The sequence below is a fragment of the Pelophylax lessonae genome, assembly GCF_965119305.1.
Source record: "Pelophylax lessonae genome assembly, chromosome: 4".
NCBI classification, from domain to species: domain Eukaryota; kingdom Metazoa; phylum Chordata; class Amphibia; order Anura; family Ranidae; genus Pelophylax; species Pelophylax lessonae.
In genome coordinates this window covers 556,660,618-556,732,706 of record NC_138771.1, presented here as the reverse complement: position 1 = coordinate 556,732,706, position 72,089 = coordinate 556,660,618, and the positions used below count along the sequence as shown (strand labels likewise).

General features: G+C 41.6%; 1 protein-coding gene across 1 annotated transcript; it reads left to right on the top strand.

The window, feature by feature from the left end:
• The first annotated feature begins 27,470 nt into the window (after positions 1-27,470).
• On the top strand, positions 27,471-63,723 carry SFRP1 (secreted frizzled related protein 1). Its single transcript, XM_082252977.1, has 3 exons — positions 27,471-28,061; positions 57,334-57,411; positions 63,179-63,723. Exons 1-3 carry the CDS (start codon positions 27,536-27,538, stop codon positions 63,499-63,501), a joined length of 927 nt encoding a protein of 308 aa, XP_082109103.1. The 5' UTR covers positions 27,471-27,535; the 3' UTR covers positions 63,502-63,723.
• The last annotated feature ends 8,366 nt before the right edge of the window (positions 63,724-72,089 follow it).

Below are 72,089 nucleotides of genomic sequence, written 5' to 3'. Positions count from 1 at the left end.
GAGATCACCGGACATTAGATATAACCCAGCACTGTGTGATCCTGTCCTGATAATATACAGTCAGGAGATCACCGGACATTAGATATAACCCAGCACTGTGTGACCCTGTCCTGTAATCTATTGAAGGAATCACTGGACATAGTTAACTATAAGCACAGCACGGATCCTGTCCTGATAATCTGCAGTCAGCAGACCATTGGACACTGAATAAAATTTCAGTGCAGTCTGTGATTCATTTTTCATTGAGTTTGTTTGAAACGGTTCCAGTATTTCTAAAGTAAATGTTTTGAAGAATATTTCATTTTATGAAAACATTTAAGGACTCTCAGACACTGAGGCAGAGTGTGGTCTGTCTGCTGAGCTCGCTGAAGATTTATAGCCTGTAATAATCCTTACATTAGAGGGAAGTAGCTGGGCCACAATGGATAGACTTGTATAGCAGTTTCAGGACACACAAAGTTTATTCACTGAGATTGAGTCATGTTCGATGAAGTGCTAGCTGTTACACATGGGGACCTGGGGAGAAGTAATGGGCTCACCTACTAAATTAGCCGCTGTTACAGCTATGCTTGAGTGCTTTCATGAAGCTATAGCATAGCCAATTTGCCTGTACAGGTGTATATAACTTCAGAGGAAACATTAATAAGTGGTCCTTATTCATAAAATTGGAAAATTATCCAATCCTCCTCAAAGTAACATCATATTCTTCACTTGTCTCTGCAGTATGGAAAATAAGTTCCCTAAAAGCCCACTTGCCCAGGCAAGTGAATTTTCTTTTGCATACTTCCTCTCTAAGCACTTCCGTATGCATAAATATTACCAAAGAACACCTTTATTATTATAAATGGAGCCTGCATTTTTTCTTGTTTCGTCTTCCCTTCACCCATTGGAGAACCCCTGCACCCTTTTTTTTTTTAAGTGTCTTTGGTCCAGTAATATCACAGGTTCTCTTTACTCTGGCACTGAGTGGATCCTAAATGCTACATAATGATGTGGTGCCACTCTCTGCAGCATTCTCCTGTGAGTGCAGGGTCAGGACAGCCCCTTGACACCCAAGGATCATAGGAAGTGAGCAGTGCCTGGATTGCTGAGCGGGTGAGTCAGTAGGAGACTCCTTCTTCTTTTATTTTGCTGATAGCAATTGTGTGCTTGTGATGACAGGAGAATTCTCTGCTCCCATGTCACCACACACACCTGCCACCAAAGAACCTGATCCACTTCCAAATGTCAACCTATTATTATCATACAGGATCTAAATACCGCCAACAGCGCACATTGCTTTACCATATAAAGGGAGATAATGCAGTAACACCACAATTCAATACAAAAGTGTGTGAAGGTAGAAGCACTCTTGAGATCAGCACAGCGGTTAAATGATTAGCACTTCTAGCTAGCAATTCTAAGGGTGGTTGGTTCTAATCCCAACCATGGCACTACCTACCTAGAGTTTGCATGTTCTCCCTGCGCCTGTGTGGGTTTCCTTCCACACTCCAAAGACATGCTGGTAGGATAAATGGATCCTGTGTAAATTGGCCTTAGTATGTGTATGAATGTGAGTTAGGGACCTTAGATTGTAAACCTGTTGAGGGACTGATGTGAATGTACAATATTTGTGTATAAAGTGGTGCATAAATTAACGTTACTATATAAGTATCTGTAATAAAGAATTAGTATTACACGGCAGTCTATGTCACTTAGAAAATGATGCAGGGTATCCAGCTACCAGTTACCTTCTACCTATCACTGCTGCAAAGATATTGTGGAGCCATGTGTTGATATCACAAGGAAGAAGAAGAGGAAAATGTATCTGCAGAGAAAATATACCCTAAAGATTCCTTGTAGACCATGCTTTTTAGAGGGGGAGGCAGGTTTGGGGGTGTAGTTGATATGTGCGGGGAATTGAGCCTACAGAACCCAGTTAAAATGTCAAACATGATATAGTCTTTTGCAGGATGGTTGGCAATCCCAAGACTTGGGCTATTCCTTGTCATTCTATCATCCACCCATCCATGCACCTAACTGCAATAGAGAAAAGTCCAGTCACCAACCTGGCTCTGCTAAGTGGCTGAGCTGTATAAATCTCAGATCTTGAAGCACAGGAAAATAAATCCTTTGACAAGTAAAACAGCTCCCATATAAGTATTTCAAAAGTATAAAAAATGTAGCTCCCAAAGCTAAATTCCCATAGCCTAAAAAAATGCATGATGTGGGAAATGATGCTGAAGGAACTAGAGAACATGAGACTCTCTACACCAATGTATCGCTTATCAAAATGCTTTTCTTCTCTGTGTGCTTGGTATCTAGTTATCTATATAGATCCATACACCAGTCAATGTATCTCCAATTATAAAGCTAAAATAGTACAGATGCATAACAGAGGCAAGACAGCTGTATACATAAAGAGTTATATTGCCTAAATAACAGAACATGTAGATGAGAGATGTAGGCTACTTGTATCAAACCCTGCTTATAGAGTAAAGCTACCAGTGTATCTGAGATAGGATACCATCACTTAATGAAATGTTGCCTGTAATGATTACCCCTGCTACTATCTTCAGGGCCATCATTAAATGAAATTGAATCTGTAACAGTCACTAAACAGGAAATACAAGCTGGACAGATGAAAAAGGTCAATGTTAGGTGAATAGGTTCTTCTTCCTTCACATCTTGCCAGGCTGATAAGGTATCAATATTCTGTATATTGTGTAAAAAGAGGAGAGATGTGGGACTTTAAATGAGGCAGATCGGACATAAGATATTTTATTAATTGAATACATATAATAAAAAATCACTGTTTCATAAACATATACAGAGATACAGCACAGAGCAAATATAATAATGCATAATAAAACCAAAATTAATACAATATTTCTTGGACCAAAAATTGGATCACTCAAGAATATAATGGATACATCAACACATAAATGCTCTCTGTGCTCATAATCTTTAAATATGACATGTTAAGATAAAACGTTGGAGTAATTGTAGGCTCTACGCGTTTCGTGGACCTCCGTCCATTCATCAGGAGCTTAAAAATATGTCTAAAAAATGGAGATATGGGTTATGTTGGTGCATTAATACGATATACTACATATTCTGTATATTCTCGCTACCTACTTCATTCTAAAGACGAGTCCTTCCTGTAGGAAACATTTTAGGCATGTTTAAAACATGTGCGTGCATGACATGTGATGTGCACATCTACACCACAATATGTATTGTAGGTAACCAGTCCAAAGATGTGATGTTATTTTATTGTCACCTGGTGATCCTACCAACATTACACTTTATGTCCTTGAGTGATAAATTAACACCCAGGCAGTCTACTACAAAGTATGTCCAGTGACATAATGTATGCCACCTTTGCCATAAGGTGGAAACCATATCCAGTATTTGCTTCATCCTAAAGCTTTCTGACTCCTAACCTTATCTACATCATCACCTAAAATAAATAATTTTTTTTCTCAGATGCTTTTTCAGAATTCTTGTTTGAAATGTCGAATTTTATTGATAATATTTCATATTAATATTGTATATCACCTTTGCAGAGGCCACCTTACTGGGGAAGGACAATCCCCTGCTTATCTTTTCTCTATTGCGCTTCTACTAATTGGCACCGGAGTACCTATCTACAGGGTCGGTGCTACCTGTAAGGTGACCCAGGCAGCCACCTAGGGTGCAACTCAGCAGGGGGTGCCAGCACCCTGCCTGCTGCACCCGGAATCAGTATGGACCGGTGGGTGCGGGCGGCGTTCCTCATGCTGTGCCTGAGCGCTCATTTTTTTTGTGAGGGCTCCAGTGTCGCCAAAATCTTCATAGGAAAGCATTGAATAATGCTTTCCTATGGGGTGGCCATTGGCGTGCATGCGCATTAGCTTTTCCCTGCCAACAACAGCCGCCGCGGGGAGACCTAATGTGCATGCGCAACAAAGGAGAGCAGGAGAGCCTGACCCAGCGCCAACTCCGCCGAGGTAAGTCACTAAGGGGTTTTAACCCCTTCAGCAACTTGGGATGGGGGGAGGGAGCACTGGGAGGGAGAGAGCGGCATTTAAGTCTAAATTAAAACTGCCACACCCCCTGTTACATGGTCTGACTGTAAAGTATTCATGCATAAAAACAATTAAACTCTCTAATGCTCTTCTGTTACCACTACTTTTACTTTATGGCCCAAACCACACTATGCTTTGCCGCATGCATTTATGTATATTGAGGTATGTTGCTTTAAGGTGGCTTTTTTATTGTGAATGCGCTGTGAATGTACTTCAGTGCATGGAAAAGTACCTGTTCTGTTTGGCTACACAGTCACATCGTGGGCCGAGCATACGGGGGGTGGTCGGCAATTTTTATTTTGCCTAGGGCGGCAAAAATCCTTGCATCGGTCTTGCCTATCTATTCTATATGTATGTTTTTGAGAGTTGAATGAAAAGTTATCCCTCCATGTCTATTATTTATGATTGAATAGGAATATTTTAACAAATTAAACACAGAAATAATTCTCAGAATGTTCTCATTATTTCCACATGTTCATATGTCTACATAGACTCCAGATACTGTAACTGTATACATTTATTCCAACAATAAACAAGCTTTGAGAAGCAACCATTGTAGAAGTTCACACTCTCTTTCCTCAATCATGTCCTGACATCATTCTCATCTTCTTCACATAATGTTCATGAAGGTCTTCTCTTAAAGTGGTAGTAAACTCCACTTGGTCACTTGTACCCATTGGGTAGGCTTATAATAAAGCTTAGCTGTAGGTACAATGAATATCTCCTAAGCATGCACCGTTTAGGAGAAATTCATATGTTCTGCAGCCAGCAACCTCACTGGCGCATGCGCGCTGTGCTCTAAATTGAAAGTGGCGTCAATCCAGAGTGCTGTGCTGTGATCATGACTCTCAAGCACACATGTGGGAGTAACATCATCGCAGTTTGGCTGGATCCCGTGAACCTGGAAGGAAAACCGGGCAAAGATGGAAGGGTGACAGCTCACAGCTCATAGGGATCCATTTTACAGGTAGGTCTGGTATAATATGCGAATATGCAGTGCATATTAGCACATTATGCCATTAACTTGCAGGGGGGAGCAGTTTTTTTTTTTTTTTTTTTCATTTTAATGCTTAACTACCGCTTAACTTTTGAAAATATTGAAAACACCAAATCTAGGCTGTATAGGCTTTTGGTATCCAAAAATAGCAATTATGTGACCCACATGCTCTCATGAAATGACTTTTCCGTCAGAAAGTTTTCACTAAGTGATGCGTTGATTGTTCTTTTTTTTCCATAAAGGTTTGATTGTTCTAATTAGTTCATTAACATTGTCCCTCTGAAGCTCATCAGATGCTGTCAAAGGTTGGCCACACTTCATCATCTTTTGGCCCAGCAACAACCAATAGTTTGCATATAATGGAGTATGAAAACTGAAAAATGGGAAATCCGCGCTTAGGATAATTTTAAGCCTCTGATATGATAAATACTGGCTGCAGCCCACCTATACACTATATTCCTTGAAATATAGTAGAATGATAAAATAACAGGAGAGGTGTATGGCGCTGCCAAAATATATTAAATTAAATATTCTGTGTGTCTTACAATGATACTACATAAATATATATATAAAATGTGTCTCTCCACTGTAAATGTTAATAAAGTGTCAAGTGCATTAAAGGTGACTGGTGAAGGTAAATTTAATTATAATAAGTGATCCAACCCTGTGAGGGGTATATGATAGTGCTAAAACAATTGAAGAAAAAAAAAAAAAAAAGAAAAGATGGAAAGTCCAATGTGAAAAAATGTGAATAAAGGTAAAATTGATATAAGTAGTGTCAGCCTGATAAATAGGGCAATCGATAAAAAATTGGTAGGAAAATCAATTGAGTTGGATCCACTAAAAATTGCAATATTGTGAAGTGTTAGAAAAATATATAAGAAATATGAAATACAATACTGTGAAGTGTAAAACAAGGTACTATACAATAAATAGTATCATAAATAGACACAAAATGAAAAATCTTATAAAACCACTCTAAAATCTGACACAAATAGTCCAAGTAATGGTAAGTCCGTAATGACTAGAAAAGTCAAAAAGGAGGGAGGGTGGTCCCACAATGGGATACCCTTCGTAAAGAGAGAGAGCAAAAAGTGACTTGAGTACAGGTGCTCTATTGGAGAATTTTTAGAGGTGCTCGGATGTCGGTGACAATTTAGTGCTCCCCGCACCCCTTGGACCGCACTCACCAGAGTTGAACACCCCTACAGGGGTATCAGGCCTTAGGTAAATATTCCTGGGGTCCCCTTCTCTGGTTACTAGGGTGGTCCAATATTCTCCCCGAGTCCTGCGTACCAAGGTCGTTTGGAGATCTTTTTTTTTTCTTACATTTGCAAATGTAACTTCAGCAGTTGTATTACATGTCAGAAATGCTGTATCTACTTTGGTAACCTCAACCGAAAAGTTACTCTGTAAGAAATTGATGGTTGAAGTCCAGTTCAGAAACTGTCACTTTCTGGAGTCAGTGATCTGCTTTCACCCGCTGACGCCTGTGTGACCACAATGTCCTTGCAACAGACTAACTGTCTCTGGCCAATGTAGGCAGGATGATCCTGCCTACATTGGCCAGAGACAGTTAGTCTGTTGCAAGGACATTGTGGTCACACAGGCGTCAGCGGGTGAAAGCAGATCACTGACTCCAGAAAGTGACAGTTTCTGAACTGGACTTCAACCATCAATTTCTTACAGAGTAACTTTTCGGTTGAGGTTACCAAAGTAGATACAGCATTTCTGACATGTAATACAACTGCTGAAGTTACATTTGCAAATGTAAGAAAAAAAAAAAAGATCTCCAAACGACCTTGGTACGCAGGACTCGGGGAGAATATTGGACCACCCTAGTAACCAGAGAAGGGGACCCCAGGAATATTTACCTAAGGCCTGATACCCCTGTAGGGGTGTTCAACTCTGGTGAGTGCGGTCCAAGGGGTGCGGGGAGCACTAAATTGTCACCGACATCCGAGCACCTCTAAAAATTCTCCAATAGAGCACCTGTACTCAAGTCACTTTTTGCTCTCTCTCTTTAAGAAGGGTATCCCATTGTGGGACCACCCTCCCTCCTTTTTGACTTTTCTAGTCATTATGGACTTACCATTACTTGGACTATTTGTGTCAGATTTTAGAGTGGTTTTATAAGATTTTTCATTTTGTGTCTATTTATGATACTATTTATTGTATAGTACCTTGTTTTACACTTCACAGTATTGTATTTCATATTTCTTATATATTTTTCTAACACTTCACAATATTGCAATTTTTAGTGGATCCAACTCAATTGATTTTCCTACCAATTTTTTATCGATTGCCCTATTTATCAGGCTGACACTACTTATATCAATTTTACCTTTATTCACATTTTTTCACATTGGACTTTCCATCTTTTCTTTTTTTTTTTTTTCTTCAATTGTTTTAGCACTATCATATACCCCTCACAGGTTTGGATCACTTATTATAATTAAATTTACCTTCACCAGTCACCTTTAATGCACTTGACACTTTATTAACATTTACAGTGGAGAGACACATTTTATATATATATTTATGTAGTATCATTGTAAGACACACAGAATATTTAATTTAATATATTTTGGCAGCGCCATACACCTCTCCTGTTATTTTATATAATGGAGTATAGCACCATAAACACGTTGAATAGTGTATATCCAATGGAAACCTTCCCCCCATCAAACACTCAATCATAGCATGTTGCTATTGCACTCATGAGGGCTCCATTTAAGGCTGGGTTCACACTAATGCGATTGCAGACACGCATGTGATTCAAACCGAATTCCTGTGCACATCACATGCAATGTCTGTGTAGAGTTGCGACCCCATCCCTTTAAACCCAAACACATATTAACCACTTCAGCTCCGGAAGGTTTTACTCCCTTAATGACCAAGCAATATTTTGCAATATGGCACTGTGTTGCTTTAACTGATAATTGCGCAATTGTGCGACGCTGTACCCAAATAAAATGAATGTCTTTTTTTCCTCACAAATAGAGCTTTCTTTTGTTGGTATTTGATCTCCCCTGCGTTTTTATTTTTTGCGCTATAAACGGAAAAAAAAAAAAAAAAACACTGTTTTGAAAAATAATTATTTTTTACTTTCTGCTATAAAACATTCCCAATAAAAAAAATGTAAAAAGTCAAATGACTTCATCAATTTAGGCCAATATGTATACTGCTATACATATTTTTGCTAAAAAAAAAATCCTAATAAGCGTATATTGATTGGTTTGCTCAAAAGTTATAGCGTCTACAAACTATGGGATACATTTATAGACTTTTTTTTTTTTACTAGTAATGGCGGTGATCAGCGGGACTGCGACATTGCGGTGGACAAATCTGACATCAAGTGACACTTTTTGGGGGACCAGTGACACCAATACAGTGATCAGTGCTAAAAAAAAAATGCACTATTACTGTATAAATTACACTTGCAGGGAAGGGGTTAACTCCAGGTGCAATGAAGGGGTTAAGTGTGCTGCTAGGAAGTGCTTTATAACTGTAGGGGGGATGGATGCACTAGAGGAAAAGGCCCCTTTCACACGGGCTTTCCGATCAGGTCCGCATGTCAGTTTTTCGGGTGTACCTGATCGGATGCTCCATGCAGCCCTATGTAGCAGGGGATGTCAGCAGTGACATGTCCGCTGAAACATGCTGCTATCCGATCTGATCCTGTCAATGAAATCCGGACGGATAGAAACCCTATTTTCCATCCGTCTGGAGGATCGGATCGGATAGGATTGGATGAAAACGGACAGGCGGCTGTTTTCATCCAATCTCCCATAGAGAAGAGCGGGGATTTGACAGCTCTGTCTCTGCACAGTGAGCCGAGACAGACCTGTCATCTGCCTGCTCAGCGGGGGTCGGCGGATCGATCCTCGCTGAGCAAAACGAAGACACAAGATCTTTCTTTTGCTCCTTGACAGAACAGCGGTCTGTCTTGTTTACATGTCCTTGTCATTCCGCCAAACGATCACAGTGTCCAATCACAGCAGAAGCAGCAATCCGATGGCGCGAGTGCGCCTCCGAAAACCCACACACAAATACATGTATGTGCTTTTGCACAGCTGGGCCGACCTGCAGCCGTATATATGCGATGGGCGGTCCGGGAGTTTTAATTACACAGGTTCTGTGTCTGTTTAAGGTTGTAATTGAACTAACTTGTTGCCTTAACTGCAATAAAATTAGCTTCAGAACCTGTGTAATTCATATGTATTCGGGTTTAAACCCAATGTCTGTGTGGTGCGAATTCAGCCATACAGTTTGTATGGCTAAAGTTGCATCACATTTGCTTTAAAATGGTGCAGGGCCCTTTTTTTGTCTGCACTGGAATCTGATCGAATGGGTGTTCAGACCCATGCGATCCGATTCCATTCGATTCTACAGTTCCCACTGTGATCTGTGAACTGATTTGGGAGTGTCATTAACTTTATATTGACACCAACAGCGGTTCACAGAGCGCAGTGTGAGCTGCCTGCAATTCTGATGCGGTGTGGGAACCTGCACAGGAATGTCTGTGGTTCCCGCAACACACCAGTGTGAACCTAGCCTTATAAAGTGTAGCAAAACAACCATTTATTGTAAGGACCTGCCATCTGCTGAGATAATAGATGAGAACCTACACAAAGTGTAAGTAGTTTTGGCATATTAGTGCTGGCTAGACACGTGCAGTTCGTTTACTTTCAAATTGAAATTTGGACGAAATTTCAGTGATCGGAAATTTCGATGTATCCAAATTTTTGAATTACAATAGTACCACATTTAACCAAATCTGAGAAATAACGAAAAAAAAAAATAACGAAAAAGAATTTGAATAGATTCAAATCGTTTTCAAATCAATTTCGAATAGCTTTTAAATTTGAAAAGTTTTCGAATTCGAAAAGTTTTTGATTTTTTTTCCAATTTTCAAAGAGAATAAAATAGAATATAATAAAATAGAAAGAATATAATCATCTTCTGAAATTCGAATTTGAAATAGAATACATTTGAACTAAAATACATAAGAAAATAATAGAATAGAAAAGAATAGAATATAAAAAAAGGATAGAATAGACTATAACAGAATAGAAAAGTATAGAATTCAAAAACAATAGAATGAAATAGAAAGAATATAACCATTTCCCAAAATTCAAATATAATCAATTTGAATTTGAATAAAATAGAAAAGAAAAGATTAGATTAGATTAGAATAGAAAAGTATAGAAAAAACAATAGACTAGAATAGAATAGAATGAATATAACCATCTTCCAAAATTTTTGAATAGAATAAATTTGAATTTGAATAGAAGAGACTAGACTAGAATAGAATAAACAAATAGAAAAATAAAAGAATTCAAAAAACTTTCCAAAATTCAAATAGAATCAATTCAAATTTGAATTGATTAGAAAAGAATTGATTAGAATATGAAGATGGTTAATTTCTTTCTATTCAGTTTTTTTTCTATTCTATGCTAATCTATTCTTTTCCATTCTATTCAAATTCAAATTGATTCTATTTGAATTTTGGAAAATGGTTATATTCATTCTATTCTATTCTATTCTTTTTCTATTCAAATTTCAGAAGATGGTTTTTCTATTCTATTATATTCTGTTCTTTTATTTTCTATTCTATTTTGTTCTGTTTTACTCTATTATATTATAGTTTTTTATTTTCTGTTATATTCTTTTCTATTCTATTATATTTTTTCTATTCTATTCCTTTGTCTTCTTTTCTATTTTATTGTCTTTGGAAATTGGAAAACAAATCAAATTTGAAAACTTTCCGAATTCAAAAACTTTTCAAATTAAAAAACCTTTTCGAATTTGAATTTGAAAACTATCTGAATTTGAAAAATATTTGAATTTGGAAAATTCAAATAGATTTGAATATAAATAAATGAAACGAATTCCGAAAATTAATTAAACGGATTAAACAAATTTAACCAAAAAAATGTATGCAAAGAACGCATCAATACGAAACAAAACACATTTTTTCGTTCTGCACATGTCTAGTACTGGCATGGAAAGAGGCTGGGTTCCCATATATGCGGGGACGGTTTCTGTACAGAGTTCAGTGCGGTTTTCTATTCAGTGATTCAGGTGCAAATTTGACACTTAAATCACACTTGAACAGGATTTAAAAATGCACAGGACCCTTCCTTAATTCGCACCGCAACTGGCCTGCATATATGTGAACTGGCTCCATTGAAAGCTGGTCTGTTTCACATGTTATACGAAACGGATGTGGTTCAAAACACATCCGATTCGCATATATTTTAACCAAGCCTTTAAAGTGGAGTCATTACCCTTCATTCAACCCTCATGTGTACTTGTCACTGCTATCCTGATGAAGGTATATTTGTCCACTTACAGCTTAACAATGAATTTCTCTTATCTGCTCCCTTTTTTAGTCTGTTAAATATAACACTGGAAGCATTTTGTTTTTATCTGTTAGATAAATGTAATAGACAAAACAACTATTGAACTTTTTAGAAATTCAGAGCTGCCCTGTGTCCTCTGCACAGTTCCCGGTGCCCAACTGGTTGTTAGTGCGGACTACAGAATAATTAGCCTTTATTTTGTAAAGTTCTGAGAGTGGTGGAGTAGTTTAGCAAAGAACACTGGGCAGGGATGACACCACTCAGTCCACAACCAGCAAAGGAACTTCAGATTTGAGTGCATTTCTGACAGAGTTCTAGAAGAGTCCATCATGGATAAAACATTCAGTAATTTGTATGTTTTGCAGTTGTGGTCAGGGAACCAAGACAGGAGAGTGAAATTGTAACAATTAACAAATTACGGTTGTAGCGTGCCGAAACCACTGTTCAGGCCGTAAATAAAGAGGGCCCACCAAGATGGAATTTAGTAAAAAGGGCGAGTGGTGGGTGGGGTACCCTGCGTTGTCAGCCCAGCGAGGAGGACAGTCTGACCTTAAATAGGCCGGCTCCTCCCCTCCCACAACTGCAGGAACCAAGACAGGAGAGCAAAATTATAACAATTACCAAAGTATGGTTGTAGCATGCCAAAACCACCATTCGGGTAGCCCTGTAAATAAAGAGGGCAAAAAATATAAGTTTAACCAAACAACCTTTAATACACACACGCCCATGAAAAACAATGGAGAGATACGAAGACCATTGTGCTACATGGCCAGTTCTCTGAAAGCTTGTCTAAGCTCTTTCTCTGGCTGGGGAATGTAGCGGTTGTATGCGGAAGATTTCCACCAGCCCATCCTTTTGATAATTTGAACAGGTATATTACGACTAGATGCTGCCCGAAGCTGCTCCTATGTGGAAGGAATGGCCCGTGAAGGCTCAGTAGGGGAGTGTCATGGCCTCGACCTGACGAGAATGGAATAAGATGGTCCAGTAACCAAACTGGGCACCACCCATTGCCTGTAAGCAGTGGCGGCTGTTGCATATGGGGCGCAGGGGCGCCACACCCCCTATCCATGCGTCCGGCCCCCTAGTCTACATGGACTTCAATGGGGCTTTTTTGTTTAGCCATGTGATTAGAGCCAGAGGCTCTAATAGGCTAAAAAAAGGGTGGGCTCGGGGCACAGAGCACTGCGCCCCGAGCCCACCCAGTTGTGTGACAATAGCTAATGAAAACTCGCTATTGTCAGACGGATCCTCCTCCTGGCCAATCAGGAAGCGGGTTCTGAGACCCGTTTCCTGATTGGCCCGAAAGGAGAAGCCATGCCATTGGCCATGGAGGAGGAGACGCAGAAGACGGGGAAGAAGCCGCCGGCACCGTTCGCCTGCTGCAGATGGGTGAGTGAGCCGGTGGGTCCTGTACTCTACTGTCATGTCATGTCATGCTATGCTGTGGGTCCTGTACTGTAATGCTGTGTGTACTGTGTGTGGCCTGGTGTGGTCCGGGGGGGGGGGGTATATGATGTGGTCCATCTGCCGCACCCCCCGGCCCATGGAGCACCAGCCACCACTGCCTGTAGGGTGCAGAGGAACGTCAACCGGCGGCCCCACCTGGTTTGTTTTGGACTGTCGCAGTGGCAATACAAAGTGATCCCCCACATTGACCAGATCAGCCACCCTCAGCGAGATATACACCTTGACATACACTATATTGTCAAAAGTATTGGGACGCCTGCCTTTACACGCACATGCACTTTAATGCCATCCCAGTCTTAGTCCATAGGGTTCAATATTCCAAGATACCAAGATTAAAAAAAGAATACACATGACCAGGGCCACCATCAAGGGGGGGCAGCCCATACACATGTAAGGGGCCCCAGCATCAGAAGGGGCCCGGCCACATACTTGCCAGCGCAGTCCCAAGCTGTCAGTCCCAAGCTGTCAGCAGCAGTGTCATTGCATCTAAATACATACTCTGAGAGGCGGAGTATGTATTTAGAGGATTTGAATTTCCTTTCAATCTTCCCCAGCGATCTCCTGGACACTCGCTCTGTGCCCTCCAGGACACCCACCCCCCCTCTCTGGTGCCCTATTGAAAGAAGATGGAGCCCGAGCACAGTCATTGCTGATACTGCAGATAGGGAGGTGAGCTGAGCTGTGGTCTGAGGAAGGTTTGTGCAGAAAAACAGGTAGCGTTTCTTGTTGGGATACAGAAAGGATTTATTTGCAGGACATGAGATTGTGACAAGTAGGGTCAGAAGAGCAGGTGTGTGTGTGCCAGGTCTGCAGTCTCCCCATAGCTAAAACACATCTCCCAAGCAGGCACACATCACTGTATAAGCACCCCCAATCCCTCTGTGTATGTCCACATAATGTGAATATCATTTCTGACCATTCCATTTAACCCTGTGTTATTCAAACTTTGTAAAATGAAAATTGTAAACACACCACATAAACTAAACACTCCATATACAAAGTAATTCTCAACAAACAGAGCATGCCGCAGTGTTCACAGCTATTTGTATGGTAGCACTATTATATGAACACTGATTATTTAGCGAATCATTTCTGTTTTCTGTTTATGTAGAATTGTTATTTTGTGTTTACTCACAGTTCAGTTCACACATACAAGTACGACCAAGCATAGGTGTATTTTTCCTGTGTCACGTCTAGGGCAGCCTGTTCATTTCAATGGGGTGCACTATGCACAAGCGACACAGAAAATAAGTCCTTGAACATGTCAAAAGTGTGCTACCCTAAACCATAGGGTGCTGCGGTACCATGAGCGTTTGTAGATGCGTGGGGTGCCATCGACAATTAAATGGCACTACTCAAGGGCAACACATTTCTGTGCATGTTGCAAAAGTTTGCAATGCAATTTTTTCATGCATTCCCCACATACATAGATGTGAACATAATCTTCATACTTTCTGTGTTGTGTTTACACTTTTTATTGTACAGAGTTTAGATCAACATAGGGTTAAATGGAATGGTTATAAATTAACTGTACACTCCTCACATTTTTGTAAATATTTAATTATATCTTTTCATGTGACAACACTGAAGAAATGACACTTTGCTACAATGTAAAGCAGTGAGTGTACAGCTTGTATAACAGTGTAAATTTGCTGTCCCCTCAAAATAGCTCAACACACAGCCAATAATGTCTAAACCGCTGGAAGTGAGTTTAGGTTTGACCTCATATTATATGGTTTTGGTAAGTCTAAAGGAAAAAGTCTTCAGAAAATCTTATAGTGTGTATGGCCCATAATACTGGGCAGGTATAGAGTTCTTTTACACTGGTGGTTGGGCGGTGTTAAAAACAGACGGCTGAGCCGCGGTTTTACTGCTCAAGGCTTTCCACCAGAATTCCAACATCACAGCCTGACAGGGCTGTACACATGCCGAAACTATGAATCTTTTGCTTTGCAGCCGCTGCATTTTTAACTCGGACTGTAGAATTTGACAGGTGGCACCACCTGTCAAATTTGCTTAAAGCGGAGTTCCGGGCACAGAAGTCATTTTTCAACAAACATACCCCCGGGACAGTCAGGGCTAGTACATTCCACAATGGCTAGCCTCTGATCTGTCCTGGTTCGCACTTACCTTTTAGAAGAAATACTCACTTATAAAATTTCTTCCACAGCGTTTCCATCTCTCTTGTGGGCAGCTGAAGCCGGCGCGGTCCTCTTCGGCGTCTTCTTCCGCGTCTTCTTCTCCCAGAATGTGCCTGCACCGGCCCCTCTCGTCACTTCCGGTGCGGCGCCGCATTCCTCCACAGCTTTTGGGCATGCCCAGAAGCTGTTTAGCAGGGGAATGCGGCGTCGCCCGGAAGTGACGAGTGGGGCCGGTGCCGTCTCATTGATTCCTGGGAGCGATGACGTTCAGCTCCCAGGAATCAGTGCAAGCCCGGAAGAGACGACTGAGCCTCGGCACAGAGGGAGGAAGTGAAGACTAGGTGAGTATCTTCGATCTTCAATTACAAGGTGAGTAAATAAAAAAAAAAAACCTAACTATCCAATTCCTTTTCAGGTGAAGGTGTAGAAGCCGACGGGCACAAAAAAAAATATCGATTTTGTGCCCGGAACTCCGCTTTAATAAGATCAATAGGACGGTACGGCAACCATGAGCCAAAATGATTGGATTGCACTTGTGGCACTGCCCTGCAATGTAAAATTGCCTTTCAGTTTGCTTTTCAGAGGGCGGTAAACTTTACTGCTAGTGTGAAAGAGCCCTTATTTATCCAACAATTAATTCATACATGGGTACTTTAGCTAAACAGCTAGGACTTTCAGAGAGTCCAATGCTTCCACACAGAGAGCAGCTCTCATTCTCTGCAGCACCATGGCAGGAGACAGAACTGTGATTGCTTTTTCTAGCACCTGAATCTATTTGCAGAGTATTATATGAGAGTTCAATCGGTAGTAAAGATGTTTAGATGTTTTTTCTAAAGCAGGTGGCTGAGGGGTTATCTCTCTTATCTTGCAGCTCTTATGTCCTGGGTTCAATTCAACTTTTGAACAACCTTGAAGATCTTTTGTCATGGGTTCAATTCCAGTTTGAAACTTTTCTCCAGTCATTCACATTGTCTAAAACTCTAAATCATACCTAAAAAAAAGTAGAACTAAAGGAAATGTTTTTCCAATTTTGGATAGAGTAAGGGAGGGTTATAATTCCTTATGTTTTTTTTTTGCCATCTGTATCCCATTGGTGAAATTTTCTATCACCTCTTGCCCCATAACCACAAATAGGTGAGAGGAAATCCCTCCAAAGTGAGTGAAATCCCTGGTAGTCACCAGGGTCATCAGTAGTGTCCCCATTGGAAGATTTCCTTTGTATTCCTGTTCTGGTGACCTCTTTAAATTTGGGATTTTCTTTCACTTTCGGTGAAAATAGTCAACCGGACAAATATGTATATTTCCCTAACTGAGACACAGACAGCAATAAAAATCTAACAATTGTTCCCATCCTTCTCCATTCTATCATTCAGTCCTGCTTCTTAGCATGGCAAACACTAGGAATCAAGGCAGATTCTCCTTCTCCTTGTTTCAGATCATGTGATATGTCGGGGTGGAAGGGTGGCCTGCCCTCAAACCCCAGTGACAGCAGTGCGCTGGGACAGAAGTATGTTCTCAGCAAGCACCCACTTTCTTCTGCCAACAGCAGGCTGCTAAAGGAGGAAGGAGAGAACAGAATTCTCCCTTCAGCAGCTATTGAGGCCCCCTGCTCCTTCTGACAGGAGAGACAATGCAGTTATTCCTGTCAGTGAGGTGCAGGAGAATAGGGCGGCCAAAGCTCACAGTGCATCCCCATCCACAGATCAACACTGCACCCAGGGCACATGCCCCTTCTGCACCATATACCCCCCCCCCCTTGTCCCTGATTTAAATCATCCCAGATAGCAAGGGTACCTTGCCACAAATTTGCTGCACATTTTTACTGGCAAGTTATACACTTGCAGAGCACTTGAAGCACAATTTCTAGTTGACACTTTTCTAATTTGTAGCAAATTTGCATGGCAAGTCTCTAGCAAGGGCAAAGTTGCAGTGGCGAGTCTACAGCTAGAACTCTGCAAGTCACAGTGACCCCTGTGGTGGGATGACTATTGCGCAACATAACTGAACCAGAACTTGTAGCAGACTTGCAGAATGTTTGCAAGGAATGTTGATCTGGAGTCATGCAATGCAGACTTGCTGCAATTGTGCAACAAACTTGTGAAGCCTGGCAAGTCTAGCAATAGCTTAGCAAATCATTTTCAAACTTGCAAGTCACTTGCTTGCTGTCTGGGATTTTTCTTTCATCTGTTTGCTAAGTGCAAAATATAAGGGTCAGAAATCTTGTGTACTGCACTCTTATTAGTTAGCACCTATTTTTGTGGAATACAGAACACCACCCCCCACACACACATGTTATAGAGGGTGTTCTGTAGTCCTGTCTTGGGCTCTTCCGTAGTTACAGTATGGTGAGTTAATGTTGTCACGCTAGACAAGGAAGTGTTTAATTGGCAGATTCACCAGGTAAAAGTAAAGGGGATAAAGTCTAATAAAAGGAAAGCAAATTCAATCAATACATCTAAGAACTGGTTAGCTGCAATACCTTCAATTTTTGTTCTTGAGTTTAGATATTCTTTAACATAAAGCTCAGTGACACTGAAGAGTACATTTAAAGGGGAGTTACAGCCTGTAGTAAAAAAAAATGACAATGCAGTAGCTGCTTACTTTTAATGTAAGGACACTTACCTGTCCAGGGAGACTGCGATGCCAGCACCCCTAGCCCATCCATCCATCTGCTCCGGTGAAATTTCCGGCATCCTTACTAAGGGAAACAGGAAGTGAAGCCTTGCGGCCTCACAGCCTGTTTCCTACTGCCCATGCGCAAGTCGATCTGTGCTTTCTGAATGGTTCCGCTGTCTTCTGGGACCTGTGTGTGTCTCCCGGAAGGCAGTGGGGGGAAGGAGGAGGGACCATAAATTCCATAGGTCGCCATGGCAACCTAACACGGAAGTGGGAGCGGGTACCTGTTTTTGACAGGTAGCTGCTCCCCCGAAAGGTGCCAAATGTGGCACCGGAGGAGGGGAGGAAGCAGATAAGTGGAGCTTCCAGTTTTGGGTGGAACTCCGATTTAATTATACTTACAATACAACAATGCTTATTTTTTGGCCCAGTTGCATAGACTTGGTTTGCTCTGCTCATTAATAGAACTGTAAATGGTTAACAAACAGGGTGAGCACCTGTGTTTTTTTTTCTTGAAAGTCTTTAAGAACCATCCAGTGTTCCTTTTGGTTAATTTCTTCAAATGGATTGTTCATTCTAAACTCTGCATATTCTCTTTTGCTTTTTTAAAAGCTGAGTGTTATATTGTTAAAGCCATCTTCTGCTCTGATTATATGGATACAATTGCTAGCACATTCTTAGTAACAATCTGCTTACAGGCTATACATTATATGCATCCTTCTATATCATACTCCCTGCCATGGAAAATGTTATTTTTACTGGGAACAAAAGTTAAGCTCGAAGCAATAAACAGATCAGTTTCACATAAACAGCAGAGTTATTAGAAACACATGTTCATTCAATACTTATCTAACCAGCCAGACTGCAGATTAACCTGATCTCTGCTGGGTGCTGCAGTCCGGGGTCAGTACACAGGTTACATGTTGCAAAGCTTCATGTGGTCATGTGGCTAGTCTGCTGTAAAGTTTAAATGCTTTTCCTAACGCCTCAATGAAGAAGAATGTTCTTATAAAATGCTGCTGCAATACCTGTTTGTGTCAGTATTGAAAGAATTATGCTAAGCACAAATAACGCAATCCAAATGAAGTTTCATAAAAACAACAACTGAATTCAATTAAATCTTGCAAACTGGAGTTGGAAGATTCCAGTTTGCAAGTAACAGGATTCAGTAATGAATCTGAAAATTCTTACTAAATACAAACTTCTCTTAGCAGACATACTTCCCGTGAGGAGCAATGTTTGCTATGGGCTGATTATACCTTCCGTGAAGAGCCATGTTTGCTAATGACCGCTTATATCCCCAAGTAGGAGCTATGTTTGCACACCTCCAGTGAAGAGTTATGTTTGGTAAAGGCCGATCATACCTCCTGGGAGGAGATATATTTGGGAAGGCCTAAACATGCCTGCTGGAAGGAGCTATGTTTCCTAAGAGCCGATCATTCCACTTGGGAAAAGCTATGTTTGCTAAGGGCTGAACATACCTCCTGTGAGGAGCCATGTTTGCAGATGCTGAACATACCTCCTGTGAGAAGCCATATTTGCTAAGAGTTGAACATACCTCCTGTCATAAGCAATGTTTACAGGTGTTGAACATACTTCCGTTGAGGAGGCATGTTTGCATATGCTGATCATAACTCCAGTGATGAGCCATGTTTGAAGGTATTGAACATACTTCTTACGAGGGGCAATGTTTGCTAAGGGGTGAACATACCTTCTGTAAGGAGCAAAGTTTGCTAAGTGTGAACATATGTCCTGTGAGGAGCCATGCTTGCAAATCGAAGATCATACCTCCCGTGAGGAGTCATGTTTGCAGGTGCTGAACATAGTATCTGTGAAGATTCATGTTTGCTAAGGGCTGGACTTATCTCATGTGAGGAGCCATGTTTGCTAATTGATGATTATACCTCCTGGGAGAAGCCATGTTTGCTAATCCTTGATGAATATTCCAGTTAGCAAGTAACAGGATTCAGTAATGAATCAGAAAATCTTTACTGAATACAGACTTCTCCCAGCAAACATACTTCCTGTCAGGGCTTTTTTTTCTCAGAAAATAGGTACAGGAACTCAACCACGAACCCCCTCTTCTGCTCTCACCTCTGCATGCAACCCCCCACCCCCCAATACCCCATCTTCCCCCACCTCCTTTAAAGCTCCACTATCTTCCATGTCTTACTGTATTAAGCAGAAGCACCAAGCCGACTCTAGTACTTCCCCGCACTCTGTAGTTGGGTCTGCCTCTCTCATTTGCAAGGAGATCATCCAGTGGGGTTGTTGGCATCTGCACTGCACCCTGAGCACCTGCATCTCCCTTGTCCTCACCCTGCACTCAGTGGGAGACACTGAGGAGATCAGATCTATGGGAGATGTAGGGAGACAAGCTGTCACTTGTAAACACAGAAGTCAGACTTCTGTGTTTACAAGTGATAGTGGTGAGCAGGGAGCAGAGGGCCTGAGATATAGGTGGTGGAACTAAGTTCCACTAAGTTCCAGCTGAAAAAAAGCCCTGCTTCCTGTGAGGAGTAATGTTACTGAGAGTTGATTATACCTTCTGAGAACAGACACCTTTTCTAAAGACTGATCATACCTTCTAGTAGGAGCTATGTTTGCTAAGCGTTGAAAACCATGATGAATTATGTTTGGTAAAGGCCGATTATACCTCCTGGGAGAAGCTATATTTGCAAAGGCCTAAACATGCCTGCTGGAAGGGGGCTGGTTTCCTAAGGGTTGATCATATCTCCAGGGAGGAATCATGTTTGCTAAGGGCTCCTTTGAGGAGCCATTTTTGCTGATTGTTAGTTATACCTTCTGGGAGGAGCCATGCTTGCTAATCCCTGATGATACCTCCTTTGAGGATCCATGTTTTCTAGGAGCTGAACATTCTTCCTGTGAAGAGCTATGTTTGCTAAGGGCTGAACATACCTCCTGCAGGGAGCAAAGTTTAATATTCACTGATCATACATCATCATAAGGGCTGATTGGTATTAATTGTTAGGCAGTTAGTAAGTGTCAATATTGTATAGAAGATTTAAACTGTTAAGCACCTACATATTAACAATTTGCATGGTAGAAATACTTGAACACTTGTGATAAAGTAATGAATATACCTTCTGAAGTATATGCATGTATTCTGTATGCGTAAGAATTAAGAAATTAGAGCCTGTGTAGGAGAATATATCCACAGCCTCCGCATCTAATATCTCATCATGTTTGATTTGTGAAAAGAAGAAAGCCTTGTTTCTATAAACTAACTAAACTCTTCCTGGCCTTGTGTGGCAGTCATGATGAGAAAGAGGTGAAGGTGGGCACAAGGGTTTCACCATTTTTATTTTAATGCCTGGCACAAATAAGGTAAAGGATAAGTCCACCCTAAAACTAAAATCCCTGCATCTATAGATCTCCACAATTCTAACACTAACCTATTTAGCCCTGTAAAGAAGAAATCAGATTACTTACGTTTTCTAAAGCCGATCCAACCCAGTCTCCAGCGGCAGAAGCTCTGCAGGGGATAGGGCCAACAACGGCTGTAAAGTGAATGGGAAGTGACGTCACCCATAGAGTTACTATGGGGCTTCCATTGTTGGCTGTGTTCTCTGCACCCACCTCCACAGTGAAGCTGCGGCTGTCAGCTCAACGTGGCTTCAAAACAGGTGAGTATACTGATTTATTTTTTAGAGGGCTAGATAGGGTAGTGTTAGACTGTGGAGATCTTTAGATGGAGGGATTTTAGTGTTAGGGTGGACTTATCCTTTAATGTGGAATTAAAAGCTAGAGCTTAGCTTTAAACTTCTCCCTCCCCCTTATAAATTCTTTACTAACTACCCTGTAGAGGAAAATGCATGTATTTACCTATTCTCAGATCTCAGATTCTCTGGTCCTATGATCTCCCCAGTGGCTGGCTTCAGGGTAAAGGAGAGAGCTGCAACAATAGCTTGAATTCATGAGCAGTGACATCACTCATAGGCTTACTATGGAGCATAGGTTGTTGGCTGTCCTTCCTCTCCCCTGTAGTTGCTGGGAGCTGACCGGAGCGCCCTGGAAATAAGTAAGTATAAGCATCTTCCTTGTATAGGTGTTAGAAGGGGCTGGAAGCTGTTTTAAGCTTAGTTAGTTCTAGGCTCAAATTCCACTTTAAAATGGCCATATATATCTTATATTTTATCTGATTCCTGAGAAATTGATGACATTCTAGTAATGGTTGGCCTTGCTGACCCCACTCGTCTAAACAAACTTTAATTAAAAAATGGAAGAAATCGGTTAAAAGAGCCAATCCGCTTCGTTCACAGTTTAGGTATTTCGAAATTAGCAGGCACCATCTGTTAGAATATAATAGCCTCCACTGGGGGAATTAATCTGTCCATGCTGTTTAGCATGAATGGAGGAGTTTAAACATTTCTTTACATGTATGGTCAACTTTACACAGGTTCTTTGGCTGATTAAATGCAGGTAAGACACTGAATGAATCTAATCCATCACCTAATTAGCCACAGAACTTGGTATAAGGCTATATTTGCATGGGCAATTTGGCCTGGTGGGAATGACAGCAGCAGGAACCTCTGTTGTTTTTACCACCTGTGAACGGATAGCTGCAGCCTCCAAGCCTATACAGTTTAATGACAGGTTGGCGGTGGCCGCAGCTGTGGCTGTTTGCACAACCATCAATGACCTGTGGTGATCACTGCTGAGTATACATAAAGTTCTGATGACACTAGTGACACCCTGGAATTCCATGACTTTGGAGGGATTTCCTCTCACTTCCCGTTTTGGCTACGGGACAAAATGTGAAGGGAAATTTCTCCTATTGGACACAGATGGCAAAAAAACTGACAGGGGTTATATCCCTCCCTTGCTCTATCCAAAATGAAAAAAAAAGTTTTGCCTGTGTGTTTGATTCACTTGATTGTCAGCTTGCATACTTGCAGTGATGGATAGGCAAAGACACCATACTATGCTTGCAGCACTGCAGCAGTATGTACTTATAACATATTGGAGATTATTTCTGACATTAGAGAACTTTTAAAGTGATTATAAAGGCTTTTTTCCCCCTAAAATAATAAACATGTCATACTTACCCGGTATTGCACAAAATGGTCTCTTAGCTCTTTTTCTGGGGTGCCCAACTGGCACTCCTCACTCCTACACATCCTCCACAGCTTGGCTTGGCCCACCCCCTCTCGGGCAAGTATTTATGGCGGTGAGGGGGGTGTCAGGGATACAAATACTGGAACATTTTTAACGTTAACGCAGCGAATGCATTAGGGTAAAAAATGTCTTGACTTTAGAACCACTTTCATCTAATAGTGTTTTTAATAATTGTATTGTATATGTTAGCTTTATGGCATTTTGTAACTCTTGATATCATATGTTTGCCAAGTACTCCATTCTACATATCATTTATGTAAAATACACACAGAATTGGGAGTTTAAAAATGTTTTTATACCTTACCGATATATACACTTCTATGTGTTATTTTCTGATTTACAATTTGTAAGCTTTAAACTTCTATTCTGAGTTTAGTTTATGCACTGCTGGTCCAGTAACACTGGTATGACCACACTCTGCCCATGTGGTTAGGATTGGCAGAACTTATATACTAGCTTTCATAATGGTCATTTTAGTGTATAACCAGACCTATCCTGGGCATCACATGGGGTTAGTAGTTAGCACTTCTGCCTGGCTGCACCACTGGGGTCATTGATTCAAGACCTGACCATAACACTCCCTGTGCTTGCATGATTTTTCAGTTCTGCAGTTTTATTCCACACTTCAAAGATATGCTGGTAATTTATTTGGCTCCTGTCTAAATTGTCCCTAATATGTGTACTATAGATTGTAAGCTCTGTGAGGGCAGGGCCTGATCTGAATGTACAAAATGTACAGCAGTGTATAAATTATCAGTTATATATAAATACCTATAATAAATTTACATACAGGAAGCTGGCTGATCAGTGTAGTGATCAAGGTTCTTTATTATATATGACACACTATCTTTTTATAAATAGGATCATTGGTGAGATCGGTATAGAGTTCAATGCAGTATATCAAGCATCTACCCGGTAAATACATGTTTTAAATATACTAAGACAAGCTATTTATTATATAATATAATAGTTGTCTCCGAGGACCTTACACAGGGTAGCCTTTCCCACAGTATGGGTTGGGTTGACACATAAGTTAAGAGGAGAGTATTGATTGGCTGCAATTTGTGCAAATCTTTCTAGGCAATTTATGATACCTTAATTATCCTTAAAACATGTGTGGCGTTTTGCTGTATCTGCCAAGAGTTTAATCCAGCAGTCAGGATTCATGAATTATGCGATTCTTTTCAAGAACTTGCAAATTTAGAAGAATAGCAGTTCTCCTAGAAAATATCATCGAATTCACTTCAGGTCACTCCATTCATATATCGTGAATCAATATGCTCATATCTAAAAGTGAGGGATGGCAGATTGCCAAGAGTCAGGCATACTATACCAGCCTCATTCAGCCTTTCAAGCAGGGAGGAACCCTTTAAATACCTTTCAGGTCAAGGGAAGCCATGCTAATATTTAATATATCTACAGCTCATAGTTCAAAAGCACGAACTGCAAGTTGTCATTATAGAAAGAAAAATACCATTGGTGGTCTGTGTAGAATGGCCTCCCTAGATTGGTGGTTAGTGGAAAAGTGCCCCTTTACACTGGTGGTCAGTAAAGAGCTACATTAAATTGGTGATCTGTGTAGAGTGGCCTCCCTAGATTGGTGGTTAGTGGAAAAGTGCCCCTTTACACTGGTGGTCAGTAAAGAGCTACATTACATTGGTGGTCTGTGTAGAATGGCCTCCCTAGATTGGTGGTTAGTGAAAAAGTGCCCCTTTACACTGGTGGTCAGTAAAGAGCTACATTACATTGGTGGTCTGTGTAGAATGACCTCCCTAGATTAGTGGTTAGTGGAAAAGTGCCTCTTTACACTGGTGGTCAGTAAAGAGCTACATTACATTGTTGGTCTGTGCAGAATGGCCTCCCTAGATTGGTGGTTAGTGGAAAAGTGCCCCATTACACTGGTGGTCAGTAAAGAGCTACATTACATTGGTGGTCCGTGTAGAATGGCCTCCCTAGATTGGTGGTTAGTGGAAAAGTGCAACTTTACACTGGTGGTCAGTAAAGAGCTACATTAAATTGGTGGTCTGTGTAGAATGGCCTCCCTAGATTGGTGGTTAGTGGAAAAGTGCCCCTTTACACTGGTGGTCAGTAAAGAGCTACATTACATTGGTGGTCTGTGTAGAATGGCCTCTCTAGATTGGTGGTTAGTGGAAAGGTGCCCCTTTACACTGGTGGTCAGTAAAGAGCTACATTACATTGGTGGTCCGTGTAGAATGGCCTCCCTAGATTGGTGGTTAGTGGAAAAGTGCCCCATTACACTGGTGGTCAGTAAAGAGCTACATTACATTGGTGGTCTGTGTAGAATGGCCTCCCTAGATTGGTGGTTAGTGGAAAAGTGCCCCTTTACACTGGTGGTCAGTAAAGAGCTACATTAAATTGGTGATCTGTGTAGAATGGCCTCCCTAGATTGGTGGTTAGTGGAAAAGTGCCCCTTTACACTGGTGGTCAGTAAAGAGCTACATTACATTGGTGGTCTGTGTAGAATGGCCTCCCTAGATTGGTGGTTAGTGGAAAAGTGCCCCTTTACACTGGTGGTCAGTAAAGAGCTACATTACATTGGTGGTCTGTGTAGAATGACCTCCCTAGATTGGTGGTTAGTGGAAAAGTGCCTCTTTACACTGGTGGTCAGTAAAGAGCTACATTACATTGGTGGTCTGTGGAGAATGGCCTCCCTAGATTGGTGGTTGGTGGAAAAGTGCCCCTTTACACTGGTGGTCAGTAAAGAGCTACATTACATTGTTGGTCTGTGTAGAATGGCCTCCCTAGATTGGTGGTTAGTGGAAAAGTGCCCCATTACACTGGTGGTCAGTAAAGAGCTACATTACATTGGTGGTCCGTGTAGAATGACCTCCCTAGATTGGTGGTTAGTGGAAAAGTGCAACTTTACACTGGTGGTCAGTAAAGAGCTACATTAAATTGGTGGTCTGTGTAGAATGGCCTCCCTAGATTGGTGGTTAGTGGAAAGGTGCCCCTTTACACTGGTGGTCAGTAAAGAGCTACATTAAATTGGTGGTCTGTGTAGAATGGCCTCCCTAGATTGATGGTTAGTGGAAAAGTGCCTCTTTACACTGGTGGTCAGTAAAGAGCTACATTACATTGGTGGTCTGTGGAGAATGGCCTCCCTAGATTTGTGGTTAGTGGAAAAGTGCCCCTTTACACTGGTGGTCAGTAAAGAGCTACATTACATTGGTGGTCTGTGTAGAATGGCCTCCCTAGATTAGTGGTTAGAGGAAAAGTGCCCCTTTACACTGGTGGTCAGTAAAGAGCTACATTACAATGGTGATCTGTGTAGAATGGGCTCCCTAGATTGGTGGTCAGTGGAGAAGTGCTCCCTTACACTGGTGGTCAGTAAAGAGCTACATTACATTGGTGGTCTGAGTAGAATGGCCTCCCTAGATTGGTGGTTAGTGGAAAAGTGCCCCTTTACACTGGTGGTCAGTAAAGAGCTACATTAAATTGGTGGTCTGTGTAGAATGGCCTCCCTAGATTGATGGTTAGTGGAAAAGTGCCTCTTTACACTGGTGGTCAGTAAAGAGCTACATTAAATTGGTGGTCTGTGTAGAATGGCCTCCCTAGATTGGTGGTTAGTGGAAAAGTGCCCCATTACACTGGTGGTCAGTAAAGAGCTACATTACATTGGTGGTCTGCTTAGAATGGCCTCCCTAGATTGGTGTTCAGTGGAGAAAATTCCCATTACACTGGTGGCCAGTGAAGGGCTGTGTTTCATTGCTGGTCTGTGGAGAATAGCCCCCCTAGAGTGGTGGTCATTGAAATGAATGTCCCTTACATTGGAGTTTCATGGGAAGTGAGAATGCCTCACTTAACAGAAAGCTAAAAGATGATTGGTATCAATAGTAAATTATCCGAGAGGCATAAATTTGTTAATTGCTCAAGGAACCCCTAGCAACCTCTAGAAGAACCCTAGGGAAGCCTGGTTGAGAAAGACTTTATTATACGGTCAAATCTGCCAACATCTGGCCACTTTTCAGCTCTAGAGTGGAAAGACCAGTGAAAGCTGATTTGTAAAATGTTTGCATAGTTTGCTGAACAACACTGACCTTTTACGTTGCGTCAATAAACATTTTTATGTGCTCTGGCTGTCTAAACAATTTTTAGGTGGTTTACAAATTGACAGAACCTTGGAGGTATGTTCACTTTAAACGATACCGATCTCCCTACTGCGAAAATATTTCTCAGCCAGCTGTGACTGGTAACCTGCAACAGCTGCAGGTAAGCCGTTCAGCACGTGGGGTTAATTTTGCGTCTGCACTTTTCAGGGACTGTGAGTGACACTTGCAAATGAATTATGCCTGGAGGAAAAGTGATTGAGGCGGAGGCGTGGAGGACAGGAGAGTGAGTGAAGAGGAAAGGGGTAAAATTAGGGAGGATGGGTGGTGTGAGAGAAACTGCTAGAGGTCAGAAAAGAAAAGAGACAAGAGCAGCAAGGCTGCACAAATGTGAGAGGAAAAAAAGTGTGACACAAGGAAGAGAGAGGGTGGAGAGGAGGAGGGACTGCACACTTTTCATTGGATCTCTCTGATTCTTTCCTGGCTAACACTTTCTGCTCTCCTCACTCCAATATCAAATTCTGCAATTACAGCAGGCAGCTCCAAGCCATCCACCAGACTGCGCTACTGCACTGTCAGCACTATTCTCATCATTTAAGGTAGTGTGTTGTTTGTGCAACAAAAACTTCCACTTCAACTTTTTCTGACTTTGACAGTTAAGTAGTGACCATTCTTATCATTGGAAACAATGTCACTGAGAGGTGGCCTTTGGCCCCTGTTGCTTCTTTGGATCTCACCTGGGTTGTTATCAAAGGAGGTTCAGCCCAATGAATATGACTATGTAGGCTTTCAGCCAGAGATGGTTCGGAATTATCAAAGTGGAAGGTTCTATTCAAGGACACCCCAATGCGTGGACATTCCTCAAGATCTTGCACTGTGCCATGGTGTGGGCTACAACAAGATGGTGCTGCCCAATCTTCTGGACCATGAAACGATGGTGGAAGTGAAGTACCAAGCCAGCAGTTGGGTTCCCTTGTTAAGCAAAAACTGCCACCCAGGTACCCAGGTGTTCTTGTGTTCTCTATTTGCCCCAGTGTGCCTGGAACAGCCCCTCTACCCATGCCGATGGCTCTGCGAAGAAGTGAGAGATGCTTGTGAGCCAGTCATGCAGTATTTTGGCTTTTCTTGGCCAGAAATGCTTCGCTGTGAGCAGTTTCCCAGGGAGGACGTCTGCATAGCCTCACCAAATGCCACCCAGGCCCCACGTCCACGTAGTAAGTATCACCTGCCAAGCTTGTACCCTACTGCTGCATCTGGGAGCCCTAATATGCTCTTTATTGTGTGTTTAATGTAAAAATATAATGGTAGTAACCAATGCCTCTTCTATGATTCAGCTTTAGGTGATTGTGTGCTATACTGTGACACCATGTACACTAGTCCGGTATAGCTCTATATGCTGAACTAAAGTGATTGTGAGCTGTCATTCAGTGGGCTGCAAGTTTATTCTGATTCTATCAGTTGCATGCATTTCTTAGGCTGGCCATACATTATACAATTTTCTTTAGATTTACCTTTAACCATGTAGTGCAAGGGCCCGCCTGATTGCATAGAAATTAAAAGTATTTAGGTTTGACCTCCTATTATATGGTTTTGGTAAATGTAAACGAAAATTGTACAAGAGAATTGTATAATGTATGGTCAGCCTAAGAAGGCATTGGGGTTGACCTACTACAATGTACAAGAGAATTGTGTAATGTATGGTCAGCCTAAGAAGGCATTGGGGTTGACATACTACAACTGAAGAGTGTAGAATCTGGTGCAGCTCTGCATGGTAACCAATCAGCTTCTAACTTCAGCTTTTTCAGTTAAGCTTTGACAACAAAACTGGGATCTGATTGGTTTCTATGCAGAGCTGCACCACATTTTGCTCTCTCCAGTTTAGTAAATCAACCCCATTGCGTTACATAGGAAAGATGTTTGCAAAATGAATTAATATGAAAGCATCAGTCAACCTATTACATCAATTTTTTGGCAGATCCTAGTAAGCTGACTCATCATAATATTTCATGAGACTCCAATTATACATTTTCCCCAATAGGTTAGATTTTGGGGAGAGAAAACAAAGGGACTATAGTTCCCTCCCTTCTGCTAGAATCTGGAGTCTCACTCCTTCTGCTGTATTCTCAATAATAATATAAATGAAAACTTTAGCCAAGAGAATGTGACCCCATTTTAGTGGCTGCTGGTTGTAAAACATCAGGTCTGAGAGACAGAAGATGCCGCCGGATAATTCAGTTCCCCAGCATTAATCAAAAACTGCAGTGTCAATTTTGGCTAAATTCTTTCAAGCAGACTCCATATGGTCAAATTCATCATTTGAGAACCAATCAGAGCAGCTGCTCAGTTATTTACCCTGATATATATTTAAAAACACAATTGTTATAAACATAATAATTTGTAATGATAAAAGTAAAAAAAAAAAAATAGTAATAAAACAAAAGGTAATTCTAAAATACTAAATATTCCTTACAGCATTGCAAATGTAGTCACCTTGCATGGCTAGCACTTTATTAAAAGGACTTAGCATAGACATGCTGGACTTCACCTATTATCGGTCTTGGGTCAATTAACCTCTTTCACATATACAGACTTTTTTATACTGAATGTCAAATATTCATATACAGCTAATTTCACATAAATCATACCAGCTTCTGTTCTGTCTTTCTCCTTGATGATCAATCATCCCTGTATGCAAAAAGATCTTCCCGCAAATTTGCAAATGTCCCTGTGTTATAATGTCCGCTTCCAAAGCCAGAGGCACGCATTGCCCCCTGGAACATAAAAATTACCCAAATTGTCACAGAAGTTTGGAAAATCGCTTAATTTAATTTGGCAGCTTATGGCCATCCTAATTGTCGTTCCACCATTCAGGAGCAGATCAGTGCTGACAGCTCAGTACCCATAAGACCCCGTTCAGACAGGGGCGACACGACTTGCTGGGGCGACCTGTGAAGTCGCCATGCACAGCGTACACCGCGACCTCGGCGCGACATGCACGGACTTCATATAATTGAAGTCAATGCAGGTCGCCTCCAGGTCGCCCCAAAGTAGTACAGGACCCTTTTTCTAAGTCGGAGCGACTTGTGCCGCTCCTATTAGAACGGGTCCTGTGCTAATCAATGGCAGGCGACCGACCGCGACTTGTCAGGCGACCAAGTCGCCTGAAAAGTCGTGCTAGTGTGAATGGGGTCTAAAGCTTTTTGCCACTGTGTTGAAAAATGAAACAGAGGATGTCACATTTGCTGGTTTTCTACTGCTGATTACTTGGCAAAAGCAACATGTACTAAAAATGAAAGCAATGTCTGCATTGTCAACGATCATACACATCTATCCTTTAGATTCTCATGCACCAGAGACATGTAATATCATTTTCAAATTGCGTTTGACAGAGTTCAATGTTTTATTTTTATAGCACGACTTTGTGGCTTTTAAGTTTTTAAGTTTTACCTATAGGTAAGCCTATATTAAGGCTTACCTATAGGTAGTGTAAATATCTCCTAATCATGCACCGTTTAGGAGATACAGTATTTAATGTCCTAGCAGCTAGTTACATCACTGGCGCATGCGCTCTGAAGGAACGGCCGCCCGTGCCGTTTCTTCAAAGCAGAATCCTGTGACTGGCGGCTACCATGCGCATGCAGCCAGTCACAGAGCCGGAGAGAAAAAACCCAGAAGGAAGACCAGGTATAGATGGACACCGTCTCCAGCGATGACATTGCATCGCTGGAATGCTTAGTTTTCAGGTAAGTTTACCATAATGTGCTAGTATGCAATACATACTAGCACATTATGCCTTTGCCTTGCAGGTAATGCAAAAAAAAAAATGTGGCCGGTTAATCAGGCTGGGTTCACACATATGCAAATTGGGTTCAGATTTCCCCGCATCCAATTCGCATGACAGGAGAGTGTGACCGACTCTCAATGGAGTCGGTTCACACAGCTTGGGAGCGGCCGCGGAGCGTATTTGGAAAGGGTCCTATGCACCTTTGGGTCTGAATCAGGCGTGAATTCAGGCAGAAAGTCAGAGCTGATTGGCACATGAATTGGTAAACAGGGACGCACCGGACCCCGCAGCTAATGTGAACCCAGCCTGAATCATAGTGCAAATTGCAATGCAGAGTTAGACTGGCCATAAATTATATAATTTTCTTGTACAATTTTCCTTTACATTTACCAAAACCATATAATATGAGCACAAACTTAAACACTTTAAATTTGTATGCAGTCAGGTAGGTCTCTACACTACACAGTTTAAGGTAAATCTAAAGGAAATTGAATAAGAAAGTTGTATAATGTATGGCCAGCTTAGCTCATATATAAGCCCTAAAAAACTGACTTTTCAGTGATTTTGCTAAACTGATGACAACTGAAATTTCGATGTTAGTATTTCAATATTACAATGTTAATATTTCTTAGCAAAAGCATGAAAGATTTTCATTCAGGACTGTATGGTGGGATCACAGACGGTCAGCTTTGCACCCGTGTGCATGAGCCCTAAGGCTGGCCATACACTATACAATTTTCTTGTTCAACTTTGCTTTAGATTTACCAAAACCATGTGATATAGGGTCAAACCTAAACACTTTCAATTTGTATGTAATCAGACAGGCCCTTGCACTACATAGTTTAAGGTAAATCTAAAGGAAATTGAATAAGAAAATTGTATAGTGTATGGCCAGCTTTAGCCTGATATTACATCAGATCTAGGGAATAACGGAGAATCCTATTCACTGGTTTGAGTGTAGAATGGCAAAGGGTTTCTTTTGTATACATCTGACCCCATACATGAAAGAATTTGATAATGAACATCCGTAATGTCGGGAAATCTAGCCATTGCAGCCTAGTAATAATAAGCAGTGGAATACTCTTTTAATTGCTACTTGAATAACAGAGATAAAAAGAACATCAGAGGAATAATTCCATTACCAAAATGTTGATGCCAATCTCTTGTCTGTGCTGATATACGTTAATATAAATGTGCACTCCATACACAAAGACATTATTATATAATTGCATCAGATAAAGGTTCTGTGTTGTAGAATTTTAAGTAATTTAATTATACATGAAATACGATTAAAGTATAGCTTAAAGCTGACCATACATTGGGAGAATTTTGTTCAAAATTTTTCTTTTTCAGACTGTTCTGTTTTCTAACAGTTAGTGGGGCCAAATCAACTTTCTTTTTCATCCGTAGTGATGAGAAAATTCAAAGGAGCAGGATGGAAAAGTATTCGCAAACCAAATTATGTTGTAGTACGTGTGTTCTAAGCAAAAAAAGAAACCTCTCTAATATATCTGGGATTCTATTCAAGTAGCAGTTATGGATGATATTTTAGGGATTTTCAAATTAAAGTAGTTAACTATGACAAGATCGAATTCTCTGACAAAATTGTTCAAAAATTCGTACATATGTTTGAATGAAATTTTACGGGTGTATGACCAGCCTAAAGTCATTGTAAAGTATTGTTTTTTTCGTTTTTTTTTTTTTTTTTCTATAAAATAACAAACATGTTTTACTTACCTGCTCTGTGCAGTGGTTTTGCACAGAGCAGCCCTGATCATCCTCTTCTCGGGTCCCTGGCTGGAACTCCTAAGCCTCTCCCCCCCTGTTGAGTGCCCCCACAACAAGCAGCTTACTCTGGGGGCACCCGAGCGGAGCCGCAGCTCCTTGTATCCATTCAGACACAGAGCTGCGGTTTGACCCCGCCCCCATCTCTCTCCTGATTGTCCAACTGAGTTTGATTGACAGCAGCAGGCACCAATGGCGCAGCTGCTGTGTCTCAGCCAATCAGGAGGGAAAGTCCCAGATGGCCGAGGCACTCGTGGACATCGCTGGATCAAGAGGGAGCTCAGGTAAGTATTGGGGGGGGGGTGAGGGGGGCTGCTGCACACAGAAGGCTTTTTATCTTAATACATAGAATGCATTAAGATTAAAAAAAAAAAAAAAAAAAAACTTCTGCCTTTACAATAGCTTTAAAGTGGGTGTAAAGGTCTGTACACACATGCCGAATATCGGGCGGAATCAACCTGTTTGTACTCACAGCCAGTCTGACTGAAGCTGACCATTCAGCCAGCTTCTATCGAACGGGCATGACTGAAAAAGATTTGCTGATTAGCATGATCGAATGGCTGAGAGAGCTGACCAATGTGTTTTGTCCAGGGTGACAGTCCCCCTGTCAGAACCCAAAGCTCAGCAGGGGAGATCGCTGTACTAACATTGCATAGTTAGTACCGCGGCTCCTCCTAAGCTCTTCAGGAGCCGGCTGGGTTGAATGAAAAATAAATAAATAAATAAATAAAGTGTACTAGGCTTAAAGGTAGAAGGTGCATTCTCTGCATCTCTGCATTAAGGTAAAAAACCTTCTCTGATCAGGATCCCCCCCACCCCTCAGCCCTCCTAAATACTTACTGGATCCCTATCCTAATCCAGGACTGTTCCCGAGAGCAGGGGCTCTGACTGCTTTCTTTCTACTCAATAGACTTGGAGGCAGCAGTGGGTAGAGACCGGGCCTGAGCCACATTGTGTGTGTCTATGGACACACAGCGCAGCTTGGGATCGAGCCCTCACAAGTGGCGCCATAGTGAACGGCTTGCTATGGAGGCACTGAGCAGGGGGAGGAGCCAGGAGCACCAACAGGGATCCTATAAGAGAAAGAACGGGGGTTCAGAGGGGGAAATCAATGGTTTTGCACAGAGCAGGTAAGTATGAAATGTTTGTTTTCTAAAAAAAAAAAAATACATTTACAATCACTTAAAGTATGACCCATGTCTCTGCACATATAGTTTTTTGTTTCTTTTTGTCAGATAATATGAACCACAATTCTATGTTCTCACGCTGTGCCATTGGAATCTTGTTGTCTTCTACCCATGCTAAGTTGCTGCCAATTGCTTTATAAAGCAACAACATTTAAATAATAATGGGTAGGTATGGTTGCTTGATCACTTTGGGCTTCTGGCCTCCTGTTGAGAGCTCATGAAGTACCAAGTAAAAAAAAAAAATGTTTTCTTCCCAACTGGGTAAAGGCCCGTACACACTTGACGAAAATCGGACGAAATATCCTCCGATTTTTCTCTCTCTTGCTCAGTGTTCATTACCGTTTTGTAGTTGACAGTGCAAAAATGTTCACAAAATTTTTTGTCCGATTTTTTTATTTTTTTGGGACATTTGTTCCTAGACTTCCGGGTCATCAGCAACTTCAAATCATGCGCGGCCTTTCGTATCCACTTTTTTGCGGACGTACTGCATACATATTAAACGAAAATTGGTCGTCTGGGGACGGACGATAAACATTTTGGTGTTTGTCCCTCCGTTTTTTTTCGTTGAAAATGTCGGCATTGGCTGCTGAAAGTTGTGTACACACTAGCCAAAAATTGTACGATTTTACCTCGGACGGGAATTTTCGGCAGATTTTCTACTAGTGTGTACCCCACTTAACTGTTTTAATTAGGTTTTTTGAGAAGAAATCACAACATTTTGTAGTTCACTGTGTTTGTTAAAAAAACCTTATGGTTTCATCTATGTGTAACATCACAATAAACGTGTGGTCGAAGAAATTTACCATTATGGATTCTTAGGGTATCCAAAGGCAATCCATATTTGTAAAGTAATATGCCGTTTTATACTAGCCTGGGAATGGTTTCTAACGATGGCCAACATTGCATTAAAAGACAATTTTGCTCAACTGAATTGTCCTTGATTGTCATGGTACTGTGAGTTAATATCTGCTTAATAATTACAACCTGGCAATACATAATATACAGTGTCAATATATTTAGAAGGTAGAACCTTTTAGCATTGTTATACCGAACAAATGATTGCCATCTTTTGTCTTTATGTGTCTTGATAAGAACCTTAGAAAAATGGCCATGATTTGCTTTCCTCATGGCTTCTGGTTACACAGTCCTTTTCAGTTCGTGAAAGGCCAAGGGTCCATGTATAGTGCTCCCCCCTCTGTGCAAACACATCTTATCTACATAAGCCTAGCAGGATAAACATTTACATTTAAATGGGCAAGGGAGTGGACTGTTAGTGGAGAGGTGAGAAAAGGTCTTTACACATCAGAGTTAATATCCTACTGACTATACTAACTACTTAGTGAGGTCATTAGGGAGGGGGTTATCTCTGACCTCTGTAGCACTGATGACCTTCCTTACTGTACTTTGAAACAACACACATAATGCAGATTACAGCCTTGTGGCCCACCCAGTCTGTTTTTCCAGCACTTCCAGGTTGACCTTTGATATTGCTGGAAGTATGGCTCATGTCTGGAAGTATTGGCTGCAGAGACCAGATATGTAAGCCATGACTAGGGTACTAAAGATGGCTTGTCCCATTCTGTACTGACTTATATCTCATCCTCCAACATTTTAGTAACCACTCAGACAACAAGCTGGCCAAAGCAGCCTTTTATTAAAGAGGAAGTAAACTCTTCCTGTTTTTTTTTTTCATTTTTTTCCCCCTGCAAAGTAAATGCATAATGTGACACTTACCTGCAAACGAAGCCCGCGTTGTCCCCGCTGGCAGCCACATCCATCTTTGCCCGTCTTTCTTCCAGGTCTGCTGACTCCGGCTGTATTACTGGCCGGAGCCGCGTGACGTCACTCCTACGCATGCGGGAGCTGCCGGTCACGGCACAGGGCTCTGAAGAAACGGGTGGCAATGCAATGTAAATATCTCCTAAGCGGTGCAAGTTTAGGAGATATTTACAGTACCTATAGGTAAGCCTTATTAAAGGCGTACCTTCAGGTAAACGTTCTCAAGGTGGGTTTACAACCACTTTAACCAAATTAATAAATAACATATAAAAAACATAACAATGTAAATACAATGTAACTACAGTATAACTGGAGCCTCAAGGTCCTAGTAGGCATCAATCAAAAGAAAGTACCTGCAACCTACCTAAAACAAGCCTCCAGCCGCAACACCACCGGCTCGGAGACAACCAGATGCAGATACCTTCATTAGAACAACTGGGAGCTGTGCCTCAGATGGGTCCCTATAAAGTACCTTTTTTGTGCCCACAGTAACCTACATGGACTTGCACCCCACTGGCTGCATGACAAGAATCACCCTAACAACCATTAAATAAAACAGCCCACAAGAAAGAAGGTAAAACACCAGGGGCAGGTGGGAGGGAGGGAAGTTTTCCCTGGCTAATTTCTCTTCCAACTGAGAACCCCTTGCCACACCCTGCTTAAGTACCCCCCTACAACTCCACCCGCTCCCACCTTATAACTAATCATGTGGATTATTACAAACCCATACATTATATATATATATATATTTATTTGTTAATAATAGTACTCCGGTTACAAACCCCTTTAACCCCTGTCATGCCAGCCCTCTGTTCATCTTCCTTTTTCCTTTTACCCTGGGCCTCCCCTAACAATGAACTTCTTTTTTTTTTTGCTTCCTTCTGTTCTGTGAAATATACAACTAAAAGGATTTTGTTTTATCTTTTCAATAGGTGCAAACAAGTACCTGTTGATCCTACCAGAAATCTTGTGAGCTGATAACTTTCTGTGCTCTCTACTTGTGTTGAACTGATATCCGTTAGATCAGCCATACTTAATTAGGGTTCCATGTAATTCTAGGATTCCTCCAGAGGTGGGCAAGGAGTTCCTTAAGCTGTAGCTGACTGACCTACCATATGAAGATGCCTGCATAACTCTTGGTCAAATGCCATTTGGTGGATCTTTTTATCTGTCACAGGCCTTCTTCCCACTGACCATCCCAATGGGACCTGAAAATGATTTAAAGGGTTCCTCTGGGGTTAAAAGGTTGAAAAAGGCTTAGTTAGATTGTTTTAGGTTTGTTCAGGGGACTATAGAACTGCTCCTATGTTATCACGATGAGAAGACAGGGAGGTGCTCTGTAGTTCTAAAATATTTCCTGTCCTGCAGTGACAACTTCTCTATACAGTACATGGGTGTCAACACCATTGGACAGGAAGTGTGTTGTGTGTGGAAAAAAAAAGTAATAAAAAAACAAGAAAACTAATGCAGCCACCACAGCTAACCACTGATAAGCTGCAATTTATAACATTTTTGGCTTTGGGTTTAGATATGCTCTAAGGACAATTTTCACTGTAATACATGCTCTAGTTGTTTAATGTTCTCAGCAGATGTGCATGTCCAACATGCTGTACACACAATTTGGACACATCTATAAAGGCCTCTATTCAGTTAACATGAATGGGGAAATGTGGGTCAGTGAACTAAATATGCTGAAATGCAAGTTTTTTCTAACAAGAAGCAGTATGACACAGCTAGAGGGATTAGGACCCCTTTTTAAGAATTGAATTCAAACAAAATCTGGTTCAAATAAACTTTAAATGTACCCCATAGAAATAAGTTTATTAGTGGAGATCTAAGGTGGTTGGAAACAGGCGATCAGTCTGCTTTGTTAATTATTGCTTTTTAAAGGTATATTACCTTTATTAAAAAATAATAATACATGTACTCATATTTAGAAAAAAATATGTGCATTTATTTTTTTTTTCTGTGTTGAACCTGCAAAACATTGCAACTCTCCCATTCACAGATCCGTTTGAATAGATCAATGAATGGATGATGCAGGTGTGTGGACAGAACGCTGCATTAAAAAAATACAGGATCGCCTGCCACTGCAGGCTTTAAGATGTGTTAGAAAAACCCTCCACTCATCATCTTTATTGATGAGTTTCTATCAGACCTTTGGAGACCAGGGAGTCCTTACTTTCCCACCTCAACCTTTACCAGTCATGCTGAATGGGTGCCGCATTGCTCACAGCTTACCTTCTTGCTATTTCTTCTTGTTCTCTTCTGTTTGTACTTTCTGAACATTCATGCTACGACTGCTGTATTTTTGTATTGTTCTGTTTAGTAACCAAACAAAATCCTTGGCACGACTTGCACGGACTTAAAAAAAATGAATGTCTATGCAAGTCGCTCCAGGTCGCCCCGAAGTAGTACAGGACCCTTTTTCTAAAGCCTTGTACACACGCAACGATTATCGGCCGACCGATCGGCCGTCTTTTGTCCAGTGTTGTTGTGTTGGTTGAAATGTGCTCTAGACTGCACACAAAATTTATCGGCCAACAAAAACCAACTTCAGAAGTGATGTCATGTGCTGGTTTACTTTCCGTGTGTTTTTACTTCTCTGAGCATGCCCAGTCTTGCTCATCACATTTTTGTCTGCCGAAATCTGTACTGACTGACAGAAAATCGGCCGTTCTGTTGACAGCCAACAAAAATTTTATAGCATGCACACCAGATTTTATTCGGGCCTAAAAGTCGCAGTCGGTTGTCGTAAGCATCATACTAACAAGCCAAAAATCGGCCGATCGGACGTTGGCCGAAAATTCACGGGCAACTATCGTTGCGTGTGTACGAGGCTTAAGTCGGAGCGACTTGTTTCGCTCCTATTAGAACCGTTCCTGTACTACACAATGGACCGCGGCGGTGCACGACTTGTCAGGCTGACCAAGTCGCCTGACAAGTCGTATTAGTGTGAATGGACTCTTAACCAAAGAATAATAAAAAAATAATAAAAATTACAGGAAGCTGCAGGGACAAGAGTCCTGTGATTTAGGTAAGGGGGGATGGGAGGTGTTTTAAAAGTGGGGGCCTGGAAATGTGGCCATGTGCCATCACATTTTTTGGGGAGGATTGGAAGCCAGTCTGGCTTAAAATGTATCTAAGGCTAATTTTGTATTTTTTACCTTCCTGGATAAGTTGTGGAAGGGTTAGAACTACTATCAGGTTTTTATTTTCTTTATCTGTTTCTACTGATGAAGTTCAGCATCGCTATTTTCCTTAGTGACCATAATCACTGTGAATAAATGTCAACATTTTTCAGTTGTCACTGGAAAATATAGGGGGGGGGGATCTTCTAACAGGGACGCTTATTTAGGTGACAGCTGTCTTATGCAAGCCATACATGGTTTGAATTCTGAACAAATTTTCTTTTGCAAATCTGAAACTTCTTGTGTTTTGTGATCCGATGGTGCCACCATTGATTTCGAAATTCGACCAACCAAGCCTTTAACCACTTTACCACCGCCCACAGTAATATTACTGCGGCAGAGTGGCTCGTTATCGTCTGACGACGTAGTACTACGTCGTCAGACACTCCCCCTTCTGGGCGGCGCTTGGTTTTTACATTTTTTTTGGGGGGAATTTCATATAAAAAAATGTTAAAAATATTGTTATTTTTTCAAAATAAACGCTATTTTTTTGTTTATAGCGCAAAAGTAAAAATCGCACAGGTGATCAAATACCACCAAAAGAAAGCTCTGTTTGTGGGAAAAAAAGGACGTAAATTTCGTTTGGGTACGGCGTCACACGACCGCGCAATTGTCAGTTAAAGTCGCACAGCGCCGAATCGCAAAAAGTGGCCTGGACGGAAGACAGCAAAATCCTCCGGTGGTAAAGTGGTTAATTTCACTTCATGTTGCTACAGGATATAATTTTCATGGCCAGGTATCTTCTTTTCTTTCTGGGAATTTTCTTTTCTTGCGCTAATGCGCATTTCTTTTTCGATTATGTTTCTCACATGATTCTCCTATCATTGATTAGAAAGTCCTTCATTTTTCAAAACATTTACAACATGCCCGATGACTCAAATTTGATGGCCGCACAAAAATCGGCCGTTGCTGCTGCCCACTAAAGGTATGAAATTCAAACCAAAACCTAATATTTTTGAAAGAAAATTATTTCAGAATTCGACCCATGTATGGCAAGCCTTAGAGAGATTAGACTCAATTCAGAAATTGCATAAGAATAAGGCTTTCTAATTTAGCCATGTGACTGCAATTTTAAAATCTAACCAGCTAAAATTAATTACTTTTTTCAAAATAAGAACACACAGGGGTTGATTTACTAAAACTGGAGAGTACAAAATCTGGTGCAGCTCTGCTTGGTAGCCAATCAGCTTCTAGCTTCAGCTTGTTCAAATAACCTTTGACAAAAAAAAAAAAAAAAATGGAAGCTGAGCTGCACCGAATTTTGCACTCTCCGGTGTTCATAAATCAACCCCTTATTGTAGTATTTGCTTTGCGAATTGAGCTTGTTGATCCTTACTCTAGGGAGATTTTCTCTTGTTGTTCTTAGTCAGGAAGTGAAGGAAATTCTCCCCAGCAGGACACAGACAGCCAAAAAAAAAAATAATTGGTCAGGAGTTTTAACCATTCCATACTTTAACCAAAACTGAAAAACAAAAAAGTTTTGGCTTCGGATAGATTTTAACTAGGAAAGTCAGGTCAGCAGAGCAGCTTCTAATGATTTGGAGCTGTGCTCTGAAACAGTACATGCCTGATATATCTAGATAGGGGTTCTATACACCACAGTCACGAGAATCCCCGTAGTCTCATTCCCCCTGCTGCAGCACCTGTGAGAAAAGCACCACAAAGAAAACATCGAGCTGTTGTTTCAACAAAGCACAATAGGCTGTGCAGCTGTAAAGCACTTAGCTTTATCTTTTTTTTTCTCTGGCTCTCAGACCTATGCATGTTTAGTATCTAGAGTGAATCCTTCTATATCAGGCTTGTCAAATTGTCCTTAGCCACTTAATTAAATCATCAGGTGCAGCTCCCAACTTTCTGTAGGCCATTAAAGCTATAACTATATCATTTTGCAAATCAATAACTTTCCTAAGGCCTTGTTCACACCTGAGCGTATTTCAGCTTGTAAAACACTCATCTCTGAAGTCTCAAAATGCCCAACAAGCAAAATCCCATTCATGTCAGTGGCCCCTGTTCACAAGTGAGCGTTTTCTCGCCTGAAGCTCAAAAAAGTACATGAGCTTCTTTTTTGGAAGATTACAATGCCTGGCTCCAAACACCTGCAAAAAATGCCTGGAAAAACACTTGAAAAACACCCAAAAAAAACCCCTGAAAATGATATGCTCAGGTGTGAATGGAGCCTAAATGTTTAGGAGGGTTAACATTTTGTAGGTAGCAATAATGTTATCGGCGGCGATCTTCATTTTTGTAGTTATCTGAAGAACTATTTACTGCCCCCAATTCAAATTTTCATTCTTGCTGTCATTTACTTGTTGCAGCTTGGTTGGGATCTGGTTGGTTGTTATATTGTAGTGGTTCTCAAAGCATTGAAGGTTAGCTAAGTGCTCAGGTACCACCATGTGTATAAATGCCAAGAATTCCTATTGTTTCAGTGTAAACTGACTTGTATCTCCAAATTCCATAGAAGCTGGAGGGAAGCTTTTATATAAGAAGGCCCATCCTCTGACATAAAACCTCCAGCATAATTATAAAAAAAAACCCTTCAGTGGGTCACAGAAAGATGACTGGAGACCCCAAGTGAAAGAGCCGGTGTTCCGTGAGAATTACCTACACGTGAGAAAAACCTACCCCTCGTCACTTCCGGTTCACTGCACTGTATGGAATGCAGCGGTTACATTAAAACAGCTGTTCTGAAATACGACTCTTCTCCGCTCCTGTCACTGTCACTTCCCTGATCTCGGCAAGTAAATATTAAAGCGGCGGCGGGTGTATGAAAACATAAATCACGGAGCCGAGAGCCGCTTTTATATTTACTTGCCGAGAGCAGGGAAGTACCAGGGACAGGAGCGAAGATGATTCGTATTGCAGCCCAGCTGTTTTATTTAACCGCCGCGTGGGTAGGTTTTTTCCACAGTACACCGTGCTATTTTCATACTAGTGCGCATGCGCACTAGTCTGCTCCTCAGTTGTCCCTTTAGGTATCCGGGGCTGTGAGCATGCGCACTGCTACGCTGCTCAACTGTTCCTGGCCGGAAGTGACAAGGGTAGGTTTTTCTCACGGGGTAGGTAATTCTCACGTTACACCGGGCTCGGGAAATAGCAACTGGGAACTTGGAAAGACACCCAAAGGACCTCTTCCTCAGTATGCTTATTGGGGCAGGTGATCAATGGTCAACCATTGGATGTGGCTCTTGAGGTACCCCCTTGTATGCCATGGCATTCCAACAGGTATGCCTGGCTAAAGATTAATGTGCCAAGTGCAGTTTAAGTGGAACTTCACTCTCCCAATGAACATTGACTATTTTGAATCCTCAAGCTGCTATTATTAGTAAATAGATAGGAATATATATAATTTTTACTTGGTTTAAACTTGTTTTTTTTTTTTACATTTTAGTTACTTCTTGGTTTCTTGCCTAGGCAAATTATGTCATGCATCCCAGGAGTCTTCAGGAGGGGAAGAGAGGAGGAGGGGTCTTCTCAGCTGAGCATACTCTTCTCCATGCATACTTGAGCTAAGGGCAGATGGATTCCAGGAAGTAAATACTACATTAATAATTGCAACTAATCAAGATGGCCACAGCCAGAAATGCTAGGGGGTTGCTTTTCAAAGTGATTTCTCAACAACATAAAGCATGGGGACTTGGATGGATGAGGGAGTTTGCTTTCAATATTAAAAATTTATTTAATTGTGTTTTTGGTTTGTGGTGCTCATATGCGGTGAATATCCGCTGTAACCATAGCAACCAAAATTAGTGAATGAACCTTAAGCCCCGGCTCACACTGACACAACTTTGAATTCGACATCCCTGCGCAACTTCACTGCGGCTTGCATATGACTTATTTAACGGAAATCAATGCAAGTCGTGCTGAAGTGGCACCAAATGTAGTGCAGGAAACTTTTTCTAAGTCAGAGCGAGTTGAGTCGAATGGTTCCTTTGCAGTTAATAGGACGTGACTTGTCGCGGCAGTGTGAACTAGGGCTAAAAATAAAATGAGATAAGATTAAAATCAGAAAAGTAAAACAGACAGGTTTTATTTATAACACTGATAGTCACTCGATATCCAATAGATCTAAACCCAGTTATTAAAATATCACATAAAGCTATTCATGTAATTAAAAAGTTGTTTTTAATTCTTTTAAACCTGGTTTTTCATTAAAATTAATACCCGGTTCATTAAGCACTCAGCCTTGGGCATACCCATGCCCACAATTTCGCATGCATGAAACTAAGCATCATGATCCATATGGAACCTCCCTGTAGGAGGACCTTGGGACACCTTTTATTTGATGTGTAGATTTTTGATGATGTCCTATGCCAGTGGTGGCGAACCTTGGCACCCCAGATGTTTTGGTACTACATTCCCCATGATGCTCCACTACCCTGCAGAGTGCATAAGCATCATAGGAAATGTAGTTCCAAAACATCTGGGGTGCCAAGGTTCGCCACCACTGTTCTATGCCCAGGTTCCTTATTTCTGGTGCTTTCAATACATTATCATTACTCATGCATGGAACATGTATTGACATTACACTTTTTTTTTTTTTTTTTTACCCCTGTTCACCCTGTCTTGTGATATGAACAAATGTATACATAAAGGATGCAAACAAAAAAATACCAATGATGATCCTGCCATGTAGGTCATTTTTCACTTTCTGTTATGGAATGACAACTGTCTGCCATTGAAACCTGTTACACATGCCCCTATTAGAGACTTTAAGTGGCTAGCACACATTACACAGCCATGCTCCACTAATGTCACCATCAGGAATCAATTTCAGAGACATTATCTGCATCTGATGATGGGGTAAGTGCATGTAGACCGGAAGTGGTTGAAAGAGCATGGAGGGAATCATCAGCACTGAGATGCAACTAAGAATAAAAAGCTGCAAACATTATTTTATCATGAAAAAAAAGCCCAAAAATGTTTTACAAATTTAAATTTCATCCAGTTAGTGTTTAGATCTACTTTAATAATTTATTTATGTGTTTGCATATTTTATAATTGATATGGTAATCCTTTAAGAACCTTATTCATTTTTATAGTTTAAATCTGGCTCAAGGGGGCCCTTATGGAATTATCAAATCAGCACTCGACTTAATTTTTGTTTGACATGACCGATGTATATAGTAAACTATACTTACAGCATATTAATCAAGATTTCTGCCAAGAAGGGATGTAACTGGTTTAGCTGCAGCCAATCATTACACATGGGATTAAAATCTATAACTATAAGTGCATCCAAGGGGCAGTAACCCAAGAAGGTGTTTATTTTATAGAACCTGGATCTCTTCATTGTTCCATTTAATATGTACGAGTTTGGGAGGCTGACAGATACAGTCTGAATATTTTAAGTATTTTTTTTTTTTTTGTATATGTTATTTTATAATAGTGACATATACAAGTCCAGATGTCCGTTATGCACCCCCTGACATTTCCATTGTGGGGTATGCCACGGCCACAGATCTTGTGCATGTAAGTCCAATTTAGTATCCAGTAAAAAATAACATATGTGATGAAATGGTAAATTTCCTGATGTGTCCCCTGAAAGACGTTCATTCGAAAGAAATGTGACAACATTGTATTGCATTTTAATTGAATCGTTTTCATCGAGCAATCAAGCAGATACCTGCTCTCATTTATTCACCTACAGCAGAATTTGATTGGTTGATTTTGGCAAACATTTGTCCCTCCCCCAAGGTTTGTCTGTAGAACAAGAATTTGCAACACATGACCTCACTTCTAAATCTACCGCAAGTGCAGAGATAATTATGATGTTTACAACATCTTATTTGGGGGAACAGATATAAAAGTCATGCTGGTAGAAAACCATCAAAGTCCGCACCTTGTGTATTATTTCTCTGAAATATGTGTTATGTATAACATGCAATACCTTTTTTTTTTCACTGTTTTGAGCGGTAAATAATTATAAGAAAAGCTCAGTAGACAGTGAAACTTTTACAGTTATAGCCTGGAGGGGTTCATAAATGCCCCCACTGTGTGTTCATTGAGCATTCCTTGTATAGAATACAGAAAGAGATTCCTAGGATCTTATAATGCTTAACCACTTTAATACTGGGCACTTCCCTCCCTTCCCGCCCAGGCGCGGACATGCAACACTGTACTTACACCAAATTTATATCATTTTCCCCCCACAAATAGAGCTTTCTTTTGGTGGTATTTGATCACCTGTGCGATTTTTACTTTTTGCTAAACAAATAAAAAAAGACAGAAAAGTTTGAAAAAAAAAAAAAGTTTTTTTGTTTATGTTATACAATTTTGTAAATAAATAAGTTTTTTCCTGCACTGATGAGCACTGATGAGACTGCACTGACAGGCACTGATGAGGAGGCAATGATGGGGTAGCACTGATGGGGTGGCACTGATGGGGTGGCACTGATAGGCGGCACTGATAGGCGGCACTGATAGGCACTGATATGTGGCACTGATAGGTAGCACTGATATGCAGCATTGGTGGGCACTGATAGGCGACACTGCTGGGCACTGATAGGCGGCATTGATGGGCACTGATAGGCGGCACTGACGGGCACTGATAGGCGGCACTGACGGGCACTAATGGGCACTGATAGGCAGCACTGGTGGGCACTGATGGGCACTGATGGGCGGCACTGATCGGCACTGATGGGCGGCACTGATGGGCACTAATGGGCACTGATAGGCGGCACTGGTGGGCAATAATGGGCACTGGTGGGCGACACTAAAGGATGGCAATGATGGGCACTTGTGGGCAGCACTGATAGGGAGGACACTAGTGGGCATCACTGATGGGGAGGGCAATGGGGGGCTCCCTGAGCCCTGATCGCCATCCCTGGTGGCCATATTGGGCATCCCTGGGGTCATAGTGGGCATCCCTGGGGTCATAGTGGGCATCCCTGGTGGACCTAGTGGCATTCCCCCCCCCCGAGGGTCTGCACTGGTAGTCAATGATCTGATTACCAGTGCCGACCCCCCCCCCTGTCAGGGGAGCCGCCGATCGGCGCTCCTTTACTCGTGCCTGTCAGGCACGAACTAAGGAAAGCCAATCAATGGCTGTTCCTGTTTTACTATGTGACCAGCCGTGATTGGACACGGCTGATCACATGGTAAAGAGCCTCCGTCAGAGGCTCTTTACCGAGATCGGAGATGCAGGGTGTCAGACTGACACCTCGCATCACCGATCGCAGCTCTGCGCGCCCCCGGGGGGCGCCCAGAGCGGTGTTATCCTGCCGCCGTCATATGACGTCCGGTCAGGATAACTCAACCACATTCCCGCCGTCAATTTGTAATAGGGCGGGCGGGAAGTGGTTAAACTAATGTTTAAATAACCCTTGTGTGTATGAAGACTAAATAGAAAATAGAGAACATAATAAGAAAAAAAGAGAAAATAATACAGTAAACCCCCCTCCATTGCGGGGGTTACGTTCCGGACCCAGCTGCGAAAAGTGAAATTCCGCGAAATAGAAAAACCCTATTAAAATGCATTGTAGGCATGTTTTTTTTTTTACTGTCACTGTACGTGTAAAAGCATTTTAAGGTCTTTAAACACACTTTTAAAACAATAGAAACTCATTTAAACACATAAAATATACTAAGAGACAGAGCAAGAGCTATGAAAAACACAAAAATATTTCATTTTTAATGATTTATATAGTAAAATAACATTACAAAAAAAACGTGAATTACCGGGACCGCAAAAACTGAACCTCAATGGAGCGGGGGATTACTGTAATCCAAAATCGGATTAGCTACAAAGGTTTGTCATACTTATAAATATTAACCCTTATAATATTATACCCTTTGTACTGCCTTATGGAGTCCATACATAAGCTGGTTTAATGAAAATGTAAAAGACTATACAAATATAAAAGAACATTCAACATGTTTATCCAGAAGATCACAAGTAAATAAGCCAAATTGAGGACACTGCCTGCACAGAAGAAAACCTGGCTGTGCGGGTCAATTCATTTACTACTTTCCCATAAACAAAATTCTAAAGTGCTCCCCAGCTGTTAAGGGAATATACTTCCGTAGTCATGGTGAAGGTATAAATCTACCCAAAACATACACGTAGACCCAGGATGAAGGGTCTCAACCAGCAGGGGAGAAGTGAAGAAGATAGCAGGGGGTCTGATCAGCATAGCAGGGTAATTGCTGAACAAGATAGCAGGGGGCCAATTGTACCCCTAACAGCTGAAGTTTAAATGAGGGCCACCAAGGAGAGAAAAATCAAGTCACAAAAGATAGTGTTGTAAATGAGCAGCTGCTGCTTGCCAATCCGATATTTCTGTTCATTGCTGATGTCTGTCATGATTTAAGATTGATATATAACCACCACCAAAAGCCTTGACTATTTTTCTCTACTATTTCTCTACTAGGTGACTGGCCATCAGGTTAGATAAAACATTAGTTCTTATGATCTTTTGCTTCAAATACATGAAGAAACATGTTTGTACCATGCAACTATGCATCTCTATAGGAACTATAAACATCAATGACTCCATTCACATCTTTGGAAACCTGTAGGGTCATTGCCCAAGTATCATTATCCTGGTTTTCTTTCTTTCAAAAGCCTAAAAGCCAAAGGTTCCTGCATACTACTTACTGGACTAGTGTGCAAGCATTGGATTAGGACTACTTGGGTCCCTTGGCTGTGCTTTATTTCGAAGAAAAAACTTTCTCAAAACAATGGTAAACACAGAGCTGGGACCTTAGAAAAATGGCCAGATTCATTAATTGTCTTATCTAAATGATTCCAATGCAGGAATTTGACCACATATGAGCCTAAAACCATCAGAAACAGATGAACACTGACCATTTCATTAGGGGAAGGTAATCCAATACCATTTATGCTATTCTATGGAGTGATTCCTGATGAAATGATCAATGTTCTCATGAATAGGGGAGCTTAAAAAATAGTTGAGCATCTCTAATTCTTGGACCTTTCATGCATGTTTAATGAGTGATTAATGAAAAGAGTAAGGGACTTACTAATGAAATAAACTAATGAAGGCATTATCTATACATTAGCACACATATATAAATAGAAATATATATATATATATATATACAGCTGCAAGAAAAAGTATGTGAACCTTTTGGAATGATATGGATTTCTGCACAAATTGGTCATAAATGTGATCTGATCATCATCTAAGTCACAACAATAGACAATCACAGTCTGCTTAAACTAATAACACACAAAGAATAAGATGTTGCCATGTTTTTATTGAACACACCATGTAAACATTCCCAGTGCAGGTGGAAAAAGTATGTGAACCCTTGGATTTAATACCTGACTGAACCTCCTTTGGCAGCAATAACTTCAACCAAACGTTTCCTGTAGTTGCAGATCAGACATGCACAACGGTCAGGAGTAATTCTTGACCATTCCTTTTCACAGGACGGTTTCAGTTCAGCAATATTCTTGGGATGTCTGGTGTGAATCGCTTTCTTGAGGTCATGCCACAGCATCTCAATCGGGTTGAGGTCAGGACTCTGACTGGGCCACTTCAGAAGGCGTATTTTCTTCTGTTTAAGCCATTCTGTTGATGATTTACTTCTATGCTTTGGGTCATTGTCCTGTTGCAACACCCATCTTCTGTTGAGCAGTCTGTGCTGTGCTCTTGCAGTCATCTTTACAGGACGGCCACTCCTAAGGAGAGTAGCAGCAGTGCTGAACTTTCTCCATTCATAGACAATTTGTCTTACCGTGGACTGATGAACAGCAAGGCTTTTGGAGATACTTTTATAACCCTTTCCAGCTTTATGCAAGTTAACAATTCTTAATCGTAGGTCTTCTGAGAGCTCTTTTGTGCGAGGCATCATTCACATCAGGCAATGCTTCTTGTGAAAAGCAAACCCAGAACTGGTTTGTGTTTTTTATAGGGCAGGGCAGCTGTAACCAACACCTCCAATCTCATCTCATTGATTGGACTCCAGTTGGCTGACATCTCACTCCAATTAGCTCTTGGAGATATCATTAGTCTAGAGGTTCACATACTTTTTCCATCTGCACTGTGAATGTTTACATGGTGTGTTCAATAAAAACATGGCAACATTTCATTATTTGTGTGTTATTAGTTTAAGCAGACTGTGATTGTCTATTGTTGTGACTTAGATGATGATCTGATCACATTTTATGACCAATTTGTGCAGAAATCCATATCATTCCAAAGGGTTCGCATACTTTTTCTTGCAGCTGTATATATAATATTATATTGTTCAGCCTACCAGATGTTAGTTATGATGACGGCATTTAATTTCCCTTTTTTTTTTTACTTCAAAGGAGAAGTACAGCCAAAGCTTATTAGGCGTTCTTCTCTTGGGGATCCCAGGAGTGCAGTCCTCGACCCGTTTTTAGCAGAGAGCTGAAGTCACAAGTCAGTCCAAGTTGGGAAAATAATGCGACCATATGTTTGGGATTCACCCAGATCCCTGGATGGCACCCAGGTCAGCCTCTCAGAGAGCCGCTGAGGGCCTGAGCCAGCTGCTCCTGCCTCCTCTGCAGCCCAGCGCTCCAGTGGGCACGGGGTGGGGGTGGGGCAGAGCAGAGAGCCGGAGACTGACAGTCATCGGCTCTCTGCTCACGAAGCACTGAGAACTGAGAAGTCAGTGGTCTTTGATTGCTCAGTCTTCGAGCCAACGGGGGACAGATGCAGCATCAAACCGATGCTGCATCCACCCAGGTAATATGATTTAAAAAAAAAAAAAGAAAAACCCAAACTTCCCTTTTACATTACAATTCTGCCACTAACACACTTCCTGTTCTAGGGTAACAACACTGCTCCCCCACTGAGTCAGTATGGTGATTGAGCTTTGTCACTCTAGAACAGGGAATGGGTTACTGAAACCTTAGGCTGCTTCCCCGGGGTTGGACTATAACCACCTGCTCCTCTCCTCATCTCCATTGCACAGAAGATAGCTGGGAAAGCTGATAAAATTATTATAGATTTTAGTTTGATACACAGAAACAGTTGAGTACTGTCCATTATACTTTTTTTTTATTTGCACTAACATACAATTTTTTAGCACAAGCTTTCGGGGTATGTCCCCTTCTTTAAGGTCCAACCAGTACTAATTCACAAAGTTTTAGCAGTACTACTTGGACCTGGAAGAAGTGGACATACCCCAAAAGCTTGTCCTGAAAATTTGTATGTTAGTCCAAATAAAAAAGTATAAAAGACAGTACTCAATTTTTTCTGTTGCAGATGCACTAATACGGCTACAATCACTTCAATCAAGCAAGTTTGGTACACAAGAAGTTACATTAAGTGCCGGTTCACACTAGGTCGCTCCGACTTAGGGGACGACCTGTGAAGTCGCGTGCACGGCGCGACTTACACGGACTTCATAAAATGAATGTCAATGCAAGTTGCCTCCAGGTCGCCCCGAAGTAGTACAGGACCCTTTTTCTAAGTCGGAGCGACTTGTGTCGCTCCTATTAGAACCGGTCCTGTACGACTCAATGACCGCGACAGTGCAAGTCGCCTGACAAGTCATATTAGTGTGAACCGGCACTAACTCCCAAGATTTCTGTCAGGATGAAAAGGTATTTTTTGCAGAAAGGTACTTATCCTGAAAAGGTAAATCGCACCCTAGCCAACACATCCTAGGACCGGTAAGGTGCAGTATATTACATTCTTGTTCTTGGGTTAGGATACACTTAAGGTGGGCTTAAACATTAGGATTCTATTCCATCTAAGAACTGCCTACTTTAAATCAATGACCAAGCACCCATATCTGCAACCAATACTAACTATTTTAATACACTTTTTATATCACTACCCTTACCTACTTACCTACATATCAGTAAAGCAAAATCTGAGAGGATCTATTCTGGTCTGTATGCTTTTGAATGTGGGGGAAATTTGACCATCTACAGCAGCCTTTCTCAACTAGGGTTCCACCAGGGTTCCTTGAACAAGAAGACATTTCTGATAAATTCTGCTAAGTTCACACTGACACCAAAGATCTTCCCAGCTATCTGTAAGAATTTGATTCTTTTTTTTCGTTGACCACAAGTGTAGGAGCATTCTTCTTAGCTATCTATAAGAGGGGGATTCTTCCCAATGGCCAGAAATGTAAGGAGCACTCTTCTTAGCTATCTGTAAGAGGGAGATTCTTCCCAATGGCCACAAATGTAAGGAGCACTCTTCTTAGCTATCTGTAAGAGGTCGGATTTTTCCATATGACCACAAATGTAGGCAGCAGTCTTCCCACTACAGTGAGCTGTAGCAATAGCAATTTTTAGTAGGAGTTCCCTGGGATCTAATAGTCATTTCAAGGGTTCCTCTGTGTTAAAAGGTGTAGAAAAGCTGATCTAGAGGCAGCCCATGCAAATGGCAAACATTGATTTTTGTGGGATCTTTGCTTTTTGGGGCATTAATCCAAGGTCCCATTCAGTACAGAGAAGAGTGCTAACCACTCAACCACTGTGACTAAAGACTGGCATCTGGGCTGCCCGAGGTCTCGTTAGAAGCAATTAGGTTTTTTTATTTAACTTGTAACATTTCAAGCTTGAGTAAATCTGTAAGGACTAACCTTTATGAGGACCTTAATGTCAATGAGGAGGTCAAGAGAAGATTTTGTCAATAGAAGCAGCCTGTGAAAGCAACCTATATAATCTTATTAAAGGAAAATAGACTATTTTCAATAGATAGACATTTAAAGTTATTATTGTAGATTATATAAAATATATTTTTTTATTTTCACATTTTTATATATGTGGCAGTTATTATATACAGTATATTTGTAGATAATTCCTATGGTGGCTATCTGAATATCAGCATTGTATTCTGCTAAATCACTGCTGGGATAAAGTTAGCAACAGGAAAAAGCCACATTGAGAGTGTAATATTTAAATCCTAAATTATTTAATATGGCAGTCTCTGTGTCACATACAGTATATATTTAAAGACTATAAGTAAAACAAGAAAATATTAGCACTTACATTAGTTTAATTGTTTTAATTCATATATACTATATAGCTAAACAAAAAAAACTGTCACTAGCAAAAACAAAACAGCCCTGTGCACCCCAAAGGCACCTGTTTGTTGGTGTGGCACCATACAGAGCTGGGACAAAGGGTGGGTGGAAGGAATGGCTGCCCTGTTCGCAATGGTTTATTGTAGGGATGGGGGCACCTTCCTTCTCTTAAAAGGCTGACAGGAGTAGTGACAACACTCATCACCACTCCAATCTTCTATAGATAAATGTATTTGGCTCCTATTTCTAGGAAGAGAAGGTAAGGGGTACAGGCAGGGCTGCCCAGGGCACAATGGTTTATGGTAGGGATGGGGGCGCCTTCCTTCTGTTACAAGGCTGACAGGAGTAGTGACAGCAGCATCACCACTCCTATCAGCCCAGCGCTGGGAATGACGAGGAGAGAGGTTGGAAGTGGTGCAGGCTGTGTTTTCTCTCCCCCTTCTCCTTCTTGCCAGTGCAATGCTCCTGTATTCAGAAGCCAGCAGGGGTAATCACAGACACAGATGCTCTGCTCTGGTAGGAGGTGGAAAGGGAGCGCAGCCCATAGCCAAGTGCAGAAGTGTCCAGGACAGAGCCGGGAGTGGAGGAGAGAGCCAGGAGGAGGCGGGGCTGTGCTCTCTCTCCCTCCAGCTCCTCCCTACTGTCAGTACAATGCCTGTAAAGCCTGTAAGCACAGCTGCCTGCTTCTGCATACAGATGCACTGACAGCTCAGGACTGTTTCCTATGTTATCCTACCCACCCACCCCTTCGGCCACCTCCTCCCTAGTTTGGCATCTTTGCCCCAGGCACTGGATGACCTTGTCCCGGTACTGCCACCCTATACAGTACATAGTTCAGCTTGGAGTCAGGTTGAGTCACAAACCTCCCTCAATTTTCACACTGCAGTTGATAAGCCTTTCTATCGATGCTGAGGCACATTGCATTGTTAGATTTGTGTGGGGGCATGCCAAAATGTAGACTTGGATGTAGGTTGGAATTTGAATATGGTGCACTCAGGGATGGGGGTCCCTCATGGATCGTACATGTGGCTTTGTCATGTTTTGGAGGTATATGCAGGTATTTTGCAGTGACCTCCTATTCAGGCTGAAGTGGTCACAGACATTTGAGAGTGGTCAACTATCTAGACATGATCTGATAGCCTTGGGGCATGTCTGCCAGCCAGCAGTTTAGTAAGTATGTAGGATCTGCTTTCCTGAGGACATGACAAGTGGAGAAGGAGTCAGATGCACCTGCCGCTACCATACAGGAGATTATCCCCTAGGATGTCAGAAAGTGAAGGTGTCTGGTATATGTCATTTTCTGTCAGCCTTTTTTGTAGGTTTCTGGGTAACACTCACTGCAGGTCTCCAAAAACAGAGTGTGAAGCTGAATTTCTTATACATGTTCAAATAGATTTTTTACTTGTGAAGTACAGCTGTCTTATAAGTGTCAGCTACTACAAAACAGAGCAGGAAGAAGGTCCGAGATCCCATTTACACATCACAGGCTATCAGACAGGTTACAGGGAGCCCGTTAGCTAAACGTGTCAACCAGAGTGTGAATGTGACTATTTACACCACTTTATCCAGAGATCGAGTCTGAATTTTGACACTTGGTTATAAAAGATTTATCAGGCGTGTTGGAAGGGCTAACGTGGACCCGTGTGAGCAATTTGCAGAGGTTATTTATGATAATAGCATGAAAAATTGATCACCTTGGGTATGATTAGCCTGCCCATACATGATTCGAATCCTGGCTGGTCCCTGCTGAACTGGCCAAGATTTGAATCTTTGAACCTTCTATGGCCGGCTTGATAGTGCTGCTCTTCTATAGGAAGTTTGTTACTGGCAGGGTTACCAGGTGAAAATAAAGAGAAAAACTGAAAGGAAAACTAATGAAGCCAAACCCATCTAAGTACTGGCTTTGACCCTTTCCTACATTATCCAACATGTAAGAAAAATGTTTTGGCTTTAGATATACTTTAAATGTATTTAAATATGGAACACTAACAAAGATTAGTGGAAATTATTAATACACTGACTATTGAAAGGAAATCAAGCTAGTTAGAATAGGAGTTAGGCTGGCCATACATTATATACAATTTTCTTGTACAATTTTTCTTTAGACTTACCAAAACCATATAATATGAAGTCAACCCTAAACGCTTATAATTTGTATGCAATCAGGCAGGCCCCTATACTACATAGTTAAAGGTAAATCTAAAGGAAATTGAATGAGAAAATTGTATAACGTATGGCCAGCTTTTGTTTACTGGATGGAGACATTTAATGAAAAGGGAGGAGAGGGAGTTTTTTCGAGGTAATATGTGGAGTAATGAAAGTTAGTAAAGAGAGTTGATATAGGAAGTAATTCGAGCATCTAGGAGGTAATAAATGAAATAATGGAAGATATGACTTAATGTGAAAAATATTAAAGGCAATATATGTAAGAAATTATTACAATTTACAAGTTTGGTAATTCAATAGAGTTATTGGAAGGTGCTCTATGGATTGATAGGAATAGGAGACAGGACTGAAAGGACTATTTATGGGCTAAATAGAAATATTTATATGGACTGCTTGTCTGTCCCTTGCAGCTGTTGTGAAAGCAGCTCAAAAGCAACTTAGAATCAAGACAAGTAAGGTGAGTATTTTGGGCATTTAGATTGTTTTTTTAACGTACTTAAAATGATTGTAAAGTTTTGTTTTAAAAAAAAATAAATAAATAACAAACTTGTTAGTGCCGGTTCACACTAGTACGACTTGTCAGGCGACTTGGTCAGCCTGACAAGTCGTTCACCGTTGTGGTCCATTGTGTGGTACAGGAACGGTTCTAATAGGAGCGACACAAGTCACTCCGACTTAGAAAAAGGTTCCTGTACTACTTCGGGGCGACCTGGAGCAACTTGCATAGACATTCATTTTATGAAGTCCGTGCAAGTCGCGCCGAAGTTGCGGTGCACGCGACTTCACAGGTCGCTCCCGAAGTCGTGCCGCTTCAGTGTGAACCGGCACTTATACTTACCTCCTCTGTGCAGTTGGTTTTGCACAGAGTATCCTGGATCTGTCTCTTCTCGGGTCCCCCTTTGCTGCTCCTGGTCCCCCCTCCTGTCGAGTGCCCCCACAGGAAGCAGCTTGCTACGGGGGCACTCGAGCCAAGCTGCAGCTCCGCGTGTCCTTTCAGACACGGAGCTACGGTTTGGCCCCGGCCCTCTCTCTCCTGTTTGTCTAATCGACTTTGATTAAAAGCCACGGGAGCCAATGGCGCCGCAGCTGTGTCTCAGCCAATCAGAAGGGAGAGTCCTGGGTGGTCAAGGGACTCGTGGACATCGCTGGACAGAGATGGGCTCAGGTAAGTATTAGGGGGTGCTAGGGAGGCTGCAGCACACAGAAGGCTTTTTATTGTAATGCATAGACTGCAGTAAGTTAAAAAACCTTCTTACTTTACAACTCCCTTAAGGGATCATTGGGGGATGGGGCAAGGAGTGGGAAGCAGGATGAATGTACAGAGTTTTAGTGTATTTTAAATGAATATACAGCTTGAGTTTTTATTGTAATGTTTACCTGAAAGTAATTTTGACTGTATGGTCATCAACAAATTGGGCCACCTTCATGCAATATATATTTACAAGTTATACACTGAAAACAGGTATTTGAAAGTTTAGCACAAACTGATGACATTATTTAACTGAATATGAATGTATGTGCATGTATAAAAATCTGAACTCATTTTAATGGACTTGTAGATGAGTCTATAGGGGCTGCAATATGTAGAACAGTAGGGCAGGTAGGTCGTGAATAAAGTTCAATTTTATTAAAAAAAAGCAGAATTCAACTTTTTATTTCAAACAAACTGTAGAAGCACATTCTGCACATCACTGGATAGAGGAAGATTCAAAGTTAAAAGCCCATCTGGATGTTCCATTCATTGGCACACAGCAGCGTTATTTCTTGTTTATAGGAAAATGGCGACACCCCAGGAGAAGTCATTTTGTGTGCTGCAGTTTGCGAAGTGTGAATCCAATGTTCAAGTGCAACGTGAATTTCACTGTTGGTTCAATAAACAGCTAACATACAATTAATTGTTTCGGATGAATTTAAGGTTTCATCTCTCTGGTAATATATAATTATTATTATATCCCTTATAATTTGAGGGAGTGAAAATTCTTGCATAATCATTGAACATGAAAGAGACTTTCCAAAGTTGAGTGTGTTTTGCATCATTTCGGTAAACAAACTTTCTTTTTTTTTTCTTTTTTTTTGCTGAGCAAGTTGGGACAAGATTTTAATTTATGGACATGCTTCAAAACAATTCTTATTACTTTATTTTCATGCAAGATAGGGCCACTCCTCACTTTCACTTGGAGGTCTGGTGTTATCTGATCGTCACCATTCAGGACGATGGATTGAAAGAGGTGGACAAAAAGATCTCGGTCATCATCTGTGGTCTCCTAGGTCACCAGACCTTATTCCCTGGGATTTATATCTGTGGGGGCTACATAAAAGAAAGGGTGTTTGTCCCACCTATGCCTGCTACTCTTCAAGATCTGTGACATTGAATCGTTGAAGCTGTGAATTCAACCAGTTGATTTGTGTGTGGCAAGAAATATTCTACCCTTTTGATGTTTGTCATGCAACACATAGTGCTCATGTTGAGTGCAAATAACCTCAAAACCATAGCAAATTGAGTCTTCCTCTATTTCGTGATGTGCAGAATGTGTAGTAAATATAAACTACTTAATACCTTTCCTCATCTGCAGTATATAGCAGTCTTGTGGCTTCCATCAGTGTCTGGTCAAAGCTTGTAGAAGGAGTTTTCATTCTCCTTTGACTGTCTTAGGAGGCTGCAGGATCCCTGACCCTCTGTCTGGACAATGCTGATTGGTCCTGTGCTGATCACATGCACCCTCCCAAGAAAAAAAAAGAAACTTTCTAGCAATACACACCAAACTGAGCATGTGCAGAGTGCCCCCAAAGTTCTGTCTTATCAGGAGATGGATTGGGAACAGTAAAACAAAGGGGAGGATCAGAGGACAAGGATCAAACAGACTTTTTACACAATGCGCATATTTAACCCCTAAGGTTCCACAGTGAGTATAACCATGCTTTACTGCATATACAGACTGATTTTACTGTTGTGGATTTAGAAACACTTTAACATCTATATGCTTAAATAATAAAGTAATAAATAAAAATAAACACGTTTAAAAAACTGTATTCTATAGATTGTATTAATTAGAAGACCTCTCTGAGTATAAACAGGTCTAATGCAGATAGGTTTTAGATTGTAAGCTCCCATGAGCAGGACTTGCCTAATCCTGCTGTATTGAATTGTAACGTAACTGTACTCCACAGGAGAAGGCTGGCAGTATGATATCTCAGCACAAACTTTTTTTTTTTTGAAAAACTGGAAGTACAGAAGATAGAAACGCCAATGCATTTTGGCCATCAGGCCTTCATCATGAGCCATGATGAAGGCCTGATGGCCGAAACACGTTGGCGTTTTTATTGTCTGTACTCCCTATTTTTTAATAAAGGGCATCAATTTGTGCTGAGATATCATACTGCCATCTTTTTCTTGTGGACTATATAGAATTGACGGCTATCAGAAGCTGTTTTGACTGAGAAACCAGTACATGGACCTGTGGATATTAGGGAGGTTGTAGCCCTGTGTCACCTGCTCGTGTCAATGTAACTGTACAGTCCCTCTATTTTCTTGTAAAGTGATAAGCAAACTGTTGGCACTATCGTGCAAAATAAAAATAAAAACTTAGTCTTTATGTGTTTGTGTGTTAAACAGGATCAGAAGTTTGCCCGCAGTGTGACAGCGAGATAAAAGCGGACTCTCTCTATGAACATATGTGTGCCAGTGAATTTGGTAAGATTATCTTTACACATCTTACTGTATATAATTAAGATTGTGTGTCCTCATCCCAACAAGACATGGAAGTCACAACCTTCTCTTATGACTGTTCATTATAATGAAGGGGCGGAACGGCGACACCTCTGTTCTAATTAGAAATATAGTAAAGGTAAAAGCAATTTAAGTGATGGGAAAGGACTTCCTGCTGATTTAATTAGAAGACCCAGAGGAGTTAATACAACAGATCCCACTCAGCAACTCATTTTCATTGTTTTGTGGAACTACTGTTTAACATTCTATTCACACTTGGCAAGTGGATCTTTCCTTAAAATGCAAAGTCCATCGACTTATTTACTGAAGAACCTCTCCCCATGCCAAAATGCTGCACTAAAGTGCAAAAACCCCCCCAAAAAATTGTTTAAAGGCCAAAGGCAAATAGGTTGTTTGCTTTGCAAGGGGATTTTACACAAAGCTTAGTGAATTTCATTGTTGGTTTTGTGGTGAAATTTCATGTTGCAAAAATAGCCCAATATAAGCAAAAACAATTTAATTTATTTTTTTCTGAATGATAAAATGTGGATGTTTGAGAAAGTGTGGGACCCATAGGTCAAGTACCTGACTGGAGATCCAAGATCAATACCCGATTAAGGTAGTTTCAGGGCGGTGGGATTCGGAGTGCGAGGTCATACCCTACTTTTCTCTCAACATTCTCCCTTTTTTTCCTTTTCTCTTCTCAGTCTTTGCTATTATATCTCTTAGGTCTTCTTGCCTATTCCCTATAAATTTAGAGAAGCTACTGCTACATCAGGGTGAAGACCTGTTTCTGTGTGTTGAGGGGTGCGACTTTCTTTCCCTAGAGGTATAGGTCCCCTTCTACGAATGTATACAGTTTGTACCAGGCGTATTTCCAAGCCATTGTGGTCAACAAGCTCTTTCCTCTAGTGCACAGTAGGCCTGGGATGCGCCTTGTTAACGCATCACTTAGTGCAGGGGCGGGAACCTTTTTTGCTGAGACAGCCATGAACACCACATATTTTCAAATATAATTCCGTGAGAGCCATACACTATATTTCAGGGGTCGGGAACCTTTATTTAATATTCATATTCATGGGCCGCAGCTATAAAGTGAGTAGATGGAGCCATGTGAAAGTGCCAGGAGTCCGGTTGGGAAGAGAGCAGAGCAGGCTGGTATGCAATGAGGCCAGAGTGGTGAAGCGCCTGCAGCCCTGCGAGTGATGGAGGTGAGTATAGGCCCTGAGAAAATGGCGGTCGGCCGCTGAAGGCCTCAGAAGTGGATGTGAGAGGCAGCTCCCGCGGGTCCCCTGTTGTCAGAGGGGAAGGAGATTGTGTCTGTTGGGGCACAGGGAGCTTGCCAAGGCCCTCAGATGCACAGCACACGATCCCGCAGCGGTACCGCGAGTAGGCCGCGGGGTCCGTAGCGCAGCAATCCAGTCACCCAGAGATGAACTGAGGGTAGTGGTGGGTAGCCCACAAAGTGTAATGTTGATGGGTGCAGAAATCTTCTTGGCACCAGGCACAGCTACGCGGATGGCACTGGATTGAGTGGTAGACGCGGCGGAGCTCTGGGACTACACTTCCATCGCGGCTTATGTCCGGACACTCCCCCTTTATTAAAGATTTGTTTGCGAGCCAGATGCAGCCGCCAAAAGAGCCACGTCTGGCTCGCGAGCCATCGGTTCCCGACCCCTGACTTAGAGTCTTGAACAAGTCTTGGGTTTTACCCCACACTCTAAAATGACTGTGAAGTTTCTCATTTTGGAAGAACACTTTTTCTATGCTCTTTTATGTTAAAAATGTTTGGGCTATTACCCATTCTGTAAGTTTTTTACATTATAGAAGATCCGCATTCTTTGTCGTAACTTTTGTATTCTATTTTATGAAAACACTTCAATAAAAAAAATATTGAAACAGAAAAATTTATTTTTTCTTGCACATGATTGGATGATAGCAGCAGAGCTTCACCTCATTTACTAAGCTCTGGGAACATTCCCTTGCAAAGTGAACACTCCATTTGTCTTTAGTAAATTGACTCCATAGAGCCAAATCAGTGCACGTACCCTGAAGAAACTCTTATCAATCTAATTCCCTAACCATCAGGGGCAGACTGGCAAGTTTTGGCCCAGGGGGCAAGTATAAACCAGAGGCCCCAGGTGCAGCAACTCGGCCCCCCTCCCACTCTCCCTCTTCACATCCTCCTCCTGACCCCCATTCCAAGCTGAAGCCCTGCTCCAGGTACTCTCTACTCACTGGCCGAATCTGGGTTCCCAACCTGCCCCACAGGGGGAGCTAGGACAGCTCGGTTGGGGCTAGGGGAAGAGAGTCTCCAGTGGGGCATGGAACTGGCCTCTGCTCAGACATAGTTGACACCATTCATGCTGGAAGAGGGAGGACTGCGCTCAGTCCTTGTCTTCATTCCTCACCCAGTATATCAGTGGTGAGGACTTTTTACTTCTCTTCTCCAGGAATCCTTTAGGCGTGTCTGTGGCAGAAGCGGTGCAGCCTTTTTACCGGACATCAGAGCGGCCCAGGGGGCAATTGCCCCCCTGCCCCCTGGCCCAGTCCTCCCCTGCTAACCATGCACACCCATCCCACCCACACTTGATACAATTTTGGAGGAAGCAACTACCAAGGTGTTTTTGTATTGTGGGAAAAAGCCTAAACCCCGGAGGAAGCCCATGCAGACAAGTGAGAGCAAAGAATCTTCAGTCTGATTGGGGTTTTAACCCAGGACCAAGAACTACAAGGCAATAGTACTAACTACTAACCACAATTTCATTATACATGTATTTTTTTTATAACTCCCCATGGTTTACTTATTAACACCTATTATTTTATAAACACTCAAACATTCATTGTTTTTTTCTGCCTAACACTTTTGCAAGTAACAGAAGCAAACTATCATTTTGTTGCCTCCAGTGGTTTCTAACAGAGTGAGTTTTATGTCTACTATCACAGTTTCTGCAGAGATGTGGGTGCATTTACATGCATAGCTTTATATATAATGCATATAACATATATTGCCTATTTTTGGGTATAGTGTCCTTTAAATTGCGTTTTTGAATGTTTCCTGTGTCATGTCAGTGGTATCAGCAAAGCAGCATGGGATCTTCCATCATCTGTGTCTTTGCTGTTCCAGCTGTTTGTAGGCTGGGATGATACTGCTGAGAGATTCAGATTAGTCATATCCCATTGTAGATGCATGGACAGTCTTCAGCTGTAGGATTGTAGGCCATCCCCAGTGACCCTCAGCAGTACAGCCCAGCTAGAGGATTCATCAGAACAGCAACAGGAAATAACTGAGTTCGCTATCTATTATCTCAGCATTCTTTTTCCATCAGTTTATTAAAAAAAAAACTTTAGCCTTTATGTACATCTGTTTGTATGAAGTTGTTTTATTTTTATTTATTTTTTTGTCCTTTATTTTTGAAGCATTAAGGCTCAAATAAGATTTTACTGGGATATCAGCTTTCTTGCTATAATGTCCAACTATACACAGCAGGTGATTTTATTCAGAGAGATAAAGATAAGCCAGGGAGGAGAGTATTCTGTACCTTATAGTGTCGGTTATGATGGTGGGCCTTTCAAGCATGGAGAATTCTGAGCTTGGTGCACTTAAAAGTGTATTTTTAAAGATTTATAAAAGCTTTGCAAGTTATTAAGCTATTTTCTGTGCTGATTGAAACATTTTCCTTGATTTAAAATGGAAAATACAGCATTTACCACTAGATGGCACTAAGTGTAATTTCCTATGATAATTGGCACCATCTAGTGGTGCTATTTTCCATTTCAAATCAATGAAAACCATTAGACCAGCACAGGAAATGACCTAATAACAATGATATTTATTTTTTTAATTTTGTTGCCACATTTGCACAGAATGAATGTACACGCACCATCTTTCGTTGAATTGCTATGCAAATCTTTTATAAATAGACCCCTTGGTGTTGTACTCAAGCTACTTATTTAGTAATGCACTGAAGGGTTAATTTATAAAACCTTTGTTGGATATATGTCACAGGCATTTATTTCCCCAGTCTGCATGAATTCACACCATAGTTTGTCAAATATGTTTAATACCAAGATCATCAGCTCCATCTAGTGGCTATAATGTGTTATATTTTTCTTAAAATGCCTTAATCAGAAAAAAATACTGCATTTTGTCCACTAGATAGAGTTGACGATCATAGGAAATAATCATATTAGAGAAACTACAGGGAAAATTCCTGCAGGCTGGGCGAATGTCTGTCACATTTGTCCAACAAATGTTAATATTTAAAACCCCATCTGTATCACCAATCAGCAGACCCAATCAGCTGACCAACTAGAGGCATCTCCAAACTTGAAAATGACAACTTGAGGCATTAGCTTTACAATGTATTAACCACTTAAGCCCCGGAGGATTTGGCTGCTAAAGGACCAGGGTTTTTTTTTCGATTTTTTACTGCGTGATTTTAACGGACAATTGCGCGGTCGTGCGACGCTGTACCTAAACGAATTTGACGTCCTTTTTTTCCCACAAACAGAGCTTTCTTTTGGTGGTATTTGATCACCTGTGCGATTTTTTGATCACGCGCTATAAACAAAAAAAGAGCGTAAATTTTGCAAAAATAACAATATTTTTCACATTTTTTTATATGAAATTCCCCCCAAAAAAATGTAAAAATCAAAATTTTTTAACATTTTTCGGCCAATTTGTTTTATGCTACCTATGTTTGGTAAAAAAAATCGCAAAAAGCGTATTTTGATTGGTTTGCACAAAAGTTATCGCGTTTACTAACAAAGGGAAAGATTTTTGTCATTTTTGGTGTTTTTTTTTTAACGCGTAATGGTGGCGATCTGCGATTTTTTTTTGGTACTGCGACATTGCGGCGGACAGATCGGACCCTTGACTGACATTTTTGACACTTTTGGGGGTACCAGTGACATTACTGCAGTAATCAGTGCTATACATATGCACTGTTACTGCAAAAATGACACTGGCAGGGAAGGGGTTAACTTTATTGGACAGGGAGGGGTTAAGTGTGTCCTAGGGGCGTGATTCTAACTGTGCAGGGACATTGCTATTGGTGTAAAAGCAAAGATCAACAGTTCTACATAGTAGAACGGTCAGATCTTCACTTTTACACAGGGAGAACTGACAGGCAGCTTGTTTACACAAGCCGCTCTGTCTTTCTCCCTTCACAGGAGCGATCGTAGTGTGACTGGCGGACATCGAGTCCGCCGGTCACATGCACTGACTTGTCTGTGAACGAGCCGCGGCGGGCGCGCGCCTCGGCGGGCGCGCGCCCGCCCGCAATAGGCTCGCAAGTCAGTGACAGGCGAGTGACGTATCGATACGTCACTCTGCCTGGCCGGGGCTGACCGCCGCAGTATATAGTCGTGCGGCGGTCGGCAACCGGTTAACCAAGACATTAGTTTGTTTGCTGCTGGATTTGAATAAACTTGAATAAAAAAGCTATTTTACATATACAACTTGAGTGCGGATGATGATTTTGTTGCATAGACCACTCATAGCCCCTTGAATGCCAAAAGGGACGATGAACTTGGCACTGGTTTTTAAAGATGTATCCTTCCCTTTGTGGAATAGAAATGTTTAAGATTTACTGGCATAAAGTTAAATGGTGCTGCATGGACTTGATTTGTAAATAAGGCATCAGATATATTTGCAGTAGTAGGAACTGCAGAGGAAATGTAGAGTCAGATTTTGGGATGGTTAGGTGTCATTCTATAACTGCTTCTAATATATATTTCTTTGTTATAGCCTTGAAAGTTTCTGTGCGGGAGGTGAAGAAGGAGAGCGGAGACAGAAAGCTAATTCTGAAGAAGAAGAAGGCACTGAAAAAGGGTCCAATCCAGAGGAAGGAGTGGGGGGACTTGGTCCTTTACCTGAAGAATGGAGCTAACTGTCCATGTCCCCAACTGGAGCAGCTGAATGGCCAGTTCCTGGTTCTGGGGCGGAAAGTGAAAAATCAGCACATTCTTACTGCAATCCACAAGTGGGACAAGGCTAATCGTGAGTTTAACCGCTTTATGCGCAAAGTGAAGAAGACCAAGTGTCCAAAGCCACACTCCGTGTTCATGTGAGACTGTTTTCTCATTTAAAGACAGAGAACGCTCTCCCCCATCACACGCTGTTTCTGCTACTGGAGCTGGGACTCTGAAGCAGATTGAAGCACTGAGATGGTGTCAAGGGGGACATCAGCCTTACCCTCTATGTCCCACAGACAATGGGAAAGGGACACCCTCTGAGACATTAAGACTAAAAAGCCAAGAAACGTATGTCACTCATCTGTAGAAACCAGATTAACATACCGTATATACTCGAGTATAAGCCGACCCGAGTATAAGCCGAGGCCCCTACTTTTACCACAAAAAGATGGGAAAAATGATTGACTCGAGTATAAGCCTAGGGTGTGAATGCAGGGTGGCGGGCATGGTACAGGAGAATGCAGGGTGGCTGGCATGGTACAGGAGAATGCAGGGTGGCAGGCATGGTACAGGAGAATGCAGGGTGGCTGGCATGGTACAGGAGAATGCAGGGTGGCTGGCATGGTACAGGAGAATGCAGGGTTGCAGGCATGGTACAGGAGAATGCAGGGTGGCAGGCATGGTACAGGAGAATGCAGGGTGGCTGGCATGGTACAGGAGAATGCAGGGTGGCAGGCATGGTACAGGAGAATGCAGGGTGGCTGGCATGGTACAGGAGAATGCAGGGTGGCTGGCATGGTACAGGAGAATGCAGTGTGGCTGGCATGGTACAGGAGAATTCAGGGTGGCTGGCATGGTACAGAAGAATTCAGGGTGGCAAGCATGGTACAGGAGAATGCAGTGTGGCTGGCATGTACAGAAGAATTCAGGGTGGCAAGCATGGTACAAGAGGATGCGGGGTTGCGGGCATACTAGTGCGGCTGTGTTTCACTTACCTGTTCCAGAGGCGCCTTCATTTTAAAAATGGCACGGCCGGCGCCAACACGTCATTGCGCATGCGTGGTGACATGTATACGCCGGGCGGTACCATTTTTAAATCTTAAACACGTCGGAGCGGCCGGGAACGTTTTTTTATTTTTGTTGACTCGAGTATAAGGCGAGGTGGACGTTTTCAGCACAAAAAAATGTGCTGAAAAACTCGGCTTATACTCAAGTATATACGGTACATACTAGTAGTCTGGGAACGCTTAAAGGGTCAGTTCATCTAAAACTAAATTTTCAAAATTGGGTAGACACCAGCAAATGTGATCAGCCTCATACTTTGAATATCTTATGAAGATCCTGGTGGTAAGATCTTGACAAATGAGTTTCTAGATCTACCTACCTTCCATTGCCACTATGAGAGGGTCTCACTCTCATTAGATACGTTATATAGTTTTTATTGTGGGACTCCATCAGGAAGATCTTGAAGCTGGAGTTTTTGAATGATTTAAGAAGGCAGTTAGTGATTGAAAATTAGTTTTGGATGGACTAGCCCTAAGAATATTTCTAAAAATTTGGGTTCAGTTAAATTAATTAATTTACACCTTTAATTGAAAACAATGCAGATAATGTATTTTAATTAATGCAACAGCAGTGATGTGGCTGTGATTGCACAGAATGTGTTCATACATTCATTTATTAAAGAATTGTTTTGGTATAAATATTGTATAATATATGTAATCATTTGTTGTAAAAGCCCATATGGCCCAAAGCCTATAGTCTATGTTGGCACATGGGAGTCTCATGTAAGTTGTTCCCAGAGTCCTCTTAAGATGGTACCTAAAGTACAGTTATATTATAGTTAGTGCTGTGAGCCATAAATAAAGAGGTGAAAAATGTATTCGTCACGGGAAACCTGCATGACGGACCAGCCTGACTAGAAGGACAGAGGGCTTGTATTGGTGAATGGAAAGAAGCTTATTTCTCATCTTATCTCTTGCACTAGAAATTCAGGCGAGCTCTTGTTTTTTAATTTTTTTTTAAAGAGGACGATTTTTTCTAAGTCATTAAAAAAACACAAAACTACTACATGTAGACTCTACCAGGTAATAATACTAAACAATAAATGCCCTAACCCAGGCAGACGTATTAAGAACATACTGTATACATACAGTACTGTACAATACTGTGCAAAAGTTTTAGACAGGTGTGAAGAAATGCTGTAAAGTAAAAATGTTTTCAAAAATATATGTTTTATTTATTAATTTTTATGAATTTACAAAATGCAAAGTAAGAGAACAGAAGACAAATCTAAATCAAATCAATGTCACAGGTTATATACCATGGCAAGACTGAGCACAGCAACAATACACAATGTAGTTATACTGTATCAGCAAGGTCTTTCCCAGGCAAAGATTTCAAAGTAGGCTGGGGTTTCAAGATGTGCTATTCAAGCTTTTTTAAAGAAGCACAAAGAAACAGGCAACATTGAGGGCTGTAGACACAGCGATGGGCCAAGGAAACTTAATGCAACAGATGAAAAACACATCATGCTCACCTCTCTTTGACATCAGAAGATGTCCAGCAGTGCCATCAGTACAGAAATGGTTGAAACCCCTGAGACCCAGGTACACAGATCTACTGTTCGGAGAAAATGGACAGAAGTGGTCCTTATGGAAGGTTTGCATTCAAAAAGCCATACCTCTGATGTGGAAACAAGGCAAAGTGACTCAATTATGCATGAAACATAGGACATGCAGTACAGAAAAATGGCGGCAGATACTCTGGACTGATGAGTTAACATTTTTGGCTGTAGCAAGAGGCAGTTTGTTCATGAAGGGCTGGAAAGCAGTAAATAATGAGTGTCCGCAGGCAACAGTGAAGCATGGCGGAGGTTCCTTTCAAGTTTGGGGCGGCATTTCTGCAAATAGGGTTGGAGATTTGGTCAGGATCGATGGTGTCCTCAATGCTGGGAAATACAGGCAGATACTCATGCCATACCATCAGGGAGGAGTGTGATTGGCCCCAGATTTATTCTGCAGCAGGACAACAACCCCAAACATACAGCTAATGTTATTAAAGTGGAGTTCCACCCATTTTTAATAACTTGGATTACATAGATGTATGTAATCCCCTTTAAAACGACTTTTACCAATGGAAACGTTTTTTTTTTTTGCTAGTAAATACCTTATTTTCTTGTTTATTCATCCTCTCCTCACTTCCGGGTCCGATTGGCGATTACGTCACTCGGGGATTCGCAGGGGGTGCTGGGATGTATTCCATGGCATGAAATCGCGCATTATCACACAGGAGCTGAGCTGTACTGTATGTATTGAGGCCGTACTCTGCCCCGCCTCTACCCCGCCTCCGCCTCCTCTCAGTGAGCTGTACTGTATGTATTGTATTGAGGCCAATTGAAAAATGAATGTTTGTTGTATCAAACATATAAAGGTACCAACATCCCAGATTAAACTATTATAAAGAGAAAAATAGTCAGTGTAAGTCCTGGGTGTTGGGGTCTCACACAAAAACTATGTTTCATCAAACAGAAAAGGAAAAAGAAAGGGAGGGAGACAGTGTGGGAAGACAAGGACAAAGGGAAAAAAAGGGGCACTAGAAAGGGGGGAGGGGGGGGGAGGAAAAGAGAGGGAAGGGAAAAAGGGAAAGGAAGAGAAAGGGGAATGGAAAAACCAAAAAGAAGAAAGGGGAGGAAAGAAAAGGAAAGAATGGGAAAGGAAGGTTTTTCCATTCCCCTTTCTCTTCCTTTCCCTTTTTCCCTTCCCTCTCTTTTCCTTCCCCCCCCCTCCTCCCCCCTTTCTAGTGACCCTTTTTTTCCCTTTGTCCTTGTCTTCCCACACTGTCTCCTTCCCTTTCTTTTTCCTTTTCTGCTTGATGAAACATAGTTTTTGTGAGAGACCCCAACACCCAGGACTTACACGGACTATTTTTCTCTTTATAATTGTATTGAGGCTGTACTCTGCCCCGCCTCCGCCCCGCCTCCTCTCAGTGAGCTCAGTGAGGATATAATGCTTTCAGTCCTCGCTCACTGAGAGGAGGCGGGGATGAGTACGGCCTCAATACAATACATACAGTACAGCTCACTGAGAGGAGGCGGGGCAAAGCACGGCCTCAATACATACAGTACAGCTCAGCTCCTGTGTGATAATGCGCCATTTCATGCGATGGAATACATCCCAGCACCCCTTGTGAATCGCTGAATGACGTAATCGCCGATCGGACCCGGAAGCGAGGAGAGGATGAATAAACAAGAAAATAAGGTATTTACTAGCAAAAAAAAAAAAATTCCATTGGTAAAAGTCGTTTAAAGGGAATTACATACATCTAAAGTTGCTAAAATGGGTGGAGGATTACATGAAGAGACAGAAGGATTTGAGGCAGTCTATATCCACAGTAGATCTGTGGATATCCCATGTTTGGAACAACCTACCTGCCGAGTTCCTTCAAAAACTCTGTGCAAGTGCACCTAGAAGAATTGATGCTGTTTTGAAGGCAAAGGGTGGTCACACCAAATATTGATTTGGATTCATTTTCTGTTCATTTACTTTTCATTTTGTTATTGGATAAAAATAAACTATTATCACTCATCATTTCTGAAAGCATTCTTAATTTACAGCATTATTTCACACCCGCCTAAAACTTTTGAACAGTAATGTACCCAGCACATTATATGTTAGCTTAAAGCTGAACGTCAGGTTTCTTGTGACTTTATTCAGTTGGACCAAGCTGGTCCAAATGAATAATTTGCTTTATTAACCTCCCTGGCGGTATGATTATGTCTGGAAGTTCATACCAAAAGCGGTACAATTATTTTCATGGAAATTTGGTGTTATGTATTATAGGCCTACAATTCTTAGTAATTACTGACTTAAACTTGAGCAAAACAAGACTCTAGTAGACATCCCAGATGTGATAAATTTTGAAACACAAAATCATGAATTATAATCTCATAAATAATGTAATTTTATTCAATAATGCAGTAAATAAGGAAATTTGTCAAAGAAAGAAAATTCAATACAAATGCTGCGTGTGATAAATCTTGAAACAAGGAACTACACAAAGTCCAACGTCACAGTCAGGACAAAGGAACCTAGTTTCCTTTTGGACTTTCTTTCCATTTCTATCGCGTTTCGAGCAGCAAACAACACACATCCTGGTTGGTGCTGCCTTTTTTGCAGTTGGCGGAATATAGTCTGCAAAGTGACGGACGGTCAGACGCTCTGGGTTGACCACGTCAACAGCGTGACGTCCAGGTCTATTTTCAACTCCTGATGGTGTCTGGTACTTTGCAAAAATCTGCTCAGCCACCTTCCAGACAAACTCGGAATGAGCAAGAGGGTTTTCACTGTTGGCTTTGTGCAGGATGTAAGCGTTCCATAGACATTGTTCCAGAAGATGTCTAAATATTTTTTTATAGTATTTTTTTTGCTGTTTTCGTACAGCGGGATAGAAGGTCATGGCCTGATCGGCTCTGTCCACACCTCCCATTGTTTTGTTATAGTCAATTACGACCTGTGGTTTCAGCACATCAGTCCCACGTTTTGTATGGACCGTGGCAGTGGAGGTAGTGTGAACAGTGCTCATAAGACACACATCCTTCTTGTCTCTCCATCTCATTGCCATCATCTTTCCCTTCTGCCAGGCAACCATTTCTCCGGTTTTTAGGTTTTTTTTGGCAAAAAAAGATGGCATGTTTCGACGGTTAGGCCGAACGGTACCATATGCGTCGGTTCTATTTTGTAGCAAAACATCATATAGTTCCGGGGAGGTATAGAAGTTGTCCGTCGTCAAACAATATCCCTGGTTTAGCAAGGGGTCAAGAAGTGTCAGGACGGATGATGTGGCAATCCCATAGTTGCTGTACCTGGGGTCGAATTTAGTGCCTTTGCCGGTGTAAATTATGGAATTCCATATGTACCCCGTGGATGACTCGCAGAGCATATATGTTTTGATGCCAAACCGCGCTCTTTTTGATGCGATGTACTGAATCCAACTTAGGCGACCCTTGTAGGCCATCAAACTCTCATCCACGCTGATGTCCCTTTCTGGCACGTAGGTCCGCTGGAAATTTCCCACAATAAGTTGCCATACCTTCCAGATCTTTTTCAGTTTGGGCGCAGGATGCGTGGCCTCATCAAATTCCTCATTGTTTGTGAAGTGGAAATACTTCATAATCAGGGAGAAGCGATACTCAGACATCACGGTCCCAAAGAACGGTGTGGCCAGTAACCTGTTGGTGGTCCAGTACCATTTTTGGAACGGTTTCCCCACCAACCCCTGAAGAAAGAGGAGTCCCATAAACAGCCACATGTCCTCTTTCGTTACCGGTTCCCACCTTCTGCTTCGGGAAAGCCTGGCATGCAGCGTTGCGGATTGCTGCTGTTGGTAGCGATTCGTCTCGGCGACAATTAATTCAATTACCTCCTCAGTGAGGAATAATTGCAGGTAGGCCAGAGGATTGTCACGCTCGACATCTACCTTCATCCCAGGTGATCCGGTGAAGGGGAATCTTGGGGGCGCTACCTGGTCCGCATCGCAATCAATAGCGCACCAAGTGCGCACATCGCTGAGGTCAGGGTCATCGCCGTTCTCACTTGCCAGATCCATGTCAGTGTCAGTGTCGGACGACAAATCACCACATGACTCGCTATCGCTCACTTCCGCGAGCACCTCTGGGTCGCTGTCCCTGCCGCTGTCACTCAGCTGGTCCAAAAGCGGTTTAGACTGGCGCTTTTTTGATGCCATAATATATATTTTTTTTTTGGGCACAAATCACAAGTTTACTGAAGAGAGGGGCACTGTAATGTCAGATCTGAGGTGATCTGTGGTGATACAGTGTAATCCTATCAGATTACAGTGTATCACCTCTTTTATTTTGTTTTACTTTCAAAACTCCCGCCCAGTTCCGCTCCCGTGCGCCGCCTCTGCTCGCAGGGAACGGAACCAGGAAGTCAGATGCCGGTCACCCGGCGATCGGAGCAAAGGACATCACTGGATCGCCGGGACAAGGTAAGTGGAATGCTTCTGGGAGCCAAGGGAGGCTCCGCTGGCACTCTGCAACTCTACCCCGAGCGTGACTCGGGGTTACCGCTCTTGATATGAAAATTCAACCCCGAGTCACGCTCGGGATTACCGCCTAGGAGGTTAAGAGATTCGCCCACTGGGAGTGCTGTATAAATTAGCTACATACAGTATACCAGGGCTTCTCAACTCCGGTCCTCAGGACACACTAACAGGCCAGGTTTGCAAGAAAAGTGAAATACATCACAGGTGATATCATATGCTGCTCAGTGATTGCAGTATTCTAGTCTGCATCTCCCCAAGGTAATACTTAAAATCTGGCCTGTTAATGTGCCCTGAGGACCGGAGTTGAGAAACCCTGGTATACTGTATGTAGCTAATTTATACAGCACTCCCAGTGGTAGTACAACACTGTGTAGATAGATACTGTAGATACAACACTGTGTTCCTGCAGTGGTACTTAATTCTCCCACCATGCAAAATTGAGTTGGGCTGAGTACTGCTCAGCCATTTATAGGGGGCACTATATTTAATCATTGAATACAAAGCTTCCTCTCATTGCCTGAGGTGGAGATTGTGACATCATCAGCCTGGGAAGGAGATACCGGTGCCACTAAGGGACCTAGCAAGTGTCAGACCATTGGAGCATACAATAGATCAGTATTTGTGCCTTTAGTTTCACTTTAACAAGTTGTTCAGCAAAAGTATTGAGACAAACCATTTAATACTAACAGATGTGCTTATAATGATCAGCTTTTATTCATTTATGTACAACCTTTATCCCAAAAGGAAAAGAAAATCTGTAACTGCTTAAAAAGTGTTAGCTTGAGTTAGGATTTAATATGTTAGTCACTTCTGTGCAGTCCATATATATATATTGTACCCCATCTAACGTTACCTTCTAAATACAGTGCTGCTGTTTAACCAGTTCCCGCCCAGCTTATAGCAAGATGACGGACGAGCGGGACTTTCGTCGATCCGGGCGGATCAGCGTATTGGCCTGCTGCCAGCACAATGAGATCGCTGTGACCAATCACAGCAGATCACATGACAATTGTACTCAATGGATGGGTTACTTTTATACCATCTATTGTATACAATTGTGTTGCTAGCTGTGATTGGTCACAGTGATCACATGGTACAGACAGGGCCAATCACAGCACATCTGTACCATGTGATTAGCTGTGGACAATCACAACTAAACAAACTAAACGAGTCATTTTCATTTAGTAAAAATGGTTGCATATACCAGTGAAATTCACCGGTATAAACAATCATAATGTGTTTAAAAAAAAAAAAAAAATGGTGAAAATAATTATTTGATCCCTTGAAGGTTTTGTAAGTTTGCCCACCTACAAAGAAATTAAGGGTCTATCATTTTTCTCATAGGTATATTTTAAATGATAGAGACAAGATTTCAACCAAAAATCCAGAAAAAAACACATTATACAAATGTTATAAGTTGAGTTTCAGTTCAGTGAGTAAAATAAGTATTTGATCCCCTGCCAACCAACAATAATTCTGGCTCCCCCAGACTGGCTACAGTATGTGCTCATGTGGTACACAGATTAGTCCTGTCAATTTAAGAAGGTGCTCCTAATGACAACTTGTTGTGTGTAAAAAAGTCACCTGTTCATAGAATCTCTTTCTTCAATTTAAACCTCACCATCAAAGGACATCAGGGACAAGATTGTAGACCTGCACAAGGCTGCAATGGGCTACAA

What these genes read in the sequence shown, in the direction of transcription:
- SFRP1 (XM_082252977.1), top strand. Translation starts at nt 27,536, where the DNA reads ATGTCACTGAGAGGTGGCCTTTGGCCCCTGTTGCTTCTTTGGATCTCA. An exon ending in CCAGGCCCCACGTCCACGTA is followed by an intron (nt 28,062 to 57,333) that starts GTAAGTATCACC and finishes TGTGTTAAACAG; the next exon opens with GATCAGAAGTTTGCCCGCAG. An exon ending in TATGTGTGCCAGTGAATTTG is followed by an intron (nt 57,412 to 63,178) that starts GTAAGATTATCT and finishes TCTTTGTTATAG; the next exon opens with CCTTGAAAGTTTCTGTGCGG.